General features: G+C 42.5%; 2 protein-coding genes and 2 long non-coding RNA genes across 7 annotated transcripts; 2 read left to right on the top strand and 2 right to left on the bottom strand.

Annotated features, from left to right (window-relative positions):
• The first annotated feature begins 26,431 nt into the window (after positions 1–26,431).
• LOC117186567 lies at positions 26,432–29,004 on the top strand. 2 transcript variants are annotated; one of them, XR_004471576.1, is made up of 3 exons: positions 26,441–26,639; positions 26,693–28,729; positions 28,846–29,004. It is a non-coding gene; the product is annotated as an uncharacterized LOC117186567 (long non-coding RNA). The 2 variants fall into 2 exon arrangements; XR_004471575.1 differs by lacking the exon at positions 28,846–29,004 and having other exon boundaries at positions 26,432–26,639; positions 26,693–27,698.
• A 184-nt stretch (positions 29,005–29,188) lies between these two features.
• On the bottom strand, positions 29,189–31,757 carry LOC117186565. 2 transcript variants are annotated; one of them, XR_004471574.1, is made up of 3 exons: positions 31,551–31,749; positions 29,461–31,497; positions 29,189–29,344 (listed from the first exon to the last, which is right to left on the bottom strand). It is a non-coding gene; the product is annotated as an uncharacterized LOC117186565 (long non-coding RNA). The 2 variants fall into 2 exon arrangements; XR_004471573.1 differs by lacking the exon at positions 29,189–29,344 and having other exon boundaries at positions 30,498–31,497; positions 31,551–31,757.
• Positions 31,758–55,467: 23,710 nt separating this feature from the next.
• LOC117186572 (putative nuclease HARBI1) lies at positions 55,468–56,718 on the top strand. The gene is made up of 2 exons (XM_033387529.1): positions 55,468–55,660; positions 55,714–56,718. Exons 1-2 carry the CDS (start codon positions 55,542–55,544, stop codon positions 56,633–56,635), a joined length of 1,041 nt encoding a protein of 346 aa, XP_033243420.1. The 5' UTR covers positions 55,468–55,541; the 3' UTR covers positions 56,636–56,718.
• Positions 56,645–57,587, bottom strand: LOC117186573. Of its 2 annotated transcripts, XM_033387530.1 has the most exons (3): positions 57,521–57,587; positions 57,282–57,462; positions 56,645–57,221 (listed from the first exon to the last, which is right to left on the bottom strand). In XM_033387530.1, the coding sequence occupies exons 2-3, from the start codon at positions 57,414–57,416 to the stop codon at positions 56,730–56,732; spliced, it is 627 nt and encodes a 208-aa protein (XP_033243421.1). In that variant the 5' UTR covers positions 57,417–57,462; positions 57,521–57,587; the 3' UTR covers positions 56,645–56,729. The 2 variants fall into 2 exon arrangements, with proteins under 2 accessions (XP_033243421.1, XP_033243422.1); XM_033387531.1 differs by having other exon boundaries at positions 57,282–57,559.
• Positions 57,588–72,089: the final 14,502 nt, after the last annotated feature.

Raw genomic sequence — 72,089 nt, 5'->3', positions numbered from 1 at the left:
AGGTCGTTGGCCTTGACCTGGTGCGATCTTGATAATCCTATCATCAAATGGTATGTTGTTTTCAAGCAGAGTTTCCTGACCTCCAGGGTTGAGCTCTTCGGCTTCTACTTCCTCGTCGGGATGGGCCGGCTCCGTATCTACATTCCTATCTCTATTCTGCATACTTTCTAAAAAGGCTGCGTCTGCTTGAGATGCTACGAAAGGAACAATATCGGATGTGAAACCAGAGATCCATTGCTCGTTAACTACAACATTATGCTTTTTATACAAATCTGTGGTAACTAAATAACGAAGTGCTTCAAAAATTTTGGAAGGTCTAATGGTTTCAGCCATGAAAGCATGAAGATACTCTTTTCTGCGTTTGAGGTGGAGCTGAATTACCTGGGCTTCATGGAAAGCTCGTGGAAGCTCCTTCACGATATCGCTTACCGAAATAGGGACGTTTACCACTGCCCCTTTAATGGCATTTTGACCTCGCCCCCCAGGCAATATAGGCTTAATTATCATAAATGGAAGTCGAGGAGAAATCAGTCGTTCCTCTAATGGAGTAAGCCCCTTTAAGCAGTCGGGCAGCATGGGGAAATCTAATTCATTGAAGAAAAGCTTAGGCTTTATACGCTTCTTAAGGTTGCTATGACATGTTCTGCAGAATTTTAATGTTGGGCAATCAGAAGGGAATTCTAAAAGGCTTTCAAGAGCGAAAATTTCACCACTAAACTCGCAATCACTTTCTAAAAGGACGCGAGGAATCTTACAAATTTGTTTGGGGAACCACAGGCCTTTGCAAGAAAGGCAAACCTGATCAGGACCCAGCTTTACATTCCTGTTATAAACTACTTTCAGAGCTTCTAGGCCACTAAGCCTGATTCTGGGTTCTATCTGAGCCCTATCTTCCTGGGAGATATTTGCTCGTTCCTGCTGCATTCGGGAGGCGTTTCTTAAATTTTGCTCAACTCTATTGCTGCTATCGCTCCTATATTGGCTTACTCTCTGACTAGCAGTTCTGGCAGCATCAATTTCTAACTGTCGTGCTGCGGCACGAGCAGCTTGTCGTGCCAGAGTGTCTCGCGCTCGCGAGATACGCCTACGATCTACTAAGCTCCGTTCTTGGACCCTGCGAACTCTATCCTGCTCTCTTTCTAACATGCGTCTCCTTTCATTATTTAAACGTATGCGTTGTCGCCTCTCTGTGTTCCGTTCCTGCTCTCTTGTCCTATAGTCCAAGTCCTGTCTACGTCTGGACCGACGCACAGTATTGGCCACTTGCTCCTCGTGTATAATCTGTGCGTCTGTGCGCCTAACTATATGTTCTACAGTGTTTTGTTCCTGCTCTCGTGCCCTATAGTCCAAGTCCTGTCTACGTCTGGACCGACGCACAGTATTGGCCACTTGCTCCTCGTGTCTAATCTGTGCGTCTGTGCGCCTAACTATATGTTCTACAGTGTTTTGTTCCTGCTCTCTTGTCCTATAGTCCAAGTCCTGTCTACGTCTGGACCGACACACAGTATCGGCCACTTGCTCCTCATGTCTAATCTGTGCGTCTGTTCGCCTAACTATATGTTCTCCTGTATTCTGTTCTTGCTCTCGTGCCCTATAGTCCGAGTCCTGTCTTCGTCTGGACCGACGCACAGTATCGGCCACTTGCTCCTCGTGTCTAATCTGTGCGTCTGTTCGTCTCAGTACATGTTCGGCGGTATTTTGTGCCTGCTTTGTAGCCCTATACCTTTGGCTCCGTCTCCGTTTGAACCGACGCTCAGTGTTGGCCACTTGCCCCTGTCGTGTTCTCAGTTCTACTCTTTCTTCTATATTCTCTACATGTTGGTTCCGTAAACGTACGGACTGACGCACGGACACTTGTCCTTTATTCTGTGCATTTATGCCATCACTATTGCCTACAGTATTCTCTACCTGTTCACCAGGGATGGCTGCCTGCTCTTCCTGACCTACACCGGAAACCTGCCAAGCAGTCTCTTGATTTGGTCCCTCCGTCTCTAGCTCTTGGTTTCTAACTGGTTCAACGAACTCAGGGTCTGCATCTATTACATTTTCAACAATTTCTAAATTTTCTAAATTTTCTGAATTTCTATCTCTATTAGATCTGTATCTAAATTTGCGTCTCTGAGACAGCTGCAAAGCAGATATCTTATTCTTACGAGGCATGATAAAAAAAATAAGAAAAACTATATAGTAAATATATAATATATATATAGTGACAAATCCATAATTCCCCACATCCCATACACATTATGTTTATGTACAATTCATCCACCCCATCCACACAAGTAACAGGACCCCACTCAAGAATCAATAACTGTTTCTTCCCATACTCCAAGCTAGGGCCCCCCATAATATAAACAATGGACCACATTGTTTCATCAACATTAGAATCACGCCACTGTCGAGAAATCGATTCTTTAGAATCACGCCACTCATGAGGACCAATCAAAGCTAGACATAAAACCAAGGAGTATCACATTCCTAGCTCCGTCATGTAATGCAACACCGATCGCCAGCAGTGGATGCCTTTCATCAAAGCCGACGCATCCCCAAATATCGATCCAGGCACGTACGCCACCGACACGAAGATGCAGCCGAGGAAAGCAACGCCCGAAGCCAGAGTCGGGAGTTCCCAGAGAAGGGCTCATGGAAACTAGCCAGCAGCAGAGAGATCAGTTCCGTTTGAGACAAGCAGACCCAAAGTCAAGTCGGGGAATTCATTTAAATCTTGTGACATAAAGATATTTAAGTTGTAAAATAAAAGTCTTTTTTAAAAACTTAAAATCGAGTTGCGGATATTTAACTATATGTTGGTGAGAAATGAGCCTCGTAGTTTTTACATGTATATTGCGATTGACCTATTTACACGCTCATGATTGTAGTACACCGCCTAAGTAACTATTTTTACGCGCATAGCTGTGTTGTTGTTTACTCGGGTCCAGAACATAGCTGTAATGTTCTCACACGCATGGCCAGACCCGCAGCTGCACACGCACACAGCGATGCGTTCCGTTGTTTTGCATTGAAACCGTCGCGTCGAGTCTTATCGCGTGATCTTTCAATTCCCTTTTGCTCGACTTCTTGTCGCGGAGTTGATGCAGTAGAAACTTCGAGACGAAGCCGCCCGCACACATAGTTTGTACCGCCGCAGAATCGAACCCCCCGCTATTCTTGTAATATAATTGTACTATAACCACCAATATTAAATAATCAATAAATAATAAATAAGCTCAAGATATAAACGATTATACAGTCCACTAATTCATAACCATAACAAAAATTGGTCCTTCGAGCCGGATTTCCGCGTTTGAGTTTATTTATACATATACATATTGAGTGATACCGTTACCCGCTGTTTGCCATGAAGGCCCTAGTGCATCGTCTAATTCAGCAACGTGGGGCCTGCAAATCCCAATTAACTCGCGTGGCTGCGGAGGCTCAAGAGTTTGTACAGTCATGTACTTCTGTGCAAACATTAGAGCACAAGTTGGACCGACTTGTTGCAACTTTCAACCGCTTTATGGAGCTGTCTGAAGAGCTGGTCCAATATAATGATGAAGAGGAATACGTGGATCCGGATTTGGACATCCCCGAATATGAGAAAAGGTTCTTTAGTGCGCATAGTATCTTCACTGAAGCCATACGTGACCGGAGCAGTCACGAGACTGAGCACGACAACTCAAATCTACTGCTATCGACCACTGTGGAACGCTTATTTGAGGGACAAACTCAACTTCTGGAGAGGATTCGGGACTCATCGGGAACCACAGAGCTGCAGTTCGAGAAAATACGCATTCCGACGTTTTCGGGCAGATACGAGGATTGGTGTCAGTTTAGTGACTTGTTCTTAGGCTCAGTCGACAAGAAGAGTAGTCTGTCCAAGTGCCAAAAGTTTCATTATTTGAAATCCTATCTGGATGGTGAAGCGTTGTCTCTGATAAAACATATTCCCGTATCGGATGCCAATTACCAGGACGCATGGGAGAGGCTCGAAAATCGCTACAACAAGAAGTCACTGATTGCTCGTTCGTTCATTCAAAACTTTCTTTCGTTGCCAACCGCAAAGGGTTCAAACATCGCCGAGTTGCGTAAGATAGTCGACACCGCTGACGAAAGTATACGTGGTCTACATGCGCTGAGCTGCGACAGCCGCGATGTGTGGCTAATCCATATCTTGCTCTCAAAGTTAGACCCGGAATGCAAGGAAGCGTGGGCCACCTCCAGTGAATCGTGCAAGGAAAATGTGACCATAAATGACCTGTTCGGCTTTGTCTTCGCCCGTTGCGATGCACTTGAGTCTTGTCAAGATCCAAAGCTAATCCAGGATACACACACGGTGCTGAATAAACGTCGTGCAATTTCTCATCATGTGGACGTGCCAAATACGTCTGCTCGTGATTGTGTATATTGTCACGAGCAACACAGCCTTTATGCGTGCACTCAATTCAAGGCTCTGGATGTTGTGGACCGCCGCAAGTTCGCAAGGGATGGTCATTTGTGCTTCAATTGTCTAAGCCGATCTCATCAAGTCAAGGAGTGTAATTCCACAAACACGTGCCGTCTGTGTAAGCTGAGGCACCACACTCTTGTTCATCCAGAGGACATACGCTCTGTCACGGCTTCCGCTGATGTCAATAACTCCGCTGACTCACCCGTCCGCTCGTCCAGTTTCCCTGCTGACGCTGATCCTGCCGTGGTCAGCCATCATACATTGGAGAGGAAATTCGTGGCCAAGAGTCAGGCCATATTGCCAACGATTTTGGCCACTATAGTCGACTCCTGGGGCAACGAAACCACCTGCAGGATACTGTTGGATACTGGTTCGACTATAACGATGGTCGCCGAATCATTTATTCAACGAATTGGTTTGCCGCACACCCACGCTCGTATACCAGTGGTTGGTCTAGGCGCAAATCCTGCTGGGGTTACTAGAGGTCGCGCCACATTCACGCTGCTCTCCCGCACAAGCTCGGCCTCAGTGGTGGTAACAGGTCTGATTATGAACACTTTAACCTCCTCGATTCCAGCCCAGAGGATCGAGTCTAACACACCGATGTGGAAAAGGATTCGTGATCTACCCTTAGCGGACCCTACATTTGGTAAACCAGGCGAAATCGACGTGATCTTAGGAGCTGATCAGCTTTGGAACTTGTACACTGGACAACGCAAAGAGTTTGGTTCTGAATATCCTATTGCACTTCATACTAATTTTGGTTGGGTCATTACAGGCAGCTACCATCTCAGTAGTGATGCTCACAACCACGCACTAGCACATCACGCGCACGAGGATCTGGACACTTTGGTTCGATCGTTCATGGACATGGAACGAGTTCAACCAAGTGACGCTACCATTGATGCTAGTGATCCCGCTGAGCAACACTTCGTTCATACGCACGCCCGCAGAAACGATGGCGTGTACATCGTCCAATACCCGTTCAAGGAATCTGCCCCTCCGATGGGGTCCACACTGCCACAGGACATTTATAGTTGGCTGAGCTCGGTCGATTGGAACGAACCACTACTCGCGCAGCTATGCGCACGGTGGCAACAGTTTGTAGCCGAAGTTCATTTACTGGAAAGCTGTCGCATACCCCGCTACCTATCCTCGCCACTTCAAGCAACGGAGCTGCATGGATTCGCCGATGCGTCATCTCATGCATACGCCGCTGTCATCTACAGTCGCGTGAGAGTCAATAATGCCTACGCTGTAACACTGATCGCCGCAAAAACCCGGGTGGCACCCATCAAACCTATCTCCATCCCACGGCTCGATACTTCGTGTTGGTCAGACTCCGAAATTGTACTACATTGGCTCTCATCACCCCCACGGACTTGGAACACTTATGTTTGTAATCGCACGGCTGAGATTCTAGAAGCTTGCCCACGTAGCTGCTGCCACGTAGCTGCCCACATTCGCACTGAGGACAATCCCGCGGACTGTGCATCACGCGGACTTCTACCAAAGGATCTGGTGGAACATCAACTGTGGTGGAAGGGACCACCGTGGCTTTCCCAATCACATCGCAATTGGCCACCTGCTAAGGCCAAGTTCGCACTGTCGACTGAGGACGCTGAGCGGATGGAAGTAAAGGTCAAGCCCCAAGTTAATCTACACATTTCCAATGAAGGAAATGATCTTAACTGTATGATCAACAAAGCGTCCTCCTGGTCACATCTCTTGCGGACACTTAGCTATTGCTTTCGGTTCGTACATCGTCTTCGTTGCAAGGACCGCCTGTCATCATTTTTATCGTCATGGGAGCTTCAATATGTCCGCTCTAGGGTAATCAAACATGTCCAGATGGAGTTCTTCCAAGTGGAGTACAGACAGCTGAGCACTGGACAAGCCCTTTCTCAAAAATCCAAGTTGATTCACTACACTCCATTTGTTGACGACCAAGGAATTCTGCGCGTAGGAGGACGCATTGGAAACTCGATGACAACCTATGACGCAAAACATCCCATACTTCTTCCAAAGGAATCACCAGTCGCTGTTTTAATAGCTAGACACCAGCACGTCACATCGTTACACGCTGGAGTCGAGTTTATGTTTCACACGTTGAGACAGAAGTATTGGATCCTGGGAGCCCGTAACATAGTCCGCAAAATTGTATTCAACTGCAAGATATGCTTCCTCCAGCGCAAAGGAACGAGTACACAGCTCATGGCTGATCTTCCCGCCGTTCGCGTTCAGCCCACCCGCTGCTTTCTACATTCTGGATTGGATTACGCTGGACCAGCTACCATCAAGACATCAGCAGGTCGGACACCGAAGTTTGGCAAAGCTTGGTTTGCCATCTTTGTTTGTCTGTCCACCAAAGCAATTCATATCGAGCTCGTCAGTGATTTGACGACTCCTGCATTTATCGCCGCTTTCAAACGTTTTTGGTCTCGACGTGGCCCTATATCCGACTTGTACTCGGACAATGGCACAACATTCCATGGAGCCAGAAAGGAGCTAACGGAGATGCAACGGATAGCTGTATCTCAAAGTCCAGACGAGGAAATTGCTAATTTTCTGACGAGTCAGGACATCAACTGGCACTTCATTCCGCCATCTGCCCGGCACTTTGGAGGTCTTTGGGAAACAGGCGTACGATCTATCAAACTCCACCTTCGCCGAGTAATTGGTAGCAGTGCGTTAACCTTCGAGGAATATTCAACAATTTTAACTCAGATTGAAGGGTTACTCAACTCTCGCCCACTGTGCGCGCCCAGCGATCACAGCTTGGATCCCCTTACCCCCGCTCATTTTCTTACAGGTCAACCTCACATGTCGGTGCCGGAGCCGTCCTTGTTAGACGTCAACATTAACAGACTGCAGCGTTGGAGACAACTGCAAGCCAAGGTTCAAGGATTCTGGAAACGTTGGAATCTGGAATACCTTACTTCCTTGCAACCTCGCACGAAATGGCAGCAGGAGTCCAACGACATAACCGTGGACACTCTTGTGGTACTGAAGGAGCCAAATCAACCGCCTAGCAAGTGGCTGCTTGGGCGAATCACCGAAGTTCATCCTGGCCAAGACGAGAGGGTTCGAGTGGTCACCGTCAAAACCGCCCGAGGAGTGTACAAGAGGCCTATTACCAAACTTGCTGTGCTTCCCTTGTTCTGAACAGTCGTTCAGGGGGGCCGGTATGGTGAGAAATGAGCCTCGTAGTTTTTACATGTATATTGCGATTGACCTATTTACACGCTCATGATTGTAGTACACCGCCTAAGTAACTATTTTTACGCGCATAGCTGTGTTGTTGTTTACTCGGGTCCAGAACATAGCTGTAATGTTCTCACACGCATGGCCAGACCCGCAGCTGCACACGCACACAGCGATGCGTTCCGTTGTTTTGCATTGAAACCGTCGCGTCGAGTCTTATCGCGTGATCTTTCAATTCCCTTTTGCTCGACTTCTTGTCGCGGAGTTGATGCAGTAGAAACTTCGAGACGAAGCCGCCCGCACACATAGTTTGTACCGCCGCAGAATCGAACCCCCCGCTATTCTTGTAATATAATTGTACTATAACCACCAATATTAAATAATCAATAAATAATAAATAAGCTCAAGATATAAACGATTATACAGTCCACTAATTCATAACCAATGTATATAATAATAATAATAATTATAATAATATATAATATAATATAACAATATATATATAATATAACAATATATTATATATACAATATAATAAATAATAATAATATAACTAATAATGAAATATAATATAATAATATATTATATTATTCAATATAATTCAATATATATGTATATATATATACATATATTATATATTATATAATATTATATATAATTAATGTAAATTAACTTTTAACTTCCCAAAGCGTCAGCAATCGGTGGCAGCGACGTCCCCTGGCGAGAGCAGCAGCGACGTCCGTCCTCAGCCGCTATGCAGGCAGCGACGTCCGGCCTCAGCCTCCAGTGACGCCAGCAGAGGCACCGAAAAGCGCGCGAAGCAACGACGAAAGTTAGAAACTGTTATTAGTTTCTAACTAACGATCGGCGCAGAAAAACTAAGGCCCTATACCTTAATAAACAAACACTACTTTTATTTAATAAGTTAAAAGCTAAACTAGTTTGAATGGGTTTAATTCGAAATCGGTAATCGGTAAAAAGTCTCTATCGCTCTGCCTGGCTCGATATCAACTGGTCCCACCGAAACACGGCCTATTGAGATTTCGCGGTCTTTTTACGAGTAAGTCACTCAAGAAAGAGAGAACGGAGTCAAAGCATGCGGAAAGAGACTTACATGGTGAATGCACGAATAAGGTGGCGTATGATAATCGCCGAAAGACAGCAAGTGTGGTGATGACGTCATCTTGTTAATAAAGACACTTGCATCCATATGTAAATGTGTAAGGATGTGAACAGACAGTTGAGAGAACTCTTTTCTGAGTGGGGCAGAGAAGCATGCGGAACAAACGGACAATTCAATTCATGTTTTCCAAATAGACATACTAGGTGAATTCACCAATAAGGTGCCGTATGATAATCGCTGAAAGAGAGCAGCTGTGGTGATGACGTCACCTTGTTAGACATTTTCAGCTTTTGTATGTATGGACATTTGCTCTATTGAGAGAACACTTGTCTGTGTAGGACAGAGAACTGAGAGAATAACTCAAATAACGCAAAAAAATGGAGCGGCTTTTTTCTCATTTCTTCCATACGCATATTTGGAGTGAAAACATTTTCGTGTAACGGTTAACAAATTTTTTACATATTGCCTGGGCCTGGGTGATGCTCTCTCCCTCTTTTTGGCTTGCGGAAAGAGTGAGAGAGCCCCTGGTGTTCAGATTTCGCGGTTTTTTACAGACAATTCTCATTCTTTCTATAGGCATTTATATCAGTTTCACACTTGCATTCGCTGGTCCCCCTTCCACTACCTAACCATAACGGCTCATTCAAACAGCTGCATATACACATACTATATAATGTTTATTTATTTATTTATTTACATATTTATGTATGTTCATTGCTCTTGCTCTTCCTCTTTGGACAAGTGATATTGCTGGGCATGCTGTGTGTCTCTCTCTATTTAGTCTCTTTGTAGGCAAAGGGACAGATTGATTTGTTAATATGGGAGGGGGTGATTGAACTGAGACGTGGACAAGCAGACAACGCGGTGCGCTTGTTTGAATAGAGAGGGGCATCGGGGCAGCGGGTATCCCTCTTTTTTGGATAAAGGGGTATTGGTCAGAATGTTGAGGGTAAAACAAAGAAAAAGACATCGCCTGCCAGCAGTTAGTGTAGGGCTTGCATTGCCGGGGGTTGTTTTTTTTATTTTTTGCAGGGCAGAGAGATAGAGGGAGATGGAGATAGAGATAGAGAGGGCGAGCGCTTAGCTGCGTAGCCACTGCCAATTTTTTTGCTACTTTTGGCTATAAAAATGATCCGATCTGATCCAGATTCAGCAATCTGATAGATATGATCATTATCTATGATTCTGCGTTTTTAGTTTTCTCGAATCTGCAATATTGTGGATGCAACATATTTTCGTCCTTTAGGGGGCGGAAGGGGGTGGGGCGAAATTTTGAGATATACGTTTTATAGTGAGATCTAACAGGAGTGCGGATACCAAATTTGGTTACTCTAGCGTTAATAGTCTCTGAGATTTGTGCATATCCTCAGATTTTCTACTTTTGCGGGGGCGGAAGGGAGTGTGGCGAAATTTTGAAACAAACTTGTCTCGGTCCGATTATTAGGAGTGTGGATACCAAATTTGGTTGCTCTAGCTTTTATAGTCTCTGAGATCTAGGCGCTAATGTTTTACTCTAAGCAAAGCCGGCTATGCTACGTGTGTGTTAGAGAGAGACAGGGCGAGAAAAAATGAAATTGTTTTCTTGATGCTGGCTATAATAATAATACGATCCAATTCAGCTTCCGCAGTCTTAAAGATATGGTCATTCTCTACAATTCTACGTTTTTGGTTTTCTCATATCTTTAAAATTGTGGATGCCACAGATTTTCGTCCTTTGTGGGGGCGGAAGTGGGCGGGGCGAGGTTTTGAAATATTTTTGTAGCAGTGACATATCACAGAAGTCTGGATCCAAAACATCGTTGCTCTAGCTCTCATAGTCTTTGAGCACTAGGCGCTGAAGGGGACGGACAGACGGACAGACGGACGGACGGACAGACGGACAGACGGACAGACGGACAGACAGACAGACAGACAGGGCCCAATCGACTCGGCTATTGATGCTGATCAAGAATATATATACTTTATGGGATTCTGGACGTTACACACATCCACTTTTACCACAAATCTAATATACCCCAATACTCATTTTGAGTATCGGGTATAACTAACACACCCCCATCCGTGAATTAACATTAATGCGGAAAACGCTCCGTGTACAAACATTTTGGCGCCCAACGTGGGGCATGTGTGTTATGTTAATTCTTCTGTGAACAATTAAACTAATCGCAATCTACAAAGGCAACAATTACAACATTCGCTCGTCTCGCAGCTGCAATCGAAAGTTCCGAAAACCGTATCAGAATTGTTCGTCTAGATCGTGGGATCGTTGTCCTCGCCTTGCTCTCGCCGTTCTCGCTTAATTTTATCATTCGCTTGTCACCCACAACAAATTCAACGGCGCTTGCATTCTCGGTTCGTTCGCTTTGCAGCTACCTGCTTTGGTCCATCGATCAACGCATTCTTTCTATTGGAATTCCACCGCTTCACTTTCGTTTTGCTTTCGTTGCCGCTGCTGGAACTTTTGCTTTTGCTTTCACCGTTGGATTTGTGCTCTAGCTGCTGCTGCTTGCTGCGTTTTTTTGTTGTTGTTATTTTTGGAAGCTCTAGTTCTGTGTCAGCGTAATTACACTACACAACAAAATGACGACGCTCGAAGACTTAAAACGCCAACGGAGCAATATAAAACGAAATATAACTCGGATCAAATCTGTGGTAGATGCTAAATCGGAAACCCCGATATGCAATGATGAGCTTCGCTATCGGTTGAACATCTTAGAAACGTATTTCAAGAATGTTTTAAATGTCCAAGCTAATATTGAAGACCTTAGTCCGAATGATGAAGGACGGGCAGATTTGGAGGATACATACATAGCAATCAAGCTAGCCATAAAGGAAAAAATGGGAGGAGATCTGAACGCCAGCATTGTTGCGCCGGACTACCACCCACCGCCAGTGAAGTCATCGTTACCAAGGTTGTCGCTACCCACTTTCGACGGATCATATGCAAACTATAAGAATTTCATTCACTCGTTCGAGCAAATTGTTGTGCGTGAGTCTGGATTGTCTAATATAGAAAAGTTTAATTATTTGCTGACCTGCCTCACGGGGCCGGCATTAGATACAATTCAGGCATTCCAGGTTACAAGCGAAAACTATCCGAAGGCCCTAGCAAAACTCAAAAGCCGTTTTGATAATCCTACTCTTATATTTTTAGAAGGTATTGAGGCATTGTTTGCACTACAACCTGTGGAAAGGTCAAACAGTCAGCAGCTTCACAGCCTAGTGGATAAGGCATCCGCTATATTAAGCTCGCTGGAGTCCATCGGCAAACCTGAGAACATTGTTCACGCTATGGTTATATACATTATAATGGAAAAGTGTGATCAGCAAACTCGGAACAAGTGGAAGGAATCGCAGGACTACAAAACTCTGCCAACCTGGCTAGCATGCACACAGCTTTTGGAACGCCACTGTCAGTTTCTCCATTCGTCTGGAAACTCGGCTGCTACTTCGTCACAACGAAAGGCTGAATCCAATAAGTCAAATCGTCATTCTAATCACCAAATAAACTCGTCGTTTGCTATCACTAATCCGTCTTGTACACTTTGTTCTAGTTCTGGCCATAAGATCTCTAATTGCGCTCAGTTCAAGGCTATGAACAGCAACCAACGGTACGACAATGCAAAACGCCTCGGTCTCTGCATCAATTGTCTTGGAAATGGTCATAGAGTGGCGCAATGTTCATCGACTCATCGTTGCCGATCCTGTAATCGGAATCATCATTCATCTTTGCATCACTCTCAGCCGCAACAGCCACCCCAATCATCAGCAGGACAATCTTCAACTACTGAACCGGTACTCCAACCAGCGCAACCCTCCTGGCAAACGGCTCATCAAGCTGCTTCACACTCTCATATGGAGATCGCAGCAGATGATCAAATTTTGTTGGCAACAGCTATGGTTTTGGTAAAGGATGCCACAGGTGAATACAAACTCGGTAGAGCGTTGCTTGATTCATGTTCTCAGGTTAATTTTTTAACCGAAACCTTTGCACAAAAGCTTCGCCTTCGTCGTGAAAGACACCACATTGGAATTCGCAGTATAGGAGACTCCCTTACTAGTTTGAAGGCTCGTACGACTACCTCTATTAAGTCACGTACTTCCGGCTATCAGCTCACTCTCCAGTTTGGAATGACATCCCATATTGCCTACCAGCCAGATAGTGAGATCGACATATCGAATTGGAACAGCTAACACTCCATTGGCTGACGAATCGTTCTATAGGACTAAACGTATTGATTTGTTACTGGGGACCGAAGCCTTCTATGGAGCTCTAGCTGTTGGCCAGATTCGCATTGGTCCAAATCTTCCCACTTTGCAGAAGACTCTTTTTGGTTGGGTTGTTGCTGGGAGGTACCAGCGGCAATATAACAGACAGCCACCATTGTGCTTGGCGACTGTAGAAGAGTCGATCGACAAGAATTTGCAGCAATTATGGAAAGTGGACTCATTTGTCGATCTAAGCGCTAGAATGCTCCCAAATCATCGTCGCTGTGAGGACCATTTCAGGGACACAACACATCAGGATGCCAGTGGGCGGATTGTCGTTCGCTTGCCATTTCAAGAAGATCCAAGTTGTCTTGGAAGTTCCTTCGATACAGCTCGAACTAGATTTTTTGCCATTGAGAGACGTCTCGCTCGTCTACCGGCAATTCGCTAGCAGTATATTTCGTTCATGCAGGAATACGAAAGTCTCGGCCATATGTCCCTCGTACTGAATCCTAACTTGGAAGAACCGCATTATTATATACCCCACCATTTCGTTCTGAAACCAAGCAATACCTCGACGAAGCTCAGAGTTGTCTTTGACGCCTCTTGCCGTACAACATCTCAAAGGTCACTTAACGATCTACTTTTAGTCGGCCCTACCATTCAGGATGAGTTGTACTTGCAATTGCTGCGGTTCCGCATGCATAGGTTCGGCATCACAGCCGACGTCACAAAAATGTACAGGCAGGTACTTGTGAGTGAGAAGGATAGAAAGTTCCAGTACATTTTGTTGCGAGCATCTCCAAATACGGATCTTCAAACCTACCAACTCAATACAGTGACATATGGGACTGCGTCTGCCCCTTTTTTCGCACCTCGTAGTTTGCATTACTTGGCTGAGGATTGTAAGGATGCATGGCCATTAGGGGCTGCTGCTGTTAAAACTGCATTTTATGTTGATGACCTTTTGTGTGGGGCTGATGACATAGATACACTCTTCAAACTAAAAACTGAAATCACATCAACTCTCGCTCGTGGTCAGTTTCCATTATGCAAGTGGCATTCAAATCATCTAGGCGTGATGGAAGACGAATCTACCAAGGAATTAAACATTTCAGAAAACTCAGTCAGCAGCACACTCGGCGTAACTTGGCATCAACGAAGTGATGCATTTAGTTTCACATTTAATCCAAAGGAAGTCTATCCCACTACCACAAAATGAACAATTTTGTTTACTGCGTCGTCGCTATTCGATCCAATCGGTCTGCTATCACCGTTAGTCATTGTCTCTAAGATCATTCTTCAGGAGTTGTGGCTTTTGAAACTCGACTGGGACGAGTCTGTCCCCCAGAATTTAAGCCACGCATGGAGCAAGTGTTTGGAATCGCTGAATTCACTGTCGTCACTAGCGGTACCTCGTTTTTGTTTGCAGCCTGATACTAGGAGCATTCAAATACATGGAATTTGCGACGCATCGATTCGGGCATACGGCTGCTGTGTTTATGTGCGCACGGAGAATTCGCTTGGACAGGTCACAGTGAAATTGTTCACTTCTAAGTCTAGAGTAGCACCAGTGAAGAAACAGTCTCTTCCGAAGCTTGAACTATGCGGCGCACATCTACTTTCTCAGTTGTATAACAAAGTCAAGGCCATATTCAGTAAACACACTATCACATCTTATTTTTGGAGCGACTCACAGCTCGTATTGCATTGGCTGCAACAACACTCAGTCACCTTATCGACCTTTGTTGGAAATCGAGTGTCCGATATTCAGGATTTAACGTCTGATGGAAAATGGCGCTATGTGCCAACACATCAAAACCCTGCTGATATTCTGTCGCGAGGCTGTAACGTGAGCGAGTTGATTAAGTCTCCATGGTTTTCGGGTCCTACGTTTCTAGTCGAAGATTCACTAAACTGGCCCGCCACTGGTGGAAACCTTGATATTGACATGGACGTGGTTAACTCGGAGAATCGGAAAAGTTTGTTTGCTGCCGTACACGAGACAAATAATATCCTCAACATCGTCGATAATATCAGCTCGTACACTCACAGTCTGCGTCTCATTGCTTGGATGATTAGGTTCATAAGGAGATGTCGGAAACAATCGACGTTTACCACAACCTCACCGACGCCAGATGAACTTCGTTTTGCTTCACATTGCCTTATTTGGAACATTCAACAAACTCAATTTGTAGAGGACATCCGTTTACTTCAGAAGCAAAAACCATTAAAAAGCAGCTTAAAGTTTCTTACTCCCTTTTTAGAAGTCGTGAACGGATTCGAACTTATCAAGGTTGGTGGACGTTTGGAATACTCAGACCTACAAGACGGTCAAAAACATCCGTTGCTGCTGCCTAGTCAGTCCAAATTTGTATGGAACTATATTCGCCATTTGCATCTTCGGAACTATCACGCTGGACCTAAAGCCCTAGTCGCTCTCATTCGTTTGGAGTATTGGATCGTTAACGCCAGAGACTTGGCACGTAGAATTGTTCGCTCCTGTGTACACTGCGTTCGCTACAGACCGAAGCTGCTACAACAACTCATGGGCTCATTACCGCCTACGCGACTCGCTCCGGCTCGACCCTTTGAACGCTGTGGAGTTGACTTTTGTGGACCCATCAACACATATCTACGCATTCGAGGAAAGGGACCTACAAAAGCATACATAGCCGTGTTCGTTTGCCTTCTCACCAAGGCCGTTCACATCGAAGTAGTCTCTGATTTGTCAACAAAGGCGTTCTTAAACGCATTGAAACGGATGGGAGGTCGTCGCAAGCTGCCGACAGACATCTTCTGCGATAATGCCACTAACTTTGTAGGGGCATCGAATCAACTGCAGGAACTAAAAAAGTTTATGTTTTTAAAGCAGACCCAAGATGAAATCTATAAATTTTGCGCATCGCGAAGAACCCTATATCCCTCATCGTGGTTAATAAGCCCCCCTATGAAATTCTCATTAAGAGCGTTAGCTGCCGTTACTGCACTGGAAGTGCTCCGCTTACGTAAGCAGACTGAAATATTATTTCGAATCTTAATGAGTTCTAACTTCTTATAATTGAAGAATAGTTTGTCAGTTCTACAACCTCTCCTATCTACATTTCGAAGCTCTGATCTAACAATGGTTGTAAAACTTTGCGAAGATTGTCTTTTGGCGCCTGCATAAATTGTGGGAAAGGATAACTCTTCCGAGTCAATGTCTAGAATCATGTCGAGAGGTCGTTGGCCTTGACCTGGTGCGATCTTGATAATCCTATCATCAAATGGTATGTTGTTTTCAAGCAGAGTTTCCTGACCTCCAGGGTTGAGCTCTTCGGCTTCTACTTCCTCGTCGGGATGGGCCGGCTCCGTATCTACATTCCTATCTCTATTCTGCATACTTTCTAAAAAGGCTGCGTCTGCTTGAGATGCTACGAAAGGAACAATATCGGATGTGAAACCAGAGATCCATTGCTCGTTAACTACAACATTATGCTTTTTATACAAATCTGTGGTAACTAAATAACGAAGTGCTTCAAAAATTTTGGAAGGTCTAATGGTTTCAGCCATGAAAGCATGAAGATACTCTTTTCTGCGTTTGAGGTGGAGCTGAATTACCTGGGCTTCATGGAAAGCTCGTGGAAGCTCCTTCACGATATCGCTTACCGAAATAGGGACGTTTACCACTGCCCCTTTAATGGCATTTTGACCTCGCCCCCCAGGCAATATAGGCTTAATTATCATAAATGGAAGTCGAGGAGAAATCAGTCGTTCCTCTAATGGAGTAAGCCCCTTTAAGCAGTCGGGCAGCATGGGGAAATCTAATTCATTGAAGAAAAGCTTAGGCTTTATACGCTTCTTAAGGTTGCTATGACATGTTCTGCAGAATTTTAATGTTGGGCAATCAGAAGGGAATTCTAAAAGGCTTTCAAGAGCGAAAATTTCACCACTAAACTCGCAATCACTTTCTAAAAGGACGCGAGGAATCTTACAAATTTGTTTGGGGAACCACAGGCCTTTGCAAGAAAGGCAAACCTGATCAGGACCCAGCTTTACATTCCTGTTATAAACTACTTTCAGAGCTTCTAGGCCACTAAGCCTGATTCTGGGTTCTATCTGAGCCCTATCTTCCTGGGAGATATTTGCTCGTTCCTGCTGCATTCGGGAGGCGTTTCTTAAATTTTGCTCAACTCTATTGCTGCTATCGCTCCTATATTGGCTTACTCTCTGACTAGCAGTTCTGGCAGCGTCAATTTCTAACTGTCGTGCTGCGGCACGAGCAGCTTGGCGTGCCAGAGTGTCTCGCGCTCGCGAGATACGCCTACGATCTACTAAGCTCCGTTCTTGGACCCTGCGAACTCTATCCTGCTCCCTTTTTAACATGCGTCTCCTTTCATTATTTAAACGTATGCGTTGTCGCCTCTCTGTGTTCCGTTCCTGCTCTCTTGTCCTATAGTCCAAGTCCTGTCTACGTCTGGACCGACGCACAGTATTGGCCACTTGCTCCTCGTGTATAATCTGTGCGTCTGTGCGCCTAACTATATGTTCTACAGTATTTTGTTCCTGCTCTCTTGTCCTATAGTCCAAGTCCTGTCTACGTCTGGACCGACGCACAGTATTGGCCACTTGCTCCTCGTGTCTAATCTGTGCGTCTGTGCGCCTAACTATATGTTCTACAGTGTTTTGTTCCTGCTCTCTTGTCCTATAGTCCAAGTCCTGTCTACGTCTGGACCGACACACAGTATCGGCCACTTGCTCCTCATGTCTAATCTGTGCGTCTGTTCGCCTAACTATATGTTCTCCTGTATTCTGTTCTTGCTCTCGTGCAATATAGTCCGAGTCCTGTCTTCGTCTGGACCGACGCACAGTATCGGCCACTTGCTCCTCGTGTCTAATCTGTGCGTCTGTTCGCCTAACTATATGTTCTACAGTGTTTTGTTCTTGCTCTCGTGCCCTATAGTCCGAGTCCTGTCTTCGTCTGGAACGACGCACAGTATCGGCCACTTGCTCCTCGTGTCTAATCTGTGCGTCTGTCCGCCTAACTATATGTTCTCCTGTATTCTGTTCTTGCTCTCGTGCCCTGTAGTCCGAGTCCTGTCTTCGTCTGGAACGACGCACAGTATCGGCCACTTGCTCCTCGTGTCTAATCTGTGCGTCTGTCCGCCTAACTATATGTTCTCCTGTATTCTGTTCTTGCTCTCGTGCCCTGTAGTCCGAGTCCTGTCTTCGTCTGGAACGACGCACAGTATCGGCCACTTGCTCCTCGTGTCTAATCTGTGCGTCTGTCCGCCTAACTATATGTTCTCCTGTATTCTGTTCTTGCTCTCGTGCCCTGTAGTCCGAGTCCTGTCTTCGTCTGGAACGACGCACAGTATCGGCCACTTGCTCCTCGTGTCTAATCTGTGCGTCTGTTCGCCTAACTATATGTTCTACAGTGTTTTGTTCCTGCTCTCGTGCCCTATAGTCCAAGTCCTGTCTTCGTCTGGACCGACGCACAGTACCGGCCACTTGCTTCTCATGTCTAATCTGTGCGTCTGTTCGCCTAACTATATGTTCTACAGTGTTTTGTTCCTGCTCTCGTGCCCTATAGTCCGAGTCCTGTCTTCGTCTGGACCGACGCACAGTATCGGCCACTTGCTCCTCATGTCTAATCTGTGCGTCTGTTCGCCTAACTATATGTTCTCCTGTATTCTGTTCTTGCTCTCGTGCCCTATAGTCCGAGTCCTGTCTTCGTCTGGACCGACGCACAGTATCGGCCACTTGCTCCTCGTGTCTAATCTGTGCGTCTGTTCGTCTCAGTACATGTTCGGCGGTATTTTGTGCCTGCTTTGTAGCCCTATATTTCTTCTATATTCTCTACATGTTGGTTCCGTAAACGTACGGACTGACGCACGGACACTTGTCCTTTATTCTGTGCATTTATGCCATCACTATTGCCCACAGTATTCTCTACCTGTTCACCAGGGATGGCTGCCTGCTCTTCCTGACCTACACCGGAAACCTGCCAAGCAGTCTCTTGATTTGGTCCCTCCGTCTCTAGCTCTTGGTTTCTAACTGGTTCAACGAACTCAGGGTCTGCATCTATTACATTTTCAACAATTTCTAAATTTTCTAAATTTTCTGAATTTCTATCTCTATTAGATCTGTATCTAAATTTGCGTCTCTGAGACAGCTGCAAAGCAGATATCTTATTCTTACGAGGCATGATAAAATGTATGTAAAATATAATTAAATAAAAAAAAATAAGAAAAACTATATAGTAAATATATAATATATGTATAGTGACATATCCATAATTCCCCACATCCCATACACATTATGTTTATGTACAATTCATCCACCCCATCCACACAAGTAACAGGACCCCACTCAAGAATCAATAACTGTTTCTTCCCATACTCCAAGCTAGGGCCCCCCATAATATAAACAATGGACCACACTCTCGAGAAATCGATTCTTTAGAATCACGCCACTCATGAGGACCAATCAAAGCTAGACATAAAACCAAGGAGTATCACATTCCTAGCTCCGTCATGTAATGCAACACCGATCGCCAGCAGTGGATGCCTTTCATCAAAGCCGACGCATCCCCAAATATCGATCCAGGCACGTACGCCACCGACACGAAGATGCAGCCGAGGAAAGCAACGCCCGAAGCCAGAGTCGGGAGTTCCAAGAGAAGGGCTCATGGAAACTAGCCAGCAGCAGAGAGATCAGTTCCGTTTGAGACAAGCAGACCCAAAGTCAAGTCGGGGAATTCATTTAAATCTTGTGACATAAAGATATTTAAGTTGTAAAATAAAAGTCTTTTTTAAAAACTTAAAATCGAGTTGCGGATATTTAACTGGTGCAGTCGGTAGGATTTCGTTTAAAATTAACTCCTATATTTCGGTAATGGTCAGCTTGTGTAATTTCTAATTACTGTGATCACGTAATCCCGGAATCGTTAATAAAATTGTGAAATCCGCCAAAGAACCTATGTGTTACGAGCACATACGATTTGCAAAACTAAAATTAAGTGAACTGAAGTAAGCGGAGATAGTGATCCACCAAGAACAGTGAAACACTAAATACAAAATCAAAAAACTTACAAGTGAACCAAAATAAAGTTAAAAACTACTGAAAACAAAACAAAACCCAATCAACACCAACAACATGGCGTTACCACCACTATCATTGAGCGAAATCCACTTGAACCAGGCACTGCTGTCGATCAGACAAATACCTGCCTATGACGGTTCATCTGGACAGCTAAGCTCATTTATAAAACGAATGGAATATGTATGCGGATTATATCCAACTGAAGATCTTCGCCAACAAAGGATCCTATTTGGAGCGACCGAGATCCAACTGTCAGGAGAGGCACAACGCATATCGCAAATGATACAACCAAACACGTGGCTCGAACTGAAGACGGCGCTGATTAACGAGTTCAAAAATCACACACCATATGAAGAACTCCTACGACAACTATACACCACCAGATTCAACGGCAGTCTTCGTAAGTTTATAGAAGAATTAGAGATAAAAGCATTATTAATAAACAATAAGCTATACTTAGAAAACATACCAGAAAATAATGTCATTTATAAAAACGCTTTGAACAACACAATTAAAGATGTCATTACTCGAAAACTTCCTGACAGAATGTTCATGACCTTAGCAAGAAAAGATATTACCACATTGTCTAATCTTAAGAAGGCAGCACAAGAAGAAGGATTGTACGAAGCTAGTACAACAGATTCAGGTACAAATAAAGATCAATCGAAATCGTCTCAATCAAATCGAAAGAATGTTGGAAACTATTATCCAAATTATAATACTACTAACTATCACAATCAAACTCAGAGTTCATCTGGAACAGGTCAGACTAATCGAACAAATCAAAATCAAAATTCCCAAAATCCTGGATTATACAATGAGTTCAAAAATTCCTTGAATCAAGGTAGGGCTCAGAATCCATTCAATCAGCAAATATCTCAAAACCAAGCTAGTGGGAGTGGACCCAACCAACCTACTAAAAGAGGGAGGGAGAGCCAGAGTGGCCAAACGAAGATGGACGTAAATTTTCATCAAGCCGCCTCGGAAGAAACCGAGGAGGACCCTATATAAACATTACCATTAATAAAAGAATATTAAGGTGTATCGCTGACTCGGGATCATCGATCAACATCATGAAAGAAAATTATACAGATTCCGAGATAAAAGACGATAACCTTACGGTCCATACCATCAATGGACCTGTCCGTTTAACTAAGAGTATAATGAGGAATGCGAACAAAACATGTCCGTCCGAACAAAAGTTCTACATACATAACTTTTCCGAAAATTATGATATTTTATTAGGAAGAGAATACTTGATGGCAAGTAAAGCCGTCATCGATTACAGAAATGACACTGTAACACTAGGAGCTAGGTCGTACCCAATCATTCAGAGTGGAGAAGCTATTGAAGCCGGCAAGACCGCACAGAAGTGCACTGATCCCTCTACAAAAGAAGAGAAGATCGCACCTAAGTGCCTTGACCCATCTCCAGAGGGAGATCAATACTTCGCTTCCGCTCTAGACAATGAATTAAGGGAATGTAATCAATTAAGATTGGAACACTTAAACGACGAAGAGAGGGAAGAGTTAAAGAAGGTCTTATATGAGTTTAAGGATGTGCAGTACAGAGAAGGTGACAATTTGACTTTCACAAGTACAATCAAGCACGAGATCAAAACTCAACATGAAGACCCGGTCTACAGACGACCATACAAATATGCCCAGATACATGATCAGGAGGTAAACCAGCAAATCAAAGATATGATCAGGCAGGGAATAATTCGAAAGTCGAATTCTCCTTACTGCTCGCCCATATCTATGATTCCGAAGAAGATAGATGCTTCAGGAAAGCAAAAATATCGAATGGTAGTAGACTATAGAAGTCTAAATGAAATAACAGTTAAGGACAAATTCCCAACTCCACGAATGGATGAAATCCTAGACAAACTAGGTAAATGTCAGTATTTTACGACAATCGATTTAGCAAAAGGTTTCCATCAAATACCCATGGAACCTAGCTCAATCCCCAAAACTGCGTTCTGCACTAAGCATGGACATTACGAGTTCACTCGTATGCCCTTTGGGCTAACCACTGCCCCAGCTAACTTCCAAAGATGTATGAACAATCTGCTAGAAGAGTTAATCTTCAAAGATTGCTTTGTATACTTAGATGACATCATTATATTTTCCACTTCTTTGGGAGAACACTTGTTGTCACTAAGGAGAGTATTTGGAAAGTTGAGAGACGCCAACTTGAAGCTACAAATGGATAAATGTGAATTCATGAAAAAGGAAACTGAATTCCTAGGTCATGAAGTCACTACTGAAGGAATAGTACCAAATCCAGGCAAAATCTCTGCCATTGTCAAATTTCCAATACCAGAAACGACTAAACAAATAAAGTCATTCTTAGGTCTGTGCGGGTTCTACAGGAAATTCATTCCTAATTTTGCAAACATAGCAAAACCCATGACACTCAAACTAAAGAAAGGAGCTGTCATAGACCCCAAGGAAGAAAGGTACGTCGAGGCATTTGAGAGACTAAAAGTACTCATCACCTCAGACCCTATCCTTGCGTTCCCAGACTTTGACAAAATGTTCACGGTAACAACCGACGCTAGTAACATAGCATTGGGAGCGGTTTTGTCATAAGAACACAAACCGATCTGCTACGCTAGCAGAACCCTAAATGAACATGAAATAAACTATTCAGCCATCGAAAAGGAATTATTAGCGATCGTATGGGCAACCAAGTATTTCCGTTCATACCTGTTCGGTAGAACATTCGAGATACAAAGCGATCATAATCCCTTGATTTGGTTGAACAACCTCAAGGAGCCAAATATGAAATTACAAAGGTGGAAAATAAAACTGAATGAGTTTGATTTTAAAATGAAATATCTACCAGGCAAAGAAAATCATGTAGCTGATGCCTTATCAAGGGTAAAGATTAATGAAAATCTCCTTGGAGAAGCTTCCAATAGCGTTGGTGCAACTGTACATAGCGCACAGGAAGACAATCTAAATCACATTGCTATCACGGAAAGACCAATTAACTATTACAATCGGCAAATTGAGCTAATAAAAGGCAATGAAGATAAGGTAGAAACAATTCGTTATTTTCACAAGCTAATCATCAAGATCACGTATAAGGAAATGACTAACACCTTAGCGAAGGATATAATAAAGGAATATCTATGCACCAAAAAGAGCGCATTATATTTCCATAACGAAATAGATTTTCCTCCATTCCAAAAAGCCTATTTAGAAATCATTAATTCTAACAATATAACCAAAGCTATTAAATCAAGCACGAAACTCCTAGATATTCAGAATTACGCTGAATTAAAAGAAACCATATTAAAGAATCATAAAGGCTTACTCCATCCAGGGATAGAGAAAACCGTCAATTGGTTTAGCGGAAAATACTATTACCCGGATTATCAAAAACTATTCCAAAACATCATAAACGAATGTCCTACTTGTAATATTGCCAAAACAGAGCATAGAAATACGAAGTTGGCATTCGAAACTACACCGGAAATACTGAACATCAGAGAGAAATACGTCATAGATTTCTATATGGTTGGTAACCAACAGTTCCTATCATGTATTGACGTATACTCGAAGTTTGCCACTCTTGTAGAAGTAAAAAGTCGTGACTGGTTAGAAGCAAAAAGAGCCATCATGAAAGGTTTTAACGAGATGGGCAAACCAATTGAAATCAAAGCCGATTATGATTCAGCTTTTATGTGCACAGCATTGCAAGCATGGCTGAATGCGGAAAACGTCAAAATAGAGATCACTTCCAGCAAAAATGGAATATCTGACGTAGAAAGATTTCATAAAACAGTAAATGAAAAATTAAGAATAATATCTAGCGAGGATAACCCAGAAGATAGATTCACGAAGTTTGAATTAATTCTTTATACTTATAATCATAAAACCAAACATAATACCACAAATAGGACACCAGCTGATATATTCATTTATGCAGGCTCACCTGATTATGACACCCAACTAAATAAAGTGAATAAAATCACTCAATTAAATAAAAACCGCATAGAGTATGAAGTAGATACCCGCTATAAACTATCACCTATAGTTAAGTCTAAGGTAACAAATCCTTTCAAAAGGACGGGCGAAATTAGACAGGTAGACGAAAAACATTATGAAGAAAAGAATAGGGGTAGGAAAATAACTCATTATAAATCAAAATTCAAGAAAAAGAAGAAATCTAATAGAAGCAAATATAATAATTCCAGAGAAACCGAGGAAGTTAATGGAATCGGCGAACTTCAACACAATTAAAATCCTCATCTTCCTCATAATTACCATCGTAATGGCACAGGGCCAAAACATAGAAATAAATCCTATAAAATCCCAAAACGGATATATGATATTCAAAACTGGATCGATTAACATACCTATCAATTACGAATACCATTATCTTACTGTTAATGTAACTAAAACCGAAGAACTATACCAAAATTTATTAATGCAAGCCACTAAATTCCAGGACATAATCCAAATAAAATATCTAGTAGACAAATTGCAAAGAGAAATGAACGGGCTAAAAATAACCAAAAGAAATAAAAGAGGCCTAATCAATATAGTAGGAACAGCCTACAAATATCTCTTTGGAACACTAGATCAGGAAGATAAAGTCGATTTGGAACAAAAAATAGAAAATTTAGCCAGCCATAGCATTCAAATGAATGAACTAAATTTGGTAATAGATGCAGTTAATAGCGGAATAAACGTTATAAACAAACTAAATGAAGAAAAAGACAGGAATCACCAAATATAAATTTTGATATTCAATCTACAACATTTCACAGAATATATCGAAGATATAGAACTAGGTATGCAATTAACTAGGCTCGGTATATTTGATCCAAAATTATTAAAACAAGACTACCTGGAACAAATAAATTCTGAGAAAATACTAAATATAAAAACCTCCACATGGCTAAAATCCGATACCAACGAAATTCTAATAATTTCCAACATTCCCAAAGACATTACAAAAGTACCAATCTATAAAATCGTTCCGTATCCAGACGAATTAAATAACATGTTAACAGATATGAAATACGACAAGTACTACATAAAAAATGAAGAAGTATTTGTTAAAGAAACTAGATTGAAAACCAATGACCATTGTATAAAAGGAATTTTAATGCAAATTCCCACTAAATGTCCATATTCCAAAACTTTTCAAAACTTTCAAATAAACTTTATTGAACCCAATATACTAATCACATGGAATCTTCCAAAAACAACGCTAAACCAGAATTGTGTAAACCAAGAAATCATAGCGGAAGGAAATACCATTATAAAAATCTACAACTGTTCAATCCAATTAAATGAATTTACAATATCAAACACAATGTTAGATTTTGCCCAGAATGTTTATGTCAACAACAACATAACTAAAATAAAACCACTGTCGTATGTCCAAACTAATGAAATAATTATGCAATACACCAAATATAGTAACCTATTACAAATAAGTCTACTAATTTCATTTGTCATAATTATATTAGTACTACTAAGTTATGTAGCTCTTAAATTTAAGAAAACTTCTAAAAGATTCACGGTTAAATGTATTAACCCTATAATAGAAGCAGAAGAGGAACCAACCCCAGCCACCGCACTTGACACCCCGTCACTATACCCGAGGGTAATCGCCTAGGGACAGGCTAATAACAAACGTTGGGGGAGTGACATATCCATAATTCCCCACATCCCATACACATTATGTTTATGTACAATTCATCCACCCCATCCAAACAAGTAACAGGACCCCACTCAAGAATCAATAACTACGGCCCCCCATAATATAAACAATGGACCACATTGTTTCATCAACATTAGAATCACGCCACTCTCGAGAAATCGATTCTTTAGAATCACGCCACTCATGAGGACCAATCAAAGCTAGACATAAAACCAAGGAGTATCACATTCCTAGCTCCGTCATGTAATGCAACACCGATCGCCAGCAGTGGATGCCTTTCATCAAAGCCGACGCATCCCCAAATATCGATCCAGGCACGTACGCCACCGACACGAAGATGCAGCCGAGGAAAGCAACGCCCGAAGCCAGAGTCGGGAGTTCCAAGAGAAGGGCTCATGGAAACTAGCCAGCAGCAGAGAGATCAGTTCCGTTTGAGACAAGCAGACCCAAAGTCAAGTCGGGGAATTCATTTAAATCTTGTGACATAAAGATATTTAAGTTGTAAAATAAAAGTCTTTTTTAAAAACTTAAAATCGAGTTGCGGATATTTAACTATATGTATATAATAATAATAATAATTATAATTATCAGGCAGGCTCCGTTTTTCATTTACTTTTGCGGATTACGTTTTCAGCCAAAACGTTTCGTTTTCGTTTTAAGGTGCTCCAGTTTTCACATATTTTTTTTATCGATATGTTTCTTTTTTCATCGTTTCTGGCAAACAAAAACAGCTGACCTGGCTGCTTTGTAAAAATACAGCGTGATTAAAATGCCTTTTATTTTTTCAATTGCTTGTTTTGAAGCAAAACGATTGCAGAAATTACGTGATCTAAGAAGATCTAGACATCTTAGATGCAACACTTGTGTATTTATCATGTCTGACGAACTGTGAGTAACAGCATGCGTATTGAAAATTAAATTGCTAATGGTAAAGCTTTCAGATTTGTGAAGTCATTTCGGATCGACAAAAAAAAATTTAAAAATGATTTTGGAGAAAGTTCAACCCCATTTAGGTGTTACCAGGAAGTTATCTCCCTCTACGCAATTGGCTTCAGTAATGCGATATCTCGCCACTGGCTGCTACCAGTGGGCAGTTGCCAAAGACCACCATATAAACATTGGACGCAGTACATTTGGAAAGATTCTTCACAAACTTATTCCGTTGATGGACAGGCTGTTATGTGTTGAGTTCATTTCGTTGCAGATGAATAATCATCAATTGCAACAATCATATGAATATTTCTATCGAAACTTTAAATTGCCTCGAATTGGTGCCTGTGTGGATGGAACTCACATCAGAATACTAAAGCCTGTACAAAACCACTCCGTGTTCTATAATAGGAAAGGATTTTATAGCATGAATGCCATGGTGGTGTGTAACTACAACATGGAGATAATTGCTATTGATGCCACGCACCCTGGTTCCTGCCATGACTCCTTCATTTGGAATCACTCCCCTGCTAGGGAATATTTATCCACGACCATTAATGGGTTTGTTTTGGCTGATTCGGGCTACGCTCTAGAGAGTTTTGTTCTGACTCCTTATAGGAGCGCGGAGATAGCCACCTATCAGCACAGATTCAACATAAAGCATACTGGAGCACGAAATATTATAGAACGCACCATTGGAGTCCTTAAAAGCCGTTTCCGTTGCTTGCAACGCACTTTAAATTACCCACCAATATTTTGTTGCCAAATTATAAATGTATGCTGTGCCCTGCACAATATTTGTAGAAGACGTAATGTCTTAATCGAGGAGGATGTTCGATTTGACGACCCTTTAGACACTGAAAATGAATTCGACGACACTGAAAATAATGGATCATCTATACGCGATGAAATAGCTCAGGCCATTCCTTATTAAAATGCAAAATTTTTCATGTTTTCTTCTTTATGTCATTCGATATTCTTTATAACTAATAAAGCTAAGTTTCACAAAAAAACTAATAGGAAACTAATTATTTCGCAAATTTGTCCAAAATTTGGCTAAATTTGTCTACAAGCGCCTTTTGGACCTCGAGCTTCTCCTTCTCTAAGGATTCCATTCGTTCGAAATGTTCCGAAATTTTCTTGGAAATTGCCGACATTTCATCCAGCTGAGCAGCGCAGAGATCGTTGAGGTCCATGGTCTGCGCTGGTCTAGTTCGACGGCGCTTCGGCATGGGCTCCTCCTTCTCTGAGGGTTCGTCCTTCTCTGAGGGTTCCTCCTCAATGGGGTCTTCCATCACGCACTTAACCCCAGTGTCGGCCTCCTTGGTCGTACGGGGGGGAAGTCCATACGCTGGCCCACCTACTCCTTCCACCATTTCGTAGAGGCCACATAGCTTGGCCACTTCCTCCTCCAATTCCCCAAGCGATTGCTGAGCGAAGGGCCCTCCACCTGTAGCTCGAGTTTCTGATTTGTTTTTCGCCATCTTCTTGCGGATGTTTGTTTTCCAATCTGCCCAAACCTGAAATTGTAGAATTGAATATATGTAGTAGTGTGCTACCTTTTGTTGTGCAACACATACCTTTTTCCAACCCAATGCGTCCTTGATTGGCGGCCCAACAGCATTGAGAGCGCCGCAAAGCTCTGCCCACTTGGCATCGACAACAACTCGGTCGCCCTTCACAAATCCTTTTGCCAAGTCCGGGTTGTCTTTCATAAAACCCACCAGGATTTCATCTTAAAGAGGTGATTTATGCTTTCCCCTGGATATAAAGAACAAAGCGGTAATTTTGAAATAAAAAATTAATTTGCTGCACTTACATTTTGAAGTCCGAATTAAATTGGGCGGGAAACAGCTGTGCTCACCCAGATGTTCTGTTAAGCGCATGTTACAAGCACAGTCTGAGCTGTTACATGCACATTTGTGCTGTTATACGCAAAAATTGATTACTTGCCAACGTTCCGATAACCAAATCGGAATGCGTCAGCTGCTTACACCAAAACGAAATTTGTTGTTGCTGTGGCCAATTTTGTCCGAACCAAATTTGAGGTTGGGTTAAAATAAAATTATTTATAAAAAAAGCACAAGTTAAATTACCCTGATATAGGTATCAAGTTTATGTTAATGCATCAATAAGTCATCTATTTTTTTCCTTTTGCAATTAGGGTTCGTTTTGTTGTATAAAAAGCCGTTTACTTTTCATTTCGTCAACGAAAATGTTTTCGTTTTGAAAACGAAGAAATCTTGCGGAATGGGAAAAAGAGAGCCCCAATTTATGTGATTTCAAAAGTAAATCGGAAAACTTTTGTGAAAGTGAAAAACGGAGCCTGGCTGTATATATATATATAATATATAATATATGTATATATATATACATATATATTGAATTATATTGAATAATATAATATATTATTATATTATATTTCATTATTAGTTATATTAATATTTTTTATTATATTGTATATATAATATATTGTTATATTATATTATATATTCAGCCAGGCTCCGTTTTTCACTTTCACAAAAGTTTTCCGATTTACTTTTGAAATCACATAAATTGGGGCTCTCTTTTTCCCATTCCGCAAGATTTCTTCGTTTTCAAAACGAAAACATTTTCGTTGACGAAATGAAAAGTAAACGGCTTTTTATACAACAAAACGAACCCTAATTGCAAAAGGAAAAAAATAGATGACTTATTGATGCATTAACATAAACTTGATACCTATATCAGGGTAATTTAACTTGTGCTTTTTTTATAAATAATTTTATTTTAACCCAACCTCAAATTTGGTTCGGACAAAATTGGCCACAGCAACAACAAATTTCGTTTTGGTGTAAGCAGCTGACGCATTCCGATTTGGTTATCGGAACGTTGGCAAGTAATCAATTTTTGCGTATAACAGCACAAATGTGCATGTAACAGCTCAGACTGTGCTTGTAACATGCGCTTAACAGAACATCTGGGTGAGCACAGCTGTTTCCCGCCCAATTTAATTCGGACTTCAAAATGTAAGTGCAGCAAATTAATTTTTTATTTCAAAATTACCGCTTTGTTCTTTATATCCAGGGGAAAGCATAAATCATCTCTTTAAGATGAAATCCTGGTGGGTTTTATGAAAGACAACCCGGACTTGGCAAAAGGATTTGTGAAGGGCGACCGAGTTGTTGTCGATGCCAAGTGGGCAGAGCTTTGCGGCGCTCTCAATGCTGTTGGGCCGCCAATCAAGGACGCATTGGGTTGGAAAAAGGTATGTGTTGCACAACAAAAGGTAGCACACTACTACATATATTCAATTCTACAATTTCAGGTTTGGGCAGATTGGAAAACAAACATCCGCAAGAAGATGGCGAAAAACAAATCAGAAACTCGAGCTACAGGTGGAGGGCCCTTCGCTCAGCAATCGCTTGGGGAATTGGAGGAGGAAGTGGCCAAGCTATGTGGCCTCTACGAAATGGTGGAAGGAGTAGGTGGGCCAGCGTATGGACTTCCCCCCCGTACGACCAAGGAGGCCGACACTGGGGTTAAGTGCGTGATGGAAGACCCCATTGAGGAGGAACCCTCAGAGAAGGACGAACCCTCAGAGAAGGAGGAGCCCATGCCGAAGCGCCGTCGAACTAGACCAGCGCAGACCATGGACCTCAACGATCTCTGCGCTGCTCAGCTGGATGAAATGTCGGCAATTTCCAAGAAAATTTCGGAACATTTCGAACGAATGGAATCCTTAGAGAAGGAGAAGCTCGAGGTCCAAAAGGCGCTTGTAGACAAATTTAGCCAAATTTTGGACAAATTTGCGAAATAATTAGTTTCCTATTAGTTTTTTTGTGAAACTTAGCTTTATTAGTTATAAAGAATATCGAATGACATAAAGAAGAAAACATGAAAAATTTTGCATTTTAATAAGGAATGGCCTGAGCTATTTCATCGCGTATAGATGATCCATTATTTTCAGTGTCGTCGAATTCATTTTCAGTGTCTAAAGGGTCGTCAAATCGAACATCCTCCTCGATTAAGACATTACGTCTTCTACAAATATTGTGCAGGGCACAGCATACATTTATAATTTGGCAACAAAATATTGGTGGGTAATTTAAAGTGCGTTGCAAGCAACGGAAACGGCTTTTAAGGACTCCAATGGTGCGTTCTATAATATTTCGTGCTCCAGTATGCTTTATGTTGAATCTGTGCTGATAGGTGGCTATCTCCGCGCTCCTATAAGGAGTCAGAACAAAACTCTCTAGAGCGTAGCCCGAATCAGCCAAAACAAACCCATTAATGGTCGTGGATAAATATTCCCTAGCAGGGGAGTGATTCCAAATGAAGGAGTCATGGCAGGAACCAGGGTGCGTGGCATCAATAGCAATTATCTCCATGTTGTAGTTACACACCACCATGGCATTCATGCTATAAAATCCTTTCCTATTATAGAACACGGAGTGGTTTTGTACAGGCTTTAGTATTCTGATGTGAGTTCCATCCACACAGGCACCAATTCGAGGCAATTTAAAGTTTCGATAGAAATATTCATATGATTGTTGCAATTGATGATTATTCATCTGCAACGAAATGAACTCAACACATAACAGCCTGTCCATCAACGGAATAAGTTTGTGAAGAATCTTTCCAAATGTACTGCGTCCAATGTTTATATGGTGGTCTTTGGCAACTGCCCACTGGTAGCAGCCAGTGGCGAGATATCGCATTACTGAAGCCAATTGCGTAGAGGGAGATAACTTCCTGGTAACACCTAAATGGGGTTGAACTTTCTCCAAAATCATTTTTAAATTTTTTTTTGTCGATCCGAAATGACTTCACAAATCTGAAAGCTTTACCATTAGCAATTTAATTTTCAATACGCATGCTGTTACTCACAGTTCGTCAGACATGATAAATACACAAGTGTTGCATCTAAGATGTCTAGATCTTCTTAGATCACGTAATTTCTGCAATCGTTTTGCTTCAAAACAAGCAATTGAAAAAATAAAAGGCATTTTAATCACGCTGTATTTTTACAAAGCAGCCAGGTCAGCTGTTTTTGTTTGCCAGAAACGATGAAAAAAGAAACATATCGATAAAAAAAATATGTGAAAACTGGAGCACCTTAAAACGAAAACGAAACGTTTTGGCTGAAAACGTAATCCGCAAAAGTAAATGAAAAACGGAGCCTGCCTGATAATTATAATTATTATTATTATTATATACATATAGTTAAATATCCGCAACTCGATTTTAAGTTTTTAAAAAAGACTTTTATTTTACAACTTAAATATCTTTATGTCACAAGATTTAAATGAATTCCCCGACTTGACTTTGGGTCTGCTTGTCTCAAACGGAACTGATCTCTCTGCTGCTGGCTAGTTTCCATGAGCCCTTCTCTTGGAACTCCCGACTCTGGCTTCGGGCGTTGCTTTCCTCGGCTGCATCTTCGTGTCGGTGGCGTACGTGCCTGGATCGATATTTGGGGATGCGTCGGCTTTGATGAAAGGCATCCACTGCTGGCGATCGGTGTTGCATTACATGACGGAGCTAGGAATGTGATACTCCTTGGTTTTATGTCTAGCTTTGATTGGTCCTCATGAGTGGCGTGATTCTAAAGAATCGATTTCTCGAGAGTGGCGTGATTCTAATGTTGATGAAACAATGTGGTCCATTGTTTATATTATGGGGGGCCGTAGTTATTGATTCTTGAGTGGGGTCCTGTTACTTGTTTGGATGGGGTGGATGAATTGTACATAAACATAATGTGTATGGGATGTGGGGAATTATGGATATGTCACTCCCCCAACGTTTGTTATTAGCCTGTCCCTAGGCGATTACCCTCGGGTATAGTGACGGGGTGTCAAGTGCGGTGGCTGGGGTTGGTTCCTCTTCTGCTTCTATTATAGGGTTAATACATTTAACCGTGAATCTTTTAGAAGTTTTCTTAAATTTAAGAGCTACATAACTTAGTAGTACTAATATAATTATGACAAATGAAATTAGTAGACTTATTTGTAATAGGTTACTATATTTGGTGTATTGCATAATTATTTCATTAGTTTGGACATACGACAGTGGTTTTATTTTAGTTATGTTGTTGTTGACATAAACATTCTGGGCAAAATCTAACATTGTGTTTGATATTGTAAATTCATTTAATTGGATTGAACAGTTGTAGATTTTTATAATGGTATTTCCTTCCGCTATGATTTCTTGGTTTACACAATTCTGGTTTAGCGTTGTTTTTGGAAGATTCCATGTGATTAGTATATTGGGTTCAATAAAGTTTATTTGAAAGTTTTGAAAAGTTTTGGAATATGGACATTTAGTGGGAATTTGCATTAAAATTCCTTTTATACAATGGTCATTGGTTTTCAATCTAGTTTCTTTAACAAATACTTCTTCATTTTTTATGTAGTACTTGTCGTATTTCATATCTGTTAACATGTTATTTAATTCGTCTGGATACGGAACGATTTTATAGATTGGTACTTTTGTAATGTCTTTGGGAATGTTGGAAATTATTAGAATTTCGTTGGTATCGGATTTTAGCCATGTGGAGGTTTTTATATTTAGTATTTTCTCAGAATTTATTTGTTCCAGGTAGTCTTGTTTTAATAATTTTGGATCAAATATACCGAGCCTAGTTAATTGCATACCTAGTTCTATATCTTCGATATATTCTGTGAAATGTTGTAGATTGAATATCAAAATTTATATTTGGTGATTCCTGTCTTTTTCTTCATTTAGTTTGTTTATAACGTTTATTCCGCTATTAACTGCATCTATTACCAAATTTAGTTCATTCATTTGAATGCTATGGCTGGCTAAATTTTCTATTTTTTGTTCCAAATCGACTTTATCTTCCTGATCTAGTGTTCCAAAGAGATATTTGTAGGCTGTTCCTACTATATTGATTAGGCCTCTTTTATTTCTTTTGGTTATTTTTAGCCCGTTCATTTCTCTTTGCAATTTGTCTACTAGATATTTTATTTGGATTATGTCCTGGAATTTAGTGGCTTGCATTAATAAATTTTGGTATAGTTCTTCGGTTTTAGTTACATTAACAGTAAGATAATGGTATTCGTAATTGATAGGTATGTTAATCGATCCAGTTTTGAATATCATATATCCGTTTTGGGATTTTAAAGGATTTATTTCTATGTTTTGGCCCTGTGCCATTACGATGGTAATTATGAGGAAGATGAGGATTTTAATTGTGTTGAAGTTCGCCGATTCCATTAACTTCCTCGGTTTCTCTGGAATTATTATATTTGCTTCTATTAGATTTCTTCTTTTTCTTGAATTTTGATTTATAATGAGTTATTTTCCTACCCCTATTCTTTTCTTCATAATGTTTTTCGTCTACCTGTCTAATTTCGCCCGTCCTTTTGAAAGGATTTGTTACCTTAGACTTAACTATAGGTGATAGTTTATAGCGGGTATCTACTTCATACTCTATGCGGTTTTTATTTAATTGAGTGATTTTATTCACTTTATTTAGTTGGGTGTCATAATCAGGTGAGCCTGCATAAATGAATATATCAGCTGGTGTCCTATTTGTGGTATTATGTTTGGTTTTATGATTATAAGTATAAAGAATTAATTCAAACTTCGTGAATCTATCTTCTGGGTTATCCTCGCTAGATATTATTCTTAATTTTTCATTTACTGTTTTATGAAATCTTTCTACGTCAGATATTCCATTTTTGCTGGAAGTGATCTCTATTTTGACGTTTTCCGCATTCAGCCATGCTTGCAATGCTGTGCACATAAAAGCTGAATCATAATCGGCTTTGATTTCAATTGGTTTGCCCATCTCGTTAAAACCTTTCATGATGGCTCTTTTTGCTTCTAACCAGTCACGACTTTTTACTTCTACAAGAGTGGCAAACTTCGAGTATACGTCAATACATGATAGGAACTGTTGGTTACCAACCATATAGAAATCTATGACGTATTTCTCTCTGATGTTCAGTATTTCCGGTGTAGTTTCGAATGCCAACTTCGTATTTCTATGCTCTGTTTTGGCAATATTACAAGTAGGACATTCGTTTATGATGTTTTGGAATAGTTTTTGATAATCCGGGTAATAGTATTTTCCGCTAAACCAATTGACGGTTTTCTCTATCCCTGGATGGAGTAAGCCTTTATGATTCTTTAATATGGTTTCTTTTAATTCAGCGTAATTCTGAATATCTAGGAGTTTCGTGCTTGATTTAATAGCTTTGGTTATATTGTTAGAATTAATGATTTCTAAATAGGCTTTTTGGAATGGAGGAAAATCTATTTCGTTATGGAAATATAATGCGCTCTTTTTGGTGCATAGATATTCCTTTATTATATCCTTCGCTAAGGTGTTAGTCATTTCCTTATACGTGATCTTGATGATTAGCTTGTGAAAATAACGAATTGTTTCTACCTTATCTTTATTGCCTTTTATTAGCTCAATTTGCCGATTGTAATAGTTAATTGGTCTTTCCGTGATAGCAATGTGATTTAGATTGTCTTCCTGTGCGCTATGTACAGTTGCACCAACGCTATTGGAAGCTTCTCCAAGGAGATTTTCATTAATCTTTACCCTTGATAAGGCATCAGCTACATGATTTTCTTTGCCTGGTAGATATTTCATTTTAAAATCAAACTCATTCAGTTTTATTTTCCACCTTTGTAATTTCATATTTGGCTCCTTGAGGTTGTTCAACCAAATCAAGGGATTATGATCGCTTTGTATCTCGAATGTTCTACCGAAAAGGTATGAACGGAAATACTTGGTTGCCCATACGATCGCTAATAATTCCTTTTCGATGGCTGAATAGTTTATTTCATGTTCATTTAGGGTTCTGCTAGCGTAGCAGATCGGTTTGTGTTCTTATGACAAAACCGCTCCCAATGCTATGTTACTAGCGTCGGTTGTTACCGTGAACATTTTGTCAAAGTCTGGGAACGCAAGGATAGGGTCTGAGGTGATGAGTACTTTTAGTCTCTCAAATGCCTCGACGTACCTTTCTTCCTTGGGGTCTATGACAGCTCCTTTCTTTAGTTTGAGTGTCATGGGTTTTGCTATGTTTGCAAAATTAGGAATGAATTTCCTGTAGAACCCGCACAGACCTAAGAATGACTTTATTTGTTTAGTCGTTTCTGGTATTGGAAATTTGACAATGGCAGAGATTTTGCCTGGATTTGGTACTATTCCTTCAGTAGTGACTTCATGACCTAGGAATTCAGTTTCCTTTTTCATGAATTCACATTTATCCATTTGTAGCTTCAAGTTGGCGTCTCTCAACTTTCCAAATACTCTCCTTAGTGACAACAAGTGTTCTCCCAAAGAAGTGGAAAATATAATGATGTCATCTAAGTATACAAAGCAATCTTTGAAGATTAACTCTTCTAGCAGATTGTTCATACATCTTTGGAAGTTAGCTGGGGCAGTGGTTAGCCCAAAGGGCATACGAGTGAACTCGTAATGTCCATGCTTAGTGCAGAACGCAGTTTTGGGGATTGAGCTAGGTTCCATGGGTATTTGATGGAAACCTTTTGCTAAATCGATTGTCGTAAAATACTGACATTTACCTAGTTTGTCTAGGATTTCATCCATTCGTGGAGTTGGGAATTTGTCCTTAACTGTTATTTCATTTAGACTTCTATAGTCTACTACCATTCGATATTTTTGCTTTCCTGAAGCATCTATCTTCTTCGGAATCATAGATATGGGCGAGCAGTAAGGAGAATTCGACTTTCGAATTATTCCCTGCCTGATCATATCTTTGATTTGCTGGTTTACCTCCTGATCATGTATCTGGGCATATTTGTATGGTCGTCTGTAGACCGGGTCTTCATGTTGAGTTTTGATCTCGTGCTTGATTGTACTTGTGAAAGTCAAATTGTCACCTTCTCTGTACTGCACATCCTTAAACTCATATAAGACCTTCTTTAACTCTTCCCTCTCTTCGTCGTTTAAGTGTTCCAATCTTAATTGATTACATTCCCTTAATTCATTGTCTAGAGCGGAAGCGAAGTATTGATCTCCCTCTGGAGATGGGTCAAGGCACTTAGGTGCGATCTTCTCTTCTTTTGTAGAGGGATCAGTGCACTTCTGTGCGGTCTTGCCGGCCTCAATAGCTTCTCCACTCTGAATGATTGGGTACGACCTAGCTCCTAGTGTTACAGTGTCATTTCTGTAATCGATGACGGCTTTACTTGCCATCAAGTATTCTCTTCCTAATAAAATATCATAATTTTCGGAAAAGTTATGTATGTAGAACTTTTGTTCGGACGGACATGTTTTGTTCGCATTCCTCATTATACTCTTAGTTAAACGGACAGGTCCATTGATGGTATGGACCGTAAGGTTATCGTCTTTTATCTCGGAATCTGTATAATTTTCTTTCATGATGTTGATCGATGATCCCGAGTCAGCGATACACCTTAATATTCTTTTATTAATGGTAATGTTTATATAGGGTCCTCCTCGGTTTCTTCCGAGGCGGCTTGATGAAAATTTACGTCCATCTTCGTTTGGCCACTCTGGCTCTCCCTCCCTCTTTTAGTAGGTTGGTTGGGTCCACTCCCACTAGCTTGGTTTTGAGATATTTGCTGATTGAATGGATTCTGAGCCCTACCTTGTTTCAAGGAATTTTTGAACTCATTGTATAATCCAGGATTTTGGGAATTTTGATTTTGATTTGTTCGATTAGTCTGACCTGTTCCAGATGAACTCTGAGTTTGATTGTGATAGTTAGTAGTATTATAATTTGGATAATAGTTTCCAACATTCTTTCGATTTGATTGAGACGATTTCGATTGATCTTTATTTGTACCTGAATCTGTTGTACTAGCTTCGTACAATCCTTCTTCTTGTGCTGCCTTCTTAAGATTAGACAATGTGGTAATATCTTTTCTTGCTAAGGTCATGAACATTCTGTCAGGAAGTTTTCGAGTAATGACATCTTTAATTGTGTTGTTCAAAGCGTTTTTATAAATGACATTATTTTCTGGTATGTTTTCTAAGTATAGCTTATTGTTTATTAATAATGCTTTTATCTCTAATTCTTCTATTAACTTACGAAGACTGCCGTTGAATCTGGTGGTGTATAGTTGTCGTAGGAGTTCTTCATATGGTGTGTGATTTTTGAACTCGTTAATCAGCGCCGTCTTCAGTTCGAGCCACGTGTTTGGTTGTATCATTTGCGATATGCGTTGTGCCTCTCCTGACAGTTGGATCTCGGTCGCTCCAAATAGGATCCTTTGTTGGCGAAGATCTTCAGTTGGATATAATCCGCATACATATTCCATTCGTTTTATAAATGAGCTTAGCTGTCCAGATGAACCGTCATAGGCAGGTATTTGTCTGATCGACAGCAGTGCCTGGTTCAAGTGGATTTCGCTCAATGATAGTGGTGGTAACGCCATGTTGTTGGTGTTGATTGGGTTTTGTTTTGTTTTCAGTAGTTTTTAACTTTATTTTGGTTCACTTGTAAGTTTTTTGATTTTGTATTTAGTGTTTCACTGTTCTTGGTGGATCACTATCTCCGCTTACTTCAGTTCACTTAATTTTAGTTTTGCAAATCGTATGTGCTCGTAACACATAGGTTCTTTGGCGGATTTCACAATTTTATTAACGATTCCGGGATTACGTGATCACAGTAATTAGAAATTACACAAGCTGACCATTACCGAAATATAGGAGTTAATTTTAAACGAAATCCTACCGACTGCACCAGTTAAATATCCGCAACTCGATTTTAAGTTTTTAAAAAAGACTTTTATTTTACAACTTAAATATCTTTATGTCACAAGATTTAAATGAATTCCCCGACTTGACTTTGGGTCTGCTTGTCTCAAACGGAACTGATCTCTCTGCTGCTGGCTAGTTTCCATGAGCCCTTCTCTTGGAACTCCCGACTCTGGCTTCGGGCGTTGCTTTCCTCGGCTGCATCTTCGTGTCGGTGGCGTACGTGCCTGGATCGATATTTGGGGATGCGTCGGCTTTGATGAAAGGCATCCACTGCTGGCTATCGGTGTTGCATTACATGACGGAGCTAGGAATGTGATACTCCTTGGTTTTATGTCTAGCTTTGATTGGTCCTCATGAGTGGCGTGATTCTAAAGAATCGATTTCTCGAGAGTGGCGTGATTCTAATGTTGATGAAACAATGTGGTCCATTGTTTATATTATGGGGGGCCCTAGCTTGGAGTATGGGAAGAAACAGTTATTGATTCTTGAGTGGGGTCCTGTTACTTGTGTGGATGGGGTGGATGAATTGTACATAAACATAATGTGTATGGGATGTGGGGAATTATGGATATGTCACTATACATATATTATATATTTACTATATAGTTTTTCTTATTTTTTTTTATTTAATTATATTTTACATACATTTTATCATGCCTCGTAAGAATAAGATATCTGCTTTGCAGCTGTCTCAGAGACGCAAATTTAGATAAAGATCTAATAGAGATAGAAATTCAGAAAATTTAGAAAATTTAGAAATTGTTGAAAATGTAATAGATGCAGACCCTGAGTTCGTTGAACCAGTTAGAAACCAAGAGCTAGAGACGGAGGGACCAAATCAAGAGACTGCTTGGCAGGTTTCCGGTGTAGGTCAGGAAGAGCAGGCAGCCATCCCTGGTGAACAGGTAGAGAAAACTGTAGGCAATAGTGATGGCATAAATGCACAGAATAAAGGACAAGTGTCCGTGCGTCAGTCCGTACGTTTACGGAACCAACATGTAGAGAATATAGAAGAAATATAGGGCTACAAAGCAGGCACAAAATACCGCCGAACATGTACTGAGACGAACAGACGCACAGATTAGACACGAGGAGCAAGTGGCCGATACTGTGCGTCGGTCCAGACGAAGACAGGACTCGGACTATAGGGCACGAGAGCAAGAACAGAATACAGGAGAACATATAGTTAGGGGAACAGACGCACAGATTAGACATGAGGAGCAAGTGGCCGATACTGTGCGTCGGTCCAGACGAAGACAGGACTCGGACTATAGGGCACGAGAGCAGGAACAAAACACTGTAGAACATATAGTTAGGCGAACAGACGCACAGATTAGACACGAGAAGCAAGTGGCCGGTACTGTGCGTCGGTCCAGACGAAGACAGGACTTGGACTATAGGGCACGAGAGCAGGAACAAAACACTGTAGAGCATATAGTTAGGCGAACAGACGCACAGATTAGACACGAGGAGCAAGTGGCCGATACTGTGCGTCGTTCCAGACGAAGACAGGACTCGGACTACAGGGCACGAGAGCAAGAACAGAATACAGGAGAACATATAGTTAGGCGGACAGACGCACAGATTAGACACGAGGAGCAAGTGGCCGATACTGTGCGTCGTTCCAGACGAAGACAGGACTCGGACTATAGGGCACGAGAGCAAGAACAAAACACTGTAGAACATATAGTTAGGCGAACAGACGCACAGATTAGACACGAGGAGCAAGTGGCCGATACTGTGCGTCGTTCCAGACGAAGACAGGACTCGGACTATAGGGCACGAGAGCAAGAACAGAATACAGGAGAACATATAGTTAGGCGAACAGACGCACAGATTAGACATGAGGAGCAAGTGGCCGATACTGTGTGTCGGTCCAGACGTAGACAGGACTTGGACTTTTTGCTTCTGAAGTAAACGGATGTCCTCTACAAATTGAGTTTGTTGAATGTTCCAAATAAGGCAATGTGAAGCAAAACGAAGTTCATCTGGCGTCGGTGAGGTTGTGGTAAACGTCGATTGTTTCCGACATCTCCTTATGAACCTAATCATCCAAGCAATGAGACGCAGACTGTGAGTGTACGAGCTGATATTATCGACGATGTTGAGGATATTATTTGTCTCGTGTACGGCAGCAAACAAACTTTTCCGATTCTCCGAGTTAACCACGTCCATGTCAATATCAAGGTTTCCACCAGTGGCGGGCCAGTTTAGTGAATCTTCGACTAGAAACGTAGGACCCGAAAACCATGGAGACTTAATCAACTCGCTCACGTTACAGCCTCGCGACAGAATATCAGCAGGGTTTTGATGTGTTGGCACATAGCGCCATTTTCCATCAGACGTTAAATCCTGAATATCGGTCACTCGATTTCCAACAAAGGTCGATAAGGTGACTGAGTGTTGTTGCAGCCAATGCAATACGAGCTGTGAGTCGCTCCAAAAATAAGATGTGATAGTGTGTTTACTGAATATGGCCTTGACTTTGTTATACAACTGAGAAAGTAGATGTGCGCCGCATAGTTCAAGCTTCGGAAGAGACTGTTTCTTCACTGGTGCTACTCTAGACTTAGAAGTGAACAATTTCACTGTGACCTGTCCAAGCGAATTCTCCGTGCGCACATAAACACAGCAGCCGTATGCCCGAATCGATGCGTCGCAAATTCCATGTATTTGAATGCTCCTAGTATCAGGCTGCAAACAAAAACGAGGTACCGCTAGTGACGACAGTGAATTCAGCGATTCCAAACACTTGCTCCATGCGTGGCTTAAATTCTGGGGGACAGACTCGTCCCAGTCGAGTTTCAAAAGCCACAACTCCTGAAGAATGATCTTAGAGACAATGACTAACGGTGATAGCAGACCGATTGGATCGAATAGCGACGACGCAGTAAACAAAATTGTTCATTTTGTGGTAGTGGGATAGACTTCCTTTGGATTAAATGTGAAACTAAATGCATCACTTCGTTGATGCCAAGTTACGCCGAGTGTGCTGCTGACTGAGTTTTCTGAAATGTTTAATTCCTTGGTAGATTCGTCTTCCATCACGCCTAGATGATTTGAATGCCACTTGCATAATGGAAACTGACCACGAGCGAGAGTTGATGTGATTTCAGTTTTTAGTTTGAAGAGTGTATCTATGTCATCAGCCCCACACAAAAGGTCATCAACATAAAATGCAGTTTTAACAGCAGCAGCCCCTAATGGCCATGCATCCTTACAATCCTCAGCCAAGTAATGCAAACTACGAGGTGCGAGAAAAGGGGCAGACGCAGTCCCATATGTCACTGTATTGAGTTGGTAGGTTTGAAGATCCGTATTTGGAGATGCTCGCCACAAAATGTACTGGAACTTTCTATCCTTCTCACTCACAAGTACCTGCCTGTACATTTTTGTGACGTCGGCTGTGATGCCGAACCTATGCATGCGGAACCGCAGCAATTGCAAGTACAACTCATCCTGAATGGTAGGGCCGACTAAAAGTAGATCGTTAAGTGACCTTTGAGATGTTGTACGGCAAGAGGCGTCAAAGACAACTCTGAGCTTCGTCGAGGTATTGCTTGGTTTCAGAACGAAATGGTGGGGTATATAATAATGCGGTTCTTCCAAGTTAGGATTCAGTACGAGGGACATATGGCCGAGACTTTCGTATTCCTGCATGAACGAAATATACTGCTAGCGAATTGCCGGTAGACGAGCGAGACGTCTCTCAATGGCAAAAAATCGAGTTCGAGCTGTATCGAAGGAACTTCCAAGACAACTTGGATCTTCTTGAAATGGCAAGCGAACGACAATCCGCCCACTGGCATCCTGATGTGTTGTGTCCCTGAAATGGTCCTCACAGCGACGATGATTTGGGAGCATTCTAGCGCTTAGATCGACAAATGAGTCCACTTTCCATAATTGCTGCAAATTCTTGTCGATCGACTCTTCTACAGTCGCCAAGCACAATGGTGGCTGTCTGTTATATTGCCGCTGGTACCTCCCAGCAACAACCCAACCAAAAAGAGTCTTCTGCAAAGTGGGAAGATTTGGACCAATGCGAATCTGGCCAACAGCTAGAGCTCCATAGAAGGCTTCGGTCCCCAGTAACAAATCAATACGTTTAGTCCTATAGAACGATTCGTCAGCCAATGGAGTGTTAGCTGTTCCAATTCGATATGTCGATCTCACTATCTGGCTGGTAGGCAATATGGGATGTCATTCCAAACTGGAGAGTGAGCTGATAGCCGGAAGTACGTGACTTAATAGAGGTAGTCGTACGAGCCTTCAAACTAGTAAGGGAGTCTCCTATACTGCGAATTCCAATGTGGTGTCTTTCACGACGAAGGCGAAGCTTTTGTGCAAAGGTTTCGGTTAAAAAATTAACCTGAGAACATGAATCAAGCAACGCTCTACCGAGTTTGTATTCACCTGTGGCATCCTTTACCAAAACCATAGCTGTTGCCAACAAAATTTGATCATCTGCTGCGATCTCCATATGAGAGTGTGAAGCAGCTTGATGAGCCGTTTGCCAGGAGGGTTGCGCTGGTTGGAGTACCGGTTCAGTAGTTGAAGATTGTCCTGCTGATGATTGGGGTGGCTGTTGCGGCTGAGAGTGATGCAAAGATGAATGATGATTCCGATTACAGGATCGGCAACGATGAGTCGATGAACATTGCGCCACTCTATGACCATTTCCAAGACAATTGATGCAGAGACCGAGGCGTTTTGCATTGTCGTACCGTTGGTTGCTGTTCATAGCCTTGAACTGAGCGCAATTAGAGATCTTATGGCCAGAACTAGAACAAAGTGTACAAGACGGATTAGTGATAGCAAACGACGAGTTTATTTGGTGATTAGAATGACGATTTGACTTATTGGATTCAGCCTTTCGTTGTGACGAAGTAGCAGCCGAGTTTCCAGACGAATGGAGAAACTGACAGTGGCGTTCCAAAAGCTGTGTGCATGCTAGCCAGGTTGGCAGAGTTTTGTAGTCCTGCGATTCCTTCCACTTGTTCCGAGTTTGCTGATCACACTTTTCCATTATAATGTATATAACCATAGCGTGAACAATGTTCTCAGGTTTGCCGATGGACTCCAGCGAGCTTAATATAGCGGATGCCTTATCCACTAGGCTGTGAAGCTGCTGACTGTTTGACCTTTCCACAGGTTGTAGTGCAAACAATGCCTCAATACCTTCTAAAAATATAAGAGTAGGATTATCAAAACGGCTTTTGAGTTTTGCTAGGGCCTTCGGATAGTTTTCGCTTGTAACCTGGAATGCCTGAATTGTATCTAATGCCGGCCCCGTGAGGCAGGTCAGCAAATAATTAAACTTTTCTATATTAGACAATCCAGACTCACGCACAACAATTTGCTCGAACGAGTGAATGAAATTCTTATAGTTTGCATATGATCCGTCGAAAGTGGGTAGCGACAACCTTGGTAACGATGACTTCACTGGCGGTGGGTGGTAGTCCGGCGCAACAATGCTGGCGTTCAGATCTCCTCCCATTTTTTCCTTTATGGCTAGCTTGATTGCTATGTATGTATCCTCCAAATCTGCCCGTCCTTCATCATTCGGACTAAGGTCTTCAATATTAGCTTGGACATTTAAAACATTCTTGAAATACGTTTCTAAGATGTTCAACCGATAGCGAAGCTCATCATTGCATATCGGGGTTTCCGATTTAGCATCTACCACAGATTTGATCCGAGTTATATTTCGTTTTATATTGCTCCGTTGGCGTTTTAAGTCTTCGAGCGTCGTCATTTTGTTGTGTAGTGTAATTACGCTGACACAGAACTAGAGCTTCCAAAAATAACAACAACAAAAAAACGCAGCAAGCAGCAGCAGCTAGAGCACAAATCCAACGGTGAAAGCAAAAGCAAAAGTTCCAGCAGCGGCAACGAAAGCAAAACGAAAGTGAAGCGGTGGAATTCCAATAGAAAGAATGCGTTGATCGATGGACCAAAGCAGGTAGCTGCAAAGCGAACGAACCGAGAATGCAAGCGCCGTTGAATGCGTTGTGGGTGACAAGCGAATGATAAAATTAAGCGAGAACGGCGAGAGCAAGGCGAGGACAACGATCCCACGATCTAGACGAACAATTCTGATACGGTTTTCGGAACTTTCGATTGCAGCTGCGAGACGAGCGAATGTTGTAATTGTTGCCTTTGTAGATTGCGATTAGTTTAATTGTTCACAGAAGAATTAACATAACACACATGCCCCACGTTGGGCGCCAAAATGTTTGTACACGGAGCGTTTTCCGCATTAATGTTAATTCACGGATGGGGGTGTGTTAGTTATACCCGATACTCAAAATGAGTATTGGGGTATATTAGATTTGTGGTAAAAGTGGATGTGTGTAACATCCAGAAGGAATCGTTTCCGACCCCATAAAGTATAAATATTCTTGATCAGCATCAATAGCCGAGTCGATTGGGCCCTGTCTGTCTGTCTGTCTGTCCGTCTGTCCGTCTGTCCGTCTGTCCGTCCGTCCGTCTGTCCGTCCCCTTCAGCGCCTAGTGCTCAAAGACTATGAGAGCTAGAGCAACGATGTTTTGGATCCAGACTTCTGTGATATGTCACTGCTACAAAAATATTTCAAAACTTCGCCCCGCCCACTTCCGCCCCCACAAAGGACGAAAATCTGTGGCATCCACATTTTTAAAGATACGATAAAACCAAAAACGCAGAATCGTAGAGGATGACTATATGTTCTAGATCGTAAAATCTCAATCAGATCGTATAATTATTATAGCCAGAATCAAGAAAACAATTTCATTCTTTCTCGCTCTGTCTCTCTCTAACACACAGGTTTCATGGTCGGTTTTGCCAATTGCAAAATATGAGTTTAAGGATCTCAGAACCTATAAGAGCCACAGCAACCAAATTTGGTATCCACACTCCTGTGATATCGGACCTTGACCGTTTCGTGTCCAAGTTTCGCCACACCCCCTTCCGCCCCCGCAAAGGACGAAAATCTGGGGCATCCACAAATCTCAGAGACTATTAAGGCTAGAGTAACCAAATTTGGTATCCGCACTTCTGTTAGATCTCACTATAAAACGTATATCTCAGAATGTCGTGTCGTTTAATATTCGCGGCGTCTGCCGGAGGAGAGCCATACTGACTAAGTATCGGGTATAAATGTAGAGTTGCGGTGTCCGCAGCAACTCACAACGTTCCCCCTCGTCAGTTCAATGTTCATGTATATTACAACTGCCCTATTCATACGCTCATGAGTGTATTGCACCGCTTAGGTAACTATTTTTACGCGCATAGCTGTGTTGTTATTGCTCGGGTCCAAAACATAGCTGTAATGTTCTCACACGTATAGCTAAAGCCCGCAGCTGCACACGCATACAACGATGTGTACCGTTTTGCATTGGACCGTCGCATCGCCTGATCTTTCAATTCCCTTTTGGCTCGACTTCTTTTGTGGAGTGGAAGTTAGTCAAAATCTCTAAATGAAACCAACCGCACGCATAGTTCATACCGCCGCATCATAGACACCCCCGCTATTCATATACACGTTGTAACATAACCGCCAATCTTAAATACTAAATATATGTAAATAAATAAGCTCAATATATTAAAAGATTATACAGTCCACTAATTCATAACCATAGCAAATTTTGGTCCTTCGAGCCGGATCTCCGCGTTTGAGTTTATTTATATACATATTGAGTGATATCGTTAACCGCTGTTTGCCATGAAGGCCCTAGTGCATCTTTTAATTCAGCAACGTGGTGCCTGCAAATCCCAATTAACTCGCGTGGCTACGGAGGCTCAAGAGTTTGTACAGTCATGTACTTCTGTGCAAACATTAGAGCACAAGTTGGACCGACTGGCTGCAACTTTCAACCGCTTTATGGAGCTCTCTGAAGAGCTGGTCCAATATAATGATGAAGATGAATACGTGGATCCGGATTTGGATATCCCCGAATATGAGAAAAGGTTCTTTAGTGCGCATAGTATTTTCACTGAAGCCATACGTGACCGGAGCAGTCACGATAATGAGCACGACAACTCAAATCTACTGCTATCAAACACTGTGGAACGCTTATTTGAGGGACAAACTCAACTTCTGGAGAGGATTCGGGACTCATCGGGAACCACAGAGCAGTTCGAGAAAATTCGCATTCCGACGTTTTCGGGCAGATACGAGGATTGGTGTCAGTTTAGTGACTTGTTCTTACGCTCAGTCGACAAGAAGAGTAGTCTGTCCAAGTGCCAAAAGTTTCATTATTTGAAATCCTATCTGGATGGTGAAGCGTTGTGGACGTTGACATGCAATGACTGCATCTTTCAAGAGGCGATGCAGTTACTGCACCGTCAAGTGGCCCGTGTGACACCAGCAGAAGGCTGTTACGCGCGGATCCCAGGCAAAACGCAGCCCTCCTCCCGCCCAACCGACCGAGGAGCGCTGCCGCATGACGCGCGGTGCGTAGCCGAACCAAACGCGAACATGCAAGAAAGATAGCTATTAGACTAACATTCGAGGAAAATTAGTACTAAACTTACTAAGAAACTAAGCATGCAATCAAAATACAAATACCACTACAGTTACTAATTAATAGAAAGGTGTGTAAGGATTAATAATTTAATAAGAGGAAGAGAATTAGTGGTGGATATAATATGGTAAAGGGAATTATAATCCGAGCATAAGACCCTAAACGGTTCATGCAAGGAATAATTCGATCTACAAAGTGGAAGGAACAACGGTATAAAATTTCTAGTCAGTCTAATAGGAATCGTGAAGTTTATGCGGCTCAACAGATCAGGGCTGTCTATGTCACCCCTGATCAAGTTGTGCATAAATATCACACCAAGCATTTTTCTACGGTTAACTAAGGATGGGAGGTTTACTAATAGTAGTCTACTAGAGTAAGATGGGAGTCTTACACCCGCATCCCAGTTAAGGCCCCGCAGAGCAAAGAGTAAAAAGTTTTTCTGTACTGATTCTATACGGTCCTGGTGTACTTTGTACTGAGGGCACCATACACAGGAGCCGTATTCTAAGATCGGACGAACAAGCGAGGTATAGAAAGTCTTTGTTATATAGGGGTCGTCAAATTCCTTTGACCACCTCTTTATAAACCCAAGCACGCCCATGGCCTTATTTACCATGGTAGAAATGTGTTCGGAAAACTTTAACTTGGGGTCTAATATAACACCCAGATCATCCACCAGGGTAATTCTCTCAAGAGAACCACCAAATAGGGTGTAGGGAGCCAACAAAGGGCTAGAACGATGAAATGTCATAACTTTGCATTTCGAGGCATTAAGGTGTAACAAGTTTGCACAACACCATGACTGAAAGTTATTGAGATCGGATTGCAAGCGAGAATGAAATGAAATGTCCTTGTACTGGACACAGAGCTTAACATCATCCGCATACATAAGTACTCGAGAGTATGTTAATACTGAAGGTAAGTCATTAATAAAGAGTGTGAAGAGTAAGGGGCCTAGATGGCTGCCTTGTGGTACTCCCGAAGAAACCTTTACTGGTAAAGAGAGGGAGTTTTTGAAGAGGACTCTTTGAGACCTAGAACAAAGATAGCTAGAAATCCATCTCAGGGGGTTGGGCGGAAACCCTAAAAGGTCAAGTTTATGCGCTAAAAGGGAATGGTTTACAGAGTCGAATGCTTTACTAAAGTCGGTGTAAATAACATCCGTCTGTAAGTTACATTGAAAGCCTTTAATAATGAAAGAGGTAAACTCTAACAAGTTCGTGGTGGTTGATCGCCGCCTTATAAATCCATGCTGAGTTGGAGATATAAGTGATTTGCAGAGATGTTGCAAGTGCGGAGTTAAAACCCTCTCAAACATTTTAGGAATAGCGGATAACTTTGCTATACCTCTATAATTTTTTGCATCAGACTTGCTACCTTTTTTATGGAGAGGAATTATAAACGATTCCTTCCAGATCGGGGGGAAGCAAGAAGAATCAATGGATAGGGTGAATAGTTTAAGCAAAGGTCCACACAGAGCCTCGGCGCAGTACCTGAGTACACAACCTGGAACCCCGTCTGGACCCGGTGAAAACACCGGCTTAACTAGTCGAAGATCATGAAGTAGGGAACATTCATTTAACAAGGGACTGAAAATGCCGTTCGACCTCGGTAAACCGTATGGGTACGGATGACCAGAGTAGCTTTCCTCAGAATAGGTGGTTTGGAAGAATTGGGCAAAAAGATCGGCAATTGCCTGATAATTTTTTGCCGACGTATTACAAAATGATAGCGAGGATGGGTGTGCGGACGTTCTACGCTTACTGTTTACGAAGCTGTAAAACTGTTTAGAGTCCTGAGAAAAACGTATCCTGCATTGAGATAGGTAGTTCTTATAGCATTGAGCATTAAGAACTGAAAAGTTTGACCGAGCTAATACATAGCGAGAGTGAGAAGTAGGAAAACCCACTTCTTGAAATTTTTTATAAAGTCTTGATTTTAAGTTTTTTAGACTGGATAACTCTTTGGTAAACCAAGGGGGTTTTCCAGATCTAGTCGGACAAGAAAGCGGGACACAAGAATCGAAAAATGTGCCAAGAGCATTGTAAAAAATGTTTGTGCCTTTAATGATATCAGTGCACAAGTACAAAGCGGACCAATCAAAATCCCTAATGAGGTTATTAAGCTTCGCAAACTCGGCTTTACGAAAGCAGCGGACACGTTCGGTCAGCCTACTCGACCGATCCAATACAGTTGGTCCTATATCTAGCGACACCTCGAAAGTAGGGTGGTAGGCGTCTTCAGGTATAGTGAGCGGAAGGGCTCGGGTTAACAACACTATGGTCGGATCCGATACAAAGCACAGATCAAGCAATCGACCCAAGGAATTTTTCACATGGTTGACTTGAGACAGGGATAGGTCAAGCAAGCCGTCAACAAAGTCATGTCGTGACATGGGCACTAGGATACTAGACTCGTTTACCGAAGACCAAACAGTTCCTGGCAAGTTGAAGTCACCAAGAACTATCATACGATCTTTATCAGATAGCGAGGAAGAAACAGCGGTTAAAGCGGACAAGTGCTGCTCATAAATTGAAATATCCGAAGAAGGTGGGATATACGAGCAAGTAATGAATATAGCGAAAGCGGGAAGAATCAGTTTTACACACAGGAATTCCAGTTCCTGTTGAACTTGGACTGTGAAGTGTTCCGACGTGAAGTAAGAGTCCACTGCAATTAGAACCCCCCCTGCACGTCGAGACGAACGGTCCTTTCTAAAAGTTGTGTACCGACCTGCAAAAACCTCGGAACTAAGAATGTCCGGCTTTAACCAGGTTTCAGTAAACACAATAACGTGGGAAGCAAATGCAACACTATCCCGGAAAAGAATGCTGAGCTTACTACGCAAGCCTCTTACATTCTGATAGGTTACTAAAAGAGAAGTTAGTTTTTTGGAAAGGTGGAAGCAAGACGGGAAGTTGAGGAAGAGGAAGTTGAGGTTGAGGGTGGCACACTGGAAAGATTTGGAAGGGATATGGGGGGCCTATTCTTCTTCTTAGCCTTAAACTCCTTCACCACCAAATGCTTCGGTCAAAATTTGGCGGAGCAAATGGTGTCAAATTGAGTTTGGGAGATGCTTATCTTAAACGAGGCTATCTCCCTGGCATAAGAGAAGTTAAATTTCTCCACCTTTAAACCCACGGCTTTTATTTTGCTTTGAATAAAAGCAATAACATCATTAGATGTGAGGTCAGGGGCCAGCCGTGAAACAAAAACTTGTCGTTTTGGTGGGACTCCCACCAGTGGTTTAGTCACCACAGGCCTAGTACCTGTGGTGGCAATATCCGGAAGTCCGGAACGTCTATTTACTGGTGGGATCGGGATAGACGGGACAACTAGCGAACTTGCGGACACCACGGACACGGACGCTGCAGACGTACTTGGCTGCACATTCTCCGAGGCGATGAATTCGGCTACCGAATCTGCATCGCCAGCAGCTGTCGTTGCCCTTGGAGTGGCAAACGAGATCAACTGCTGCACACTTGGAGTGGTCGGAGTCAGTTTTTCGGCGGCGCACGGCTGAGTGACGGTTGGCAATTGCAGATCCCGCGGAGTGACCTTTTTGCGCCTCGGAGACTCATTCAGCAGTTTTAAACCGCTAAACTGAGCCTCCATGGCTAGGAGCCGATCGTATTGGTTTTTAAAACCAACGGTCAGCTCCTTAAAGCCACTCCGCGTCTGCCTCATGAAAGCCACCATGTCTTTCTCCACCGCACGGCATGCCTCGCAACTGTAATGCAAGCCATTACGTTTGGCTATAGCATCACTCACGAGGCCAGAAAATCCAGCGCATTTTGCGTGCACTACGCTGTCGCAGAGCCAGCAGGGGACATTCGGCTGATCGTGGGTGATCTGCTTCTTACAGCTTTTTTTGGCACAGACCACAGCGTATTCCATTTTATTATTTATTTATATACTATTATTTGCAAAACAAATTGGTATCAGACCAATGTGCCAGACAACGCTCAAAGCGGAATTGGTAAAAAAAAGAGAGCAGAGTGGAGAGCGGTTATAGCGAGAGCTACTAAGCAGAGAACGCTATTGCTCAGAAAGTTTAAAGAGCGAGAGAGAAAGAACAGTTATTGAAGTTGAGGTGATAGCGAGAGAGTGATAAAACAAGAAAAGCTACCAGATGAGAGCGGACTGCAATGCAATGTAATGCGTACTCACTCACTGCAACAACACAAACACAAGCACAAGCACAAGCCGACGCCGAAAAATAAAAAGTTAAATAATGTTTTAACACAAATCAAAAGGCATGCACTCGCGTAAAAGAATAGGATTCCAGATTGTTGTCTGGTTAGGAAGTATAATTAGAATTTAGTTAGGAAAACACCGGCTGTTTATTCAAAACAAAAGGAAAAAATGCGGAGCGCAAAACAAAAACACGTCTGATCACTACGAAAGATACAACGACTTCGCTGCAAGGACCGCCTGTCATCGTTTTTATCGTCATGGGAGCTTGAATATGCCCGCTCTAGGGTCATCAAACATGTCCAGATGGAGCTTTTCCAAGTGGAGTACAAACAGCTGAGCACTGGACATGCCCTTTCTCAAAAATCCAAGTTGATTCACTACACCACATTTGTTGACGACCAAGGAATTATGCGCGTAGAAGGACGCATTGGAAATTCGATTGCAACCTATGATGCAAAACATCCCATACTTCTTCCAAAGGAATCACCAGTCGCTGTTTTATTAGCTAGACACCAGAACGTCACATCGTTACACGCTGGAGTCGAATTGATGTTCCACACGTTGAGACAGAAGTATTGGATCCTTGGAGCCCGTAACATAGTCCGCACAATTGTATTCAACTGCAAGATATGTTTCCTCCAGCGCAAAGGAACGAGCACACAACTCATGGCTGCTCTTGCCGCCTTTCGGCTTTGTCTTCGCCCGTTGCGATGCACTTGAGTCTTTTCAAGATCCAAAGCTACTCCAGAATACACACACGGTGCTGGATAGACCTCATGCAGTTTCTTATCATGTGGACGTGCCAAAGACGCATGTTCGCGATTGTGTATATTGTCACGGGCAACACATTATTTATGCGTGTACTCAATTCAAGGCTCTTGATGTTGTGGATCGCCGCACGTTCGCAATGGATAATAATTTGTGCTTCAATTGTCTAAGCCGATCTCATCAAGTAAATAGGTGTAATTCCATAAACACGTGCCGTCTGTGTAAGTTGAGGCACCACACTCTTGTCCATCCAGAGGATATACGCTCTGTCCCGGTTTCCGCTGCTGTCAATACATCCGCTGACTCAACCTCCCGCTCGTCCAAGTTCGCTGCGGATGCTGATCCTGCCGTGGTCAGCCACCATACATTGGAGAGGGAATTCGGTGCCAATGGTCACGCTATATTGCCAACGATTTTGGCCACTATAGTCGACTCCTGGGGCAACGATACAACCTGCAGGATATTGCTGGATACTGGTTCAACTATAACGATGGTCGCCGAATCATTTATTCAACGAATCGGATTGCCGCGCACGCATGCTCATATACCAGTGGTTGGTCTAGGCGCAAACCCTGCTGGGGTTACTAGAGGTCGCGCCACATTCACGTTGCTCTCCCGCACAAGCTCAGCCTCAGTGGTGGTCACAGGTCTGATTATGAACACTTTAACCTCCTCGATTCCAGCCCAGCGGATCGAGTCGAACACATGTGGAAAAGGATTCATGATCTACCCTTAGCGGACCCTACATTTGGTAAACCAGGCGAAATCGACGTGATTTTAGGAGCTGATCAGCTTTGGAACATTTACACTGGACAACGCAAAGAGTTTGGCTTAGAATATCCTATTGCACTTCATACTAATTTTGGTTGGGTCATTACAGGCAGCTACCACCTCAGTAGTGGTGCTTACACCCACGCACATCACGCTCACGAGGATCTCGACTCTTTAGTTCGATCGATCACGGATAAGGAACAAGTTAAACCAAGTAACGTTACCACCGATGCTAGTGAGCACGCTGAGAAACACTTCGTTTATACGCACACCCGCAGAAACGATGGCGTGTACATCGTCCAACATCAGAGCAAGGATTCTGCTCCGCCGATGGGGTCCACATTGCCGCAAGCTCTAACTCTTGCTATTTCCAGTATTTCGTGTTGGTTTGACTCAGAAATTGGACTGCATTGGCTCCCATCACCCCCATGGACTTGAAACACTTATGTTGGCAATCGCACTGCTGGGATTCTGGAAGCTTGCCCACGTCGCTGCTGGCAACACATTCGCACTGAGGACAATCCCGCGGACTGTGCATCACGCGGACTTCTACCAAAGGATCTCGTAGAACGTCAACTGTGGTGGAATGGACCACCGTGGCTTTCCCAATTACATCGCACTTGGCCACCTTGTAAGACAAAGTTCGCACTGTCGACTGAGGACGCTGAGCGGACGGAAGTAAAGGTCAAGCCCCAAGTTAATCTACACATTTCCGATGCAGGAAATTATCTTAATTGTATGATCAACAAGGCTTCCTCCTGGTCACATCTCTTGCGGACAATTAGCTATTGCTTTCGTTTTGTACAACGACTTCGCTGCAAGGACCGCCTGTCATCGTTTTTATCGTCATGGGAGCTTGAATATGCCCGCTCTAGGGTCATCAAACATGTCCAGATGGAGCTTTTCCAAGTGGAGTACAAACAGCTGAGCACTGGACATGCCCTTTCTCAAAAATCCAAGTTGATTCACTACACCCCATTTGTTGACGACCAAGGAATTATGCGCGTAGAAGGACGCATTGGAAATTCGATTGCAACCTATGATGCAAAACATCCCATACTTCTTCCAAAGGAATCACCAGTCGCTGTTTTATTAGCTAGACACCAGAACGTCACATCGTTACACGCTGGAGTCGAATTGATGTTCCACACGTTGAGACAGAAGTATTGGATCCTTGGAGCCCGTAACATAGTCCGCACAATTGTATTCAACTGCAAGATATGTTTCCTCCAGCGCAAAGGAACGAGCACACAACTCATGGCTGTTCTTGCCACCTTTCGCGTTCAGCCCACCCGCTGCTTTCTACATTCTGGATTGGATTACGCTGGACCAGTTACCATCAAGACATCAGCAGGTCGGACACCGAAGTTTGGCAAAGCTTGGTTTGCCATCTTTGTTTGTCTGTCCACCAAAGCAATTCATATCGAGCTCGTCAGTGATTTGACGACTCCTGCATTTATCGCCGCCTTCAAACGGTTTTGGTCTCGACGTGGCCCCATATCCGATTTGTACTCAGACAATGGCACAACATTCCATGGAGCCAGAAAGGAACTAATGGAGATGCAACGGATAGCTGTATCTCAAAGTCAGGACGAGGAAATTGCTTATTTTCTGACGAGTCAGGAAATCAACTGGCACTTCATTCCGCCGTCAGCCCCGCATTTTGGAGGTCTTTGGGAGACAGGCGTACGATCTATCAAACTCCACCTTCGCCGAGTAATTGGTAGCAGTGCGTTGGCTTTCGAGGAATATTCAAAAATTTTAACTCAGATTGAAGGTTTACTCAACTCTCGCCCACTGTGCGCGCCCAGCGATCACAGCTTGGATCCCATTACCCCCGCTCATTTTCTTACAGGTCAACCTCACATGTCGGTGCCAGAGCCGTCCTTGCTATACGTCACGTCCAACTGCAGCGTTGGAGACAACTGCAAGCCAAGGATCAAGGATTCTGGAAACGTTGGAGTCTGGAATACCTTACTTCCTTGCAACCTCACACGAAATGGCAGCAGGAGTCCAACGACATAACCGTGGACACTCTTGTGGTACTGAAGGAGCCGAATCAACCACCTAGAAAGTGGCAGCTTGGGCGAATCACCGAAGTTCATCCTGGCCAAGACGAGAGGGTTCGAGTGGTCACCGTAAAAGCAGCCCGAGGAGTTTACAAGAGACTTATTACCAAACTTGCTGTGCTTCCCTTGTTTTGAACAGTCGTTCAGGGGGGTCGGTATGTTGAGAAATGAGCCTCGTAGTTTTTAGTTCAATGTTCATGTATATTACAACTGCCCTATTCATACGCTCAAGAGTGTATTGCACCGCTTAGGTAGCTATTTTTACGCGCATAGCTGTGTTTTTATTGCTCGTGTCCAAAGCATAGCTGTAATGTTCTCACACATATAGCTAAAGCCCGCAGCTGCACACTCATACAACGATGTGTACCGATTTGCATTGGACCGTCGCATCGCCTGATCTTTCAATTCCCTTTTGGCTCGACTTCTTTTGTGGAGTGGAAGTTAGTCAAAATCTCTAAATGAAACCAACCGCACGCATAGTTCATACCGCCGCATCATAGACACCCCCGCTATTCATATACACGTTGTAACATAACCGCCAATCTTAAATACTCAATATATGTAAATAAATAAGCTCAATATATTAAAAGATTATACAGTCCACTAATTCATAACCAATATCATATACATATTTTAATTCTTTTTTATTTTTCTATCAGGCAGGCTCCGTTTTTCATTTACTTTTGCGGATTACGTTTTCAGCCAAAACGTTTCGTTTTCGTTTTAAGGTGCTCCAGTTTTCACATATTTTTTTTATCGATATGTTTCTTTTTTCATCGTTTCTGGCAAACAAAAACAGCTGACCTGGCTGCTTTGTAAAAATACAGCGTGATTAAAATGCCTTTTATTTTTTCAATTGCTTGTTTTGAAGCAAAACGATTGCAGAAATTACGTGATCTAAGAAGATCTAGACATCTTAGATGCAACACTTGTGTATTTATCATGTCTGACGAACTGTGAGTAACAGCATGCGTATTGAAAATTAAATTGCTAATGGTAAAGCTTTCAGATTTGTGAAGTCATTTCGGATCGACAAAAAAAATTTAAAAATGATTTTGGAGAAAGTTCAACCCCATTTAGGTGTTACCAGGAAGTTATCTCCCTCTACGCAATTGGCTTCAGTAATGCGATATCTCGCCACTGGCTGCTACCAGTGGGCAGTTGCCAAAGACCACCATATAAACATTGGACGCAGTACATTTGGAAAGATTCTTCACAAACTTATTCCGTTGATGGACAGGCTGTTATGTGTTGAGTTCATTTCGTTGCAGATGAATAATCATCAATTGCAACAATCATATGAATATTTCTATCGAAACTTTAAATTGCCTCGAATTGGTGCCTGTGTGGATGGAACTCACATCAGAATACTAAAGCCTGTACAAAACCACTCCGTGTTCTATAATAGGAAAGGATTTTATAGCATGAATGCCATGGTGGTGTGTAACTACAACATGGAGATAATTGCTATTGATGCCACGCACCCTGGTTCCTGCCATGACTCCTTCATTTGGAATCACTCCCCTGCTAGGGAATATTTATCCACGACCATTAATGGGTTTGTTTTGGCTGATTCGGGCTACGCTCTAGAGAGTTTTGTTCTGACTCCTTATAGGAGCGCGGAGATAGCCACCTATCAGCACAGATTCAACATAAAGCATACTGGAGCACGAAATATTATAGAACGCACCATTGGAGTCCTTAAAAGCCGTTTCCGTTGCTTGCAACGCACTTTAAATTACCCACCAATATTTTGTTGCCAAATTATAAATGTATGCTGTGCCCTGCACAATATTTGTAGAAGACGTAATGTCTTAATCGAGGAGGATGTTCGATTTGACGACCCTTTAGACACTGAAAATGAATTCGACGACACTGAAAATAATGGATCATCTATACGCGATGAAATAGCTCAGGCCATTCCTTATTAAAATGCAAAATTTTTCATGTTTTCTTCTTTATGTCATTCGATATTCTTTATAACTAATAAAGCTAAGTTTCACAAAAAAACTAATAGGAAACTAATTATTTCGCAAATTTGTCCAAAATTTGGCTAAATTTGTCTACAAGCGCCTTTTGGACCTCGAGCTTCTCCTTCTCTAAGGATTCCATTCGTTCGAAATGTTCCGAAATTTTCTTGGAAATTGCCGACATTTCATCCAGCTGAGCAGCGCAGAGATCGTTGAGGTCCATGGTCTGCGCTGGTCTAGTTCGACGGCGCTTCGGCATGGGCTCCTCCTTCTCTGAGGGTTCGTCCTTCTCTGAGGGTTCCTCCTCAATGGGGTCTTCCATCACGCACTTAACCCCAGTGTCGGCCTCCTTGGTCGTACGGGGGGGAAGTCCATACGCTGGCCCACCTACTCCTTCCACCATTTCGTAGAGGCCACATAGCTTGGCCACTTCCTCCTCCAATTCCCCAAGCGATTGCTGAGCGAAGGGCCCTCCACCTGTAGCTCGAGTTTCTGATTTGTTTTTCGCCATCTTCTTGCGGATGTTTGTTTTCCAATCTGCCCAAACCTGAAATTGTAGAATTGAATATATGTAGTAGTGTGCTACCTTTTGTTGTGCAACACATACCTTTTTCCAACCCAATGCGTCCTTGATTGGCGGCCCAACAGCATTGAGAGCGCCGCAAAGCTCTGCCCACTTGGCATCGACAACAACTCGGTCGCCCTTCACAAATCCTTTTGCCAAGTCCGGGTTGTCTTTCATAAAACCCACCAGGATTTCATCTTAAAGAGATGATTTATGCTTTCCCCTGGATATAAAGAACAAAGCGGTAATTTTGAAATAAAAAATTAATTTGCTGCACTTACATTTTGAAGTCCGAATTAAATTGGGCGGGAAACAGCTGTGCTCACCCAGATGTTCTGTTAAGAGCATGTTACAAGCACAGTCTGAGCTGTTACATGCACATTTGTGCTGTTATACGCAAAAATTGATTACTTGCCAACGTTCCGATAACCAAATCGGAATGCGTCAGCTGCTTACACCAAAACGAAATTTGTTGTTGCGGTGGCCAATTTTGTCCGAACCAAATTTGAGGTTGGGTTAAAATAAAATTATTTATAAAAAAAGCACAAGTTAAATTATCCTGATATAGGTATCAAGTTTATGTTAATGCATCAATAAGTCATCTATTTTTTTGCTTTTGCAATTAGGGTTCGTTTTGTTGTATAAAAAGCCGTTTACTTTTCATTTCGTCAACGAAAATGTTTTCGTTTTGAAAACGAAGAAATCTTGCGGAATGGGAAAAAGAGAGCCCCAATTTATGTGATTTCAAAAGTAAATCGGAAAACTTTTGTGAAAGTGAAAAACGGAGCCTGGCTGATAATTCTTTTATTTTAATTATTATTATTATTATTTTAATAATAGCTTGAAAGATTCTTAAATTCTGTTGTTCGTTAAATTAGTTTTTGTGGTTAATTGGGAGTTTAAATGGAGTAGGGAAATGCCCCTGTTTGAAGTAATTAATAAGTTTTAAAATGAAATTGATAATGAACTAAGTTATTTTAGGGTGCCATGCCGAGTGGAATATAAACGTAAACTGAGTCTGGGGGCTTTAGGGATCATCGGCCACTAATATGGCTTTGCGGCCCAGATGATCAAGGTAGGTTGGGAAAAACTCTGCTGCACCTACAGCTACTCAGCAACGCAACCCGTAATTCAGCATGTTCTGTTTTCTTTGCAGAGCAACATCTATGTGTGCATAGCTTGTCACTGTTGGTAGTTTCTTTTCTGTATGTCCAGTCCACTCGATCATGTGTTAGGGATGAAAACATCACGCGAAATCAATATGATATGTATCCAATGCGAGCAGGTAGCACAGTGGTAAATTCTAGCCACCCCCCCCCCCCCCCCCCCCCCCCCCCCCCCCTCCACCCTCCCTTGCCGACGACAAATAGAAGCCGGAACCAGCGTGTGCTCCTCTGGTCGCTACAAAAAGATCAGCTCGTTACGATAGCGTATCGCTATACGTTGTATGCTACAGTTTTAACTTATAGATATATTATGATTATATTCGGCGTCCAACGTGGGGCCCGAACAAGCCATCCTGGCTGACCCCAACCGATAGTCTTCATACTTAGCAATTACAGATAATATAGTTCCTAGCACTTGTTCGATAGGTTTTCTGTTCCTTGTCCTGTAAATGGTTAGAGCTCTATGGAGATACATAGCTAAAGCTTAAAGTTGCTTTACTACCTAGACTCCACTAAAACAGTTAACTCATGTGCTTTATAGAGAGTTTCTGGATGCGTTATAACATTAAATGGTTATAACTCCAAAATTTAATAGTATAAAGTCATTAGAATCCTTGGGTGGATTGTTCATACTGCATAGTAGGCGTTGCTTATTGGTTACACGTGGAGTCAAGACCTACGGCCATCCCGTATACCTTGGTAGAGGACAATCATACCTGTCAGTTGCCTTTCTGATACCTTCTCATGAAAGTTCACTCCTATGTAATATATCTCCCTTCCTTCTTTGCTTCCTTTTTGTTTTCACTTATACTTCCTAATATAGTTTTCTGGAGCTTAGTGAGTTACAGCGTAGCCGCCACTGGCGGAAAATAATATTTTATCGTGTACTCTTTTCGTTTTCTATTCTATTCTGTACTATATTGACAAGCACATATTAGATCAGCTGATTCAGAACGTCACAACCATATGAAACGATAGCATGGCAACCAAAACAGTTTATATAAATTCCTTCTTTTATACAATTTTTTTTTCTTAGCGTTATACAAAATTTAATTAAGCGATTCAAGAGCAATGCCGGTTAAACGAAGCCCTGAAAAATAAATTAACCTGAAAGACATTGAACGTCCCACAACTTCGAACCAAAGAGCACCGTCTATTTCTCACTACCTGACTACTAGATCGAAAACCAAACCTGTCGAAACTGCAACCATGCCTGACCCTCCACCAGATCAGGAGAATTTAGATGCTTCCACGCCGAATACGAGCAATAGAGCGGCAAGTGATGTTTTGTACACGGTGATGGCAGGCACAATTTCAGCAGAAATGGCAAAGCAAACTCTAGCCATGAGTGCAGCAATGGCACAACTAACAGAAAAACTTTCCCAAGCTATTAGTCAACGTTGAGCAGCATAATATACAGCCTTTATTGCCCAATTCACACTCGCAGGCAGCTTCAGATCAGACACGGGATTCTGGTAAAATCTTTAGTCAGGCGCCACTGCCGGGTGAGGTACGTCCGGATCGTATAAGTCAAATAATGGCAAATTGGAAGCTGAGATTCAACGGCAAGGATTCGATGTCTATAGATGACTGCATTTATAAAATCGAATCCTTAACCCACCAAACGATGAATGGGAACTTCGAACTTATAGCCCGAAACTCGAACAATTTATTTGAGGGTAAGGCTAGTGAGTGGTATTGGAGATACCACAAAAGTGTGTCTCAAATTCGCTGGCATGACTTATGTGTAGCGTTGAGGGGTCAATTCAAAGATTCACGCACGGATCGCATATTCCGGACGGAAATCGAAGCTGTTTACGGCTCGTAAATGAGTCGTTCGATGATTTTTACAGTGTGATCGCCTCTTTGGCAGATCGATGGCAGACATCTGGTGCGAACACGCAAAATTTTTATGCGGACAGTCCACAAACCTTCAGTGGCTATACCGAAACCCAAATATCGAAAAATTAGTGCGTTGGGACATCAAACAGACCAAATTTCCGAATCCGATAGTTCTGATATTGAAGAGTTAGAGGTAGCTGCCATTGAAGCTTCTTGTTGGAATTTCGGGGCGAAGGGCCACCGTTATCAGGAGTGTCTGGCAGAACGGCGAGTCTTCTGCTTTGGTTGTGGATTGGCTGACACGTATAAGCCAAACTGCCGCCGTTGCAGCTCAAATGCCACAAAAAACTTAGCAGCGCGTGCACAACCGAAAAGTGCACGCAAACAGTTTGTTTGGAGGGGGACGAATACAGATTAAATGAGACTCCAAAATTGCTACATAACTTAATACCGGCCGCGTCATATCACCCTGACTTACAGCAATCCATCAATTATTCCACTCCCGGCAAAGGTAGCACGCGTTTGCGATTGCGTTTGCCTTCAATCGTCAAACTAAAGCTGAACGCAAGATGCTATTAGAGACAGTAATTGGGAAACTCCATGACTTTCGCCCACATGCCCAAGTCACTCTACTGGGTAACACGGTAGTCGGCCTTTTGGACACTGGTGCGTCCATGTGCTGTATTGGCGGTTATCTGGCGAAAGACGTAATGGAGAAAACGGAATATAAGCGTTTATCGGCCACGGTGAAGACGGCCGATGGAAAATCACAAGATATTATTGGTCGACTGACGACAGAGGTTAGCTATCGAGGTGAATCCAAGAAGATAACCTTTTTCTTAGTCCCATCTTTATCGGGACACCTTTATTTGGGTATAGATTTTTGGAAGGCGTTTAACTTGCTTTCAGTTTCTCTTTTAAGAGAGCAACTATCGGTTTTGTCATACACTAGCAGCTGTCATTCTTCAGTTTTTCTCTTTTGCTATCAAAGGTTTAGGACGCACCACCTTGATATCGCATTCGATTGATAAAGCTGACGAAAAACCAATCAAGCAGCGTCACTATCCAGTTTCACCTGCTATAGAGAAGCAGATGTACAATGAATTAGATCGAATGTTTAAGCTGGGGATAATTGAAGAATCAAATAGTAGATGGTCCTCACCAGTATTAGGTTAGGTTAGGTTAAGGCGGTAGCCGGGAGGGGGGGGATAAGAGCCTCCCGCCCCCAAGCTCACTTGGACCTATAAAAGGTCCGTTGTGTTGCCGCATGGGCATGTGCCCCTTCGCGTTGCCCGAACCGTGAGAGCATACTACTGCAGGTTAAGGGCAGTCCCATCCGGTGGCTTGGATGTATTTGGACAAGGTCCCTGGTTTGATTACGGACAGGTCCGAAATGTCCGTGAGGAAAGCGGCCCCGAGAATACGAAGACGACGATTTCCAAGGGCTGGGCAGTGGCAGAAGAAGTGGGGGACCGATTCCTCCTCCTCCTCGTCGCGACAACTCCTGCAGAAGTCGTTATGAGGGATTGACAGTCTAGACGCGTGAGTGCCGATCTGCCAGTGTCCCGTAATTTTTATTTATTTATTTATTTATTTTATTAAATTAACAAATTATCTGTTAATAATGGTACTTAGTTACTAAAGGCAGAAAAAGATAAGTTAAAAGTTAGCTAAATTTAAATGATTATAAATATTGCATGCAATTAGTTTAAGAGACAGTTCAGGGGATAGGGTTAGACAGAGGGAGTTATAATTATGGCATAAAACCCTAAAAGGTTCATGATCAGCATAATTAGACCTACATATGGGTAGACGGATAGGCCTAAAAGTACGGGTAGGTCTGGATGGAACGGCCAAGTCAATCTGACCCAAGAGAGTTTGGGAGTCAACAGTCCCAAGAAGGAGCTTGTGCACGAACATTACGCCATTGCATATTCTGCGATGGTGCAACGACGGCAGGTCAATAAGATTTAGCCTAGACCGGTAGGGTGGCAAGATTCTACCCGAGTCCCAGTTAAAGTTCCGAAGGGCAAAAATTAAAAATTGCTTTTGCACGGATTCAATAACAGCCTGCTGCTCTTTATACTGCGGGCTCCACACACAAGAACAATACTCCAATATAGGACGTACTAACGAGATGTACAGTTGTTTCGTAACGTACGGGTCGTCAAACTCCTTGGACCAACGCTTGATGAACGCTAAAACACCCTTAGCTTTATTTACAGTTGCAGCTATATGGGTGTTGAAACACATCTTATGATCAAAAAGGACTCCGAGGTCATTTGAACTCGAAATTCGCTCAAGGACATGATTTCCTAGAACATATGAGACAAAATGAGGAGCGCGACGGTAAAATGTCATAAGTTTGCATTTGGAAAGGTTCAGAAAAAGAAGATTAGTTGAACACCACAATAGTAGTTCACTAGATCAAGTTGAAGGCGTGTGTGCAAATACCAATCAGAGTAAGAAAGACAGATTTTGACATCATCAGCATACATTAGTGTAGTAGAGTATGTTATAACTTGAGGAAGGTCGTTCACAAATAAAATAAACAGAAGCGGGCCCAGATGACTTCCCTGTGGCACACCTGAAGTAACATTAACAGTATTTGACAACACGTTAGAAAACAAAACACGTTGAGTACGGTTAGAGAGATAGGACAAAATCCAATCTAGAAGATTCGTTGGGAACCCTAATAAGGAGAGCTTTTGAATAAGCAGAGCATGGTTCACAGAATCGAATGCCTTGCTGAAGTCCGTAAAAACTACATCCGTCTGCAAACCAATTTGAAAACCACGGTGGATTAGGTTAGAAAACTCAAGAAGGTTAGTCGATGTTGAACGATGTCTGAAAAAACCGTGTTGCGACGGAGATATCAAGCTGCAACAAAGATGTTGCAGTTGCCGGGTGACCAGGAACTCAAGAAGCTTCGGGATGGCGGAAAGCTTTGCGATACCACGATAGTTTTCAATGTTTGATCTTGAACCTTTTTTGTGAAGCGGAATGATGTAGGACTCATTCCAAATTACTGGGAGACAAGACTGTTCCAAGGAGAGGTTGAAGAGAAAGGTCAAGGGCTTGCAAAGGGACTGGGCACAGTGTTTTAAGATGCAACTTGGTACCTTATCTGGACCCGCAGAAAACGATATGTCCATAGATGACAAACCTTCAAGAACAACGCTTTCCTCGAAAAAGGGCAGAAAAATACTGTTAGCTTGAGGTAGCTGGTACGGATACGGAGTGGATGCGTTGTAAATATGAGACGAGTACGTTGTTTGGAAAAAGTTAGCGAATAAATTTTGGCTCTAGTAACTGCAGAGCACTGTGCTCTGCTGAGTTTATACAGCTCTGCTGAGCGCTTCTTCGATCGATATGGCCATATCAATCTTGAGACTTTACAGGAAACGGTTTGCTGCCATCTCCTATTGGCATTTTGCTCGAACAATTCGTGCGTTAGGAGCCTGCAGGTAGCCAAGGGCATCGCTACTTGCTCCCTCTCCGGTAGGAGAGGAATCGTAGTACCCTGCCTGGCTAGCTCGTCGGCGGCGTCATTCCCCTCGATGTCCCTGTGGCCGGGGACCCATATAAGGAAGAGATCTAACTGCTCTGCGATCTCGTGCAGAGACCTGCGGCAGTCATTTACAGTCGCTGAGTTCGACGATATTGAGCCTAGAGCTTTGATAGCTGCTTGGCTGTCCGAGAAGACGCACACTAAGTGCGTATCTAGAAGTAATTTGGAGACAATCGAAATGGCCTCCTTGATGGCTTCAACCTCCGCTTGGAACACACTACAGTGATCCGGGAGCCTGAAGCAATGACTGATGTTCAGCTCGCTGCAGTAGACTCCGCCTCCCACGCGGCCGTCTAGCTTTGAGCCATCAGTGTAGAAGTGGACCGCATTTGCAGGTCCTGGTTCGCCCATCTCCCAGTCCTCCCTAGATGGGATTGATACCTGGAAGGGCGTCGAGAGGTGATCACTGGGGATACAGTAATCTGTCCTCTCTGGTAATTGCGGGAGTCTCATCAGGATTCCCGAGTGCCCAACCGCGGATGCTTTCCACAGTCTGGCTTCTCTCATTCTGAGGGCGGAAAGTGTTGCCACCTTCTTTCCCATGAGATCCACAGGGAGGAGGTCCAGCACAGTATCCAGGGCTTCCCCTGGAGTAGTGCGTAGCCCGCCAGTTAGCGGCTCTGCCATGCGCCATAGCTCTGCCATGCGTTGAACTCTGCTGAGTTTATTGAGGCATGTCCTTCTGTCCAAGGCTGGCCACCATACCACCACTCCATAGAGCATGATTGGTCGTATGATGGCGGTGTAGAGCCACCGAACTATATAGGGGGTCATTCCCCATTTTAGTCCGATGGCTTTCCTGCAGGTATAGAGGGCCACTGTGGCCTTCTTTACTCTATCCTCTATGCTAAATTTCCAATCGAGCTTTCTATCGAGGATTAGGCCAAGATACTTGGCGTTGTTGCTGAAGACTAGCGTTTCCCCACATAGTCTTGGGGGAATCAGTACCGGAACTTTGTACTTCCTAGTGAAAAGCACCAGTTCCGTTTTAGACGGGTTGACGCCTAACCCGCATTTGTCTGCCCATTTCGACATTTTCGTGAGAGTACTTGTCATGCACTCACACAATGTCTGCGGAAATTTTCCGGAGAATGCTATGGCAACATCGTCCGCGTACGCCACCACACGGCAGCCACCCCCCTCTATCTCCCGCAGCAGTGTGTTCACTGCCACGTTCCATAGGAGGGGCGAGAGGACTCCGCCCTGCGGTGTGCCTCTGCTGACAAATCTGGTACACGTTGACGTCCCCAGTGATGCCTCAACCGTCCTGCATTGTAGCATCTGATCGATCAGGCTCACCGTCCTGGAGTCAACGCCCAGATCCGTCAGTGCGCCCGTGATGGCGGTCGGAAGGATGTTGTTAAAGGCGCCTTCTATGTCGAGGAAGGCTACTAGGGTGTACTCCTTAAAATTAAGGGATGCTTCGATGATCGATGTGATCGAGTGTAGGGCCGTTTCGGTGGATCTTCCCTTCCGATAGGCATGCTGGGAGTCTGAGATCAGACTGGACGGAATGCACGCCGTTAGATGCAGCCCCAGGAGCCGCTCCATCGCCTTTAGAAGAAAAGACGATAGACTTATGGGTCTGAAATCTTTTGGGGCAGTGTGCGAGGGCTTGCCTGCCTTGGGTATGAATACGACTTTGGTCTGAAGCCAGGTGTCAGGAATGCACCCGTGGGAGAAGATTCCCTCGTAAATTATTTTGAGCCAGTTAATGGCTTTATGTCCCGCGTGAATCAGTTGGGCAGGGAAAATGCCGTCTCACCAGTATTATTAGTACGCAAATCTGGCACAGTTCGACTATGCATTGATAGCAGGAAACTGAACGACTCTACAGTAAAGGACGCATATCCTATGTCACTTATCGATGGTATTCTAGCAAAATTGCCCAATTGCTCGAATACCGCTCGATAGGAAATCGCGGGTTAAAACGGCTTTTACAGTTCCCGGGAGGCCTCTTTATCAGTTCACCGTAATGCCATTTGGGCTAACTAACTCACCTCAGACCATGTCAAGGCTCATGGATAAATCCCCGCAAATCTCCGAAATGAAGTTTTCATCTACCTTGATGACCTCTTGATCGTGTCTGACACATTTTAGCGGAATCTGGAGGTATTAGGAATTCTAGCTACTCAATTTAAAATAGAAAATTTAGCCCCAAATGTTGAAAAGAGTCATTTTTGTATAAAGGAGGTCAAATATTTAGGTCACGTAATTGGTAATGGCACGATTAATACCGATCCAGACAAAATAGGAGCTTTTACCGATTTTCCAGTACCTCGTTCAGTTAAGCAAGTTCGACGTTTCCTTGGCCTAACTGGATGGTATCATAAGTTCATCCGGAACTATGCTGCATTGGCCGCCCCTTTAACAGACACCCTAAAGCACAAGCGTAGCTTTGTTTGGAGCGAAGAAGCACAAAAGTCTTTCAAATTATTAAAAGCACATATGAGCACAGCCCCAGTTTTGCATAGCCCGAATTTCAATATACCATTTAGCATACATTGTGATGCAAGTGACTCTGGCGTGGGGGCCGTGTTGATGCAGACCAATGAGGACAAGGATGAAGTACCTGTGGCTTTCATGTCACAGAAGCTAAATAAATGCCAACGGCGTTATAATAATCATATGGTATCATTTAGATGATCATCAATCAGCTCGTTTTCATATATTGGTTTGTATGGTGTAATGAAATGCTTCATTGTTTCTGTTAAGCTTTCATCATCAGTGTTTTTAATGTATAATCCATATACTTTTAAATTGTATTTGATTGATCTGTACTCACTCATACAGTGACGCAATAAATTGATAATATCATTTTTGCAATCATGGAAAACCTCTTTTAAATCAATCTGTTCACTTTTATTTGAGTGAACACGATATGATTTTAAAGGACATCGCGACTCCGTTGAAATTAAAATAACGTTTTCATTTTCCTCTAGTTGAGCTGATCTTGCATTCTTATGTTTGTCCGACATCATATGGCGTCTTTTCCTAGACGGAGGGTAACTTTCACCGCAAATTGAACAGTCAATAATCCTTAGTTCCATCGGAGTATCCAACCGAGGCCGTTTTGAAGCTCCTGACGTTGAAGGACCTTGGAGATCACTTGAATTAGATCCTCTGCTCATAAGAATCTCAAAAGCATTCCTAGGTCCCAAGCATGCTTCACAATGACAATCAAACTCTATTAAGTCCATGGACTTAGAGCAAAGGTCAGACACCACATTATTACGAGAGTCAGAGCATCTCTCATAATGAGATTGAAACTCTATAAAGTCTACGGACTTATCACACATGTTGCACTTAATTTTGGATGCCATTTTAAGTAAATTTTTATATTTTTTATTGAACTAACCATTTTTACTATTGAAATAGGACTAAGGGTTTCCTTTCTAAATGGCACCCTTTTTATCGCCCCCAAACACCTTCTTATTCTTTTGTATCCAAAACGAGCAGTACCTGTTCACAAACCTGTTTCAAACGATTCCTACTGGGTCAATCTAATAATATGAGGTACAGGTTACAACCTCTATTCTACCTGAAATCCACTTATTCTTTTTGTGTAATCCTCACTTGGAAGAAACCTATTTCAAACGAATCCTTTGATTCTCTTTTAATAAGAGGAAGTGAAATTCAATCAATCAAAAGTAAAGCAGAAAACATTGAAAACAAATAGTTTTTAAATGTGTTATATTTATTATATACATATGTATATATGTATATTATTTTTAGAAAAATACATAAATATTCTTATTACATAAATATGTATTCGTATTATTAAAATTTCGCCTCAGCTAATTTTACCGCAGCAATTAAGTCATCATCATCTCCGTCCCGAAGTAGTTCCGGGAGTCGAGATCTTTTATCATCGTCCTGACTATCTACTAAATCGAAAATGTTGTCATCATCCGGGAAAATGTATGATGGATTATCATTATTAGGCGTTGCATTCCTTGGGTCATCGTCGTCATCATCCCATTTAATGTAACTTAACCAGTTGAAGTTATATAGATTGCTCTCGAGATAGGTTTGGGTCTTAATCCCAAAAATCAGGGACAGGTCTATGGAGCTCGGCTAAGAGTCGGAAGAGGAATATAAATTATAGAGAAAGTAGAAAGGTTCAAAAGCATCGAAACCGTTTTTCAGGAAAAACTTAAAAAATACCTCTAAACTATCACATTAGATTCATTGCAAAGGGATGAACTACCTGTTTGAGGGTTGTTTGAATCACAACATGGAACCAATCGTAAAAACAGGTTCATTGACAGTAATAGGGAGGAGAGAGAATATAAATGAGCGGAGGATCGATTTGAGAGGATTTTACATGAGTGAGAAATAGGATTGAGATTGAAGTTAGTTTACATTATCACCGATAGGTGGCGCCAACAATATTGCAAACAAGTTTACTGCTACCTTTCGTGGCAACTTAATCTAGTTTTACATTTAAGGAGAAAAGCAATTGATCACAGGAGATACATACATAAAATTAATGTTACATATATGGAAAAGGTACATACATTATTTACAATATTTACAAAAAGTTAATGAAATGTTATGGGAGGGATCTAGTAGGGAGATCTAGTGGATGACACCTTTTGAGTCTTCTTTTCATTGGCGGGTTAATTAGACGTCTGGCTAGCGCATTAGGGTGACCACCAAGTCGTTGCAAGTACCTCGCTGCATGTAATTGTATAACATCGCCCACTTTGGGAACCTTTAGGTCCCTCTCGATGTCGCTGTTTCGTATGTATTCGCCGTAGAATTTTTGACTGAGCAACTCCAATTTTATTTAAGTTGGTTTTTGCCGCGATGCCGTAAACTTGAAGTGCGTATTTCCATATGGGGCTGAGGATTGACTTGAATGTCGTGACATTGCTGTACAGCGACAGCTTATTTCTTGGTGCAAGTAGCCACGCCATCTTTCCCGCTTTCGCCATCACAGACTGTCGAACCATGGTAGTATTTTGAAATTCAGTGTCCTGTAGAGTACAACACCTAGGTATTTGTACGAGCTCTTGTGCGTAAGTGTGGAGCCCAGCATATTAATGCCTCCGCAAGAAAGTGTCCTTTTAGCAAAAGTAACATTAGCACATTTGCTGCTGTTGATGCCTATTTTCCATTTCTGAGCCCAGACCTCAAAGCTGCTCACATACTGTTGCAGAGCTTCCGTAGCTAGATTTATGCTTGGACTTCTGGTCAGCACTGCAGTGTCATCCGCGTAGGTTGCTATCAACACATCGTCCTCGTCCAACCCAGTTATAACCCTTGAGGAAGGCATATCGGCTTTATATAGGGTATATAACGTTGGTCCAAGAACGCTGCCTTGTGGGACGCCTGCACAGATTGGGCGCTTCGATGATTTTGCTTCATTTACAACAACACTAAAACTTCTGTCCTTTAGAAAGCTACTTACCAGCTGGAATAGCTGCGGCGGCAATATGTTTCTCAGCTTAAGGAGGAGGCCATCATGCCACACCCTGTCAAATGTTTGTTTAATGTCCATAAACACAGCTACCGAATACATTTTTTGCTCCATTGTATCAAGCGCGAAGTTGACCACACGATGAAGTTGTTCTGGCGTGCCGTGACCTTGTCTAAATCCAAACTGCCACTTTGGAATTCTTTGCTTTACAGGTTCAAGCTGCAGGGTGCGGTTCAGGATCATTCTTTCCGCCATCTTCCCTAGCGCTGAGAGCAGGCTAATTGGTCTTTAACCATCGACTTCTGTGTGTTGTTTTTCTGGCTTAGGTACCATGGAGATTAGCGCCGTCTTCCAGCAGGTAGGAAAGTGTCCTATCCTAAGCACTATAAATAGCAGGGCTTTTTTACGCAGAAGTTTTAAAGTCCTCTTATCCGGCAGGTCCTCAGGGATTTTTTGGCCTTCAGCTTCTTAATTTGCTGCACCACCTCTTGAAATGTGACTGGGCTAGCTGGCAAGGACATTTGAAATTGCATTTCCAATTGTAGCTCGACGGCCCTTCGTGTAACAGCAGACGTAACATAAAATGGCTTAAATCTTTGCTCTAAACTGTCTGCGAAGATATCAGCCTTCTGCTGACTGGATTAGCACCAACCGCCTGCTGGATTTTTAATTGGCGATTAAGGCATGACTACTCTTTTAAATCGGCTTGTAAGCTTCCAGAGAGTTTAGTTGAAAGATGCATCGGGGCCAGCATTTTCTAAAATGTTATCAATACTCCTCTGCTTGACTTTTGCAAGATCCTTTTGCAAACGGTTTGATAGTCTCAAGTAGATTTGATGAACACGAGTATCACCCGTTCTCGCATACTCTCTTCTTACTATTCTTTTCAGGCGCAGGAGTGCAACGGCACTTGGGGGAAGAGTATCTTGTCGTCGTTGGCTTGGTGAACATTGGTTTACGGGCGCAGCAGAAGATGCAGCCAATATTACGTTTCTCATAAATATCGAGATTGCATCTTCTATATCATCGGGGCTTTTTATTTCCGTGTTGAGGTTGATTCTACTATCTAGTTCGGCTTGAAATACTTCAACGCAAGAGCCTCGAGGGAGAATTTGTTGCTTCATAGTTTCGATTTGAGGTGAATGATGCACTGATGCTACAATTGGCAGGTGATCCGAGGAGAGTTCATATTTAATTTCGACTGACAGCTTATTTAGCGCAATCCCGTTGACAATGAAAAAGTCGAGAGCAGAAGGTGTAAGGCGAGTGTTGTATGAGAAGAAAGTTGCCTCGCCAGTGGCAAGGATTTCGCATGTGCTACTGACGATGGCCTCTTGCAATCGCTTCCCTCGACAGCATGATCTGACGTTACCCCACCATGGGTGCTTTGCATTAAAGTCACCGCCTGCGATGAATCTGTTCCCCAGGCTAAGAAATAGTTGTTCAAAATCAGTTGATGCATCCACCATTAGTCGGCACACTCACGCAGGCTACTTGCATGTTTATCCTGGACGTCGGTCCGTTCTGAGCATGGGCAATGGACGATCGTATAAACAGAGCAGAGCCACTTTTCGATGTTCCACTGGGATGATCAGCGTAATATTGATCGTATCCTGGTACGAATGCTCTCAGACCAGGTCGCATATGTGTCTCTGTTATCAACATTACATCGATTTTATTAGCATTAAGGAAAAGTCTAAGTTCTTCAATGTTCTTGACTAGTCCTCGTGCATTCCATAATCCGATTTTTAATTGAAGCTTGTTCATTTTGAAATAAGCTTCTGTACCAGGTCACGGAAGGCTTTGTTTGCCTCCATCGTATCCTGTATTAGTTTGAACATTTGATCCATTCTACTATTATGATCGTTTATAGCTTTTTCTAATATTTTGAATTTGCTACTAAAATGTTGATCTTCAGCACCATTAAACAACCGGGAGCTATCCTGTGTTGTGTTCACGTTAATATTTTTCTCTACACACGGTCTTGTTATGTCTGCATAGGAGAACCCACTCCTCACATTGGCATTTGAGATAACTTGCGATCTGACTGGGTGATTTTTATTTTTGCTACTGGCAGGCATTCCATCTTCTGGTAGTCTGGCTGTCGGCTTAAGCTTGTTGCTCAGTTCAATTCTGACTGAACAACTTTTATAGCTAGATAGGTGGTCTTTGCCGCAGTTTGCACATATGGATTTGTTACTAAGACTTAGTTCACACGATTTTGATCCAGTATAGTGGTCGCCAGAGCATTTTCCACAGACTGGCTTTTTAAGGCAGTAGTTTCGCGTATGTCCAAAATCTTGGCATCTAAAGCACTGCACCAATTCTTTACTGTGCTTTGCGTTAATCACTGTTACTCTGTGCCTTCCAATTTGAGTAATCTTAAGTGACTCTGCAATATTTGGTGTTTTCTTTAGGTTTACATAGAACATACTCTGTCTTGTTTTTAAGTTATTTATTTCATGATCATCCTCTTCATTTATTTCAATATTACGCCAGTTTGGCTTCCTGGGGCAATAGATGTTCATGACTGTGAAGCCCTTGTCGGTGAACGTGTGCTCAATTAAGTGTTTTGGTACATTTGGATGGATATCTCGAAAATTAATCTGTACGGCGTATCCTCTCTCAACTGATGGTACCAGAATTCACAGTTTTGCTACTACAATTTTTTTTCTTAGCGTTATACAAAATTTAATTAAGCGAAAAAACTAATTAACCTGAAAGACATTGAACGTCCCACAACTTCGAACCAAAGAGCACCGTCTATTTCTCACTCACTGACTACTAGATCGAAAACCAAACCTGTCGAAACTGCAACCATGCCTGACCCTCCACCAGATCAGGAG

This window comes from Drosophila miranda, chromosome XR, assembly GCF_003369915.1.
Source record: "Drosophila miranda strain MSH22 chromosome XR, D.miranda_PacBio2.1, whole genome shotgun sequence".
Taxonomy (NCBI): domain Eukaryota; kingdom Metazoa; phylum Arthropoda; class Insecta; order Diptera; family Drosophilidae; genus Drosophila; species Drosophila miranda.
The sequence above is the reverse complement of the archived record's forward strand: the minus strand, read 5'-3'. Positions and strand labels throughout refer to the sequence as shown.

Coding starts and splice junctions, on each gene's coding strand:
- LOC117186572 (XM_033387529.1), top strand. CDS start 55,542: ATGCCTTTTATTTTTTCAATTGCTTGTTTTGAAGCAAAACGATTGCAG. Junction 55,661..55,713: donor TTTATCATGTCTGACGAACT/GTGAGTAACAGC, acceptor TAAAGCTTTCAG/ATTTGTGAAGTCATTTCGGA.
- LOC117186573 (XM_033387530.1), bottom strand. CDS start 57,416: ATGAAAGACAACCCGGACTTGGCAAAAGGATTTGTGAAGGGCGACCGA. Junction 57,222..57,281: donor ACGCATTGGGTTGGAAAAAG/GTATGTGTTGCA, acceptor CTACAATTTCAG/GTTTGGGCAGATTGGAAAAC.